A 71,201-nucleotide genomic window follows, 5' to 3' on the forward strand; every position below is an offset into this window, starting at 1 on the left:
TACTGCCACACCAGTCATATTATGGTGCTGTACTGCACTGGTGACAGCATGTAAAAACTAGAAAAGGAAGGAGTGAGAGAAGAAAGGAAGAAGAGAAGGAAAAAAGGAGAGAAAGAAAAAGGGAAAGAAAGAGGGAAGGAGAGAATAACAACAGGAGGGTAAAAAGAAAAAAGGGAAAGAAAGAAAGTTGTGAAAGGAAGGAGGGAAAAAGGATGGAGGAGAAATAAGACAGAAAAAAGGATGAAAAGGAAGAGTGAAGGAAGGGAAAAGGGAGAGGAAAAAAAGAGGGAAAGAAGGAAGGGGGAATGAAGGAAAAAAGGAAGGAGGGATAAAAGGAAAGAGTGAAAGAAAGTAGGATGGAAAGAAAGAAAGAGGGAAGGACAAAAAGGAGGGAAAGAAGGCGAAAGAAAGAAAGAGGGAAAGAAGGCAAGAGGGAAAGAAAGATCAAAGGAAAGAAAAAGTAGGGAAAGAAAAAGGAAAAGATGGAAAGAAGGGAGGTAGGGAAAGAAGGAAGGAAGGAAAGAGGGAAAAAATACAGAAAGGAGGAACAAAGGGGGAAAAAAGGAAGGAGTGAACAAAGGAAAGAGGGAAAGAAGGAAAGACGGAAGGAGGGAAAGAAAGAAGGAAAGAGGTAGAAGGAGGGAGAGAAGGTAAGAGGGAGAGAAGACAGAAGGAAAGAAAGGAAATGGGAAAGAAGGAAGGAAGCAAAAAAGGAAAAGGAAAATGAAGGAATGAGGGAAAGAAGGAAGAAAAGACATAGGGAAAGAAAGAAGGAAATAGGGAAAGAAGAAAAAAAAAAGGGAAAGTAGGAAGGAAGAAAAGATGGAGAGAGGGAAAGAAGGATGGAAAGATAGAAGGTGGGAAAGAAAGAATTATGGAAAAAAGAAAGGAGGAAGGAGGGAAAGGAGGAAGGAGGGAAAGATGGAAAAAGGGAAAGAAGAAAAGAGGGGAAAAAATGAGGGAAAGTTGGAAAGAAGGAGAAATAAAGAAAGAGGGAAATTAGGAAAAAGATAAGGAGAGAAAGAAGGAAGGAGGACAAAAAGGAAAGAGGATGGAGGGAAAGAAAGAGCGAAAGAAGGAAGGAGGGAAAGAAGGATGGAGGAAAAGAAAGAAAGGAAGGGAGGTAGGAGGGAAAGAAAGAAAGAGGAAAAGAATGTAATAGGGAAAGAAGGAAGTAGGGAAAGTAAAAGGGAAAGATGGAAGGAAAGAAAGAAGGAAATAGTGACAGAAGGAAGAAGGGTGAGGAAGAAATAGGGAAAGAAGGTGGGAAAGAAAGAATTAGGGAAAGAAGAAAGGAGGAATGAGGAAAATAAGAAAGAAGGGAAAGAAGAAAAGATGGAAAAAAGGAGGGAAAGAAGGAGAAATAAAAAAAAGAGGGAAATTAGAAAAAAGGGAAGGAGAGAAAGATGGAAAGAAGGAATGAGGGAAAGAAGGAGGGGGGGGAATGAAGGAAGGAGTAAAATAAGGATATAGAGAAAGAAGGAAGGAGGAAAAAAAAGAAAAGAGGGAAAGAAAGGCGGAAAGAAGGTGGAAAAGAAAGAGGGAAAGAAGGAAGGGGGGAAAGAATGAAGGAAGGAGGGAAATAAAGAGGGAAAGAAAGAAAAGATGGAGAAAGGGAAAGAAGGATGGAAAGATAGAAGGTGGGAAAGAAAGAATTAGGGAAAGAAGAAAGGAGGAATGAGGGAAAGAAGAAAAGAGGGAAAAAAGGAGGGAAAGAGGGAAATTAGAAAAAAAGAGAAGGGGAGAAAGAAGGAAGGAGGGAAAGAGAAAGAAAGAAAGATGGAGGGAAAGAAGGAAGGAAAGAAGGATGTAGGAAAAGAAAAAGGGGAAGAAAGAGGGAGGGAGAATGAAAGAGAGAATGAAGGATATAGGGAAAGAAGGAAAGAGGTGAAAGAAGGAAGGAGAAAAAGAAGGAATGGGTATAAGAATTAGGGAGAGAAAGAGGGAAGAAAAAGAGGGAAAGGAAGAGGGAGGGAAAAAAGGATGGAGGGAAAAAGGAAGGAGGGCAAGAAATAAGGAGGGAAATACTGAATGTGGGAAAGAAGGATGGATGGATAGAAGGAAAAAGAGAAAGAAGGAAGGAGAGAAAGAAAGAATGAGCAAATGAATGAAAGAAGATGGAGGGAATGAAGGAAAAAGAAAGAAGGAAAGAAAAAAGAAAGAAAGAAGGTGGAAGGAAGGATGAAAAGATGGAGAGAGGGTAGGAGGGAAAGAAGAATGGAAAGATAGAAAGAGGTACAGAAAGAAGAAAGGAGGAATGAGGGAAAGAAGGAGGGGATAAAGGAAGAAGGAAAAAAGAAAAGAGGAAGAAAAGTAGGGAAATAAGGAGAAATAGGGAAAAAGGGAAGGAAAGAAAGAAGGAACTATAGAAAAAAGGAAGTAGGGGAAAAAAAGAAGGAAGGAGGGAATGAAGGAAGGAGGAAAATAAGGATATAGAAAAAGAAGGAAGGAGGAAAAAAAGAAAAGAGGGAAAGAAAGGCGGAAAGAAGGAAGGAGGGAAAGAAGGAAAAGAAAGAAGGAGGGAAAAAAAGGAGTGAAGGAAGGGAGATAAGGAATGACGAAGAGAAGGGAGGAGGAAGAGAAAGAAAAAAGAGCAAAAAAGGAAAGAGCGAAAGAAGATAGAGGGAAAGAAGGAAAAAGGGAAAGAGGGAAAGAAAAAAGTTAGTAAAGGAGGAAAGAGGGAAAGATGGAATTAGGGAAAAGAGATGGAGGTAAAATAAGACAGAAAGAAGGAGAAAAAGAAAGAGGGAAAGGAGGAAGGGGGAAAGAAGGAAGGAGGGAACAAAGGAAAGCGCGAAAGAAAGGAGGGAAAGAGGGAAAGACGGAAGAAGGGAAAGAAAGAAGGCAGGAGAGATAGAAGGAGGGAGAGAAGGTAAGAAGGAGAGAAGGCAGGAGGGAACAAAGGAGGAAGAAAAGAAAGAGAGAAGAAAGGAAGGAGAGAAGGAAGAATGGAGAGAAAGAAGGAGGGAATGACAAAAAGAGGGAAAGAAAAAAGGAGGAAAAGAGTGAAGGAGGCAAAAAAAGGGAGAAAGGAAAAAAAGGAGAAAGGAAAAAAAGGTAGGAGGGAAAATAAAAGAAGGTAGAAAAGGAAAGTGGTAGAAAAGAAAGGAAGGAGAGAAGGAATGATGGAGAGAAATAAGAAGGGAAAGAAGGAAGGAGGGAAAGAATTAAAGAGGGAAGGAGGGAAAGACAAAAAGAGGGAAAGACGAAAGGAGTGAAAGGAGAAAAGAAAGAAAGAGAGAAAAAAGAAAAAAGGAGGAAAGATGGAATTAGGGAAAAAAGGATGGAGGTAATATGAGACAGAAAGCAGGAGAAAAAGAAAGAGGGAAAGAAGGAAGGAGGGAACAAAGGAAAGAGCGAAAGAAAGGAGGGAAAGACGGAAGAAGGGAAAGAAAGAAGGCAGGAGAGATAGAAAGAGGGAGAGAAGGTAAAAAGGAAGGAGGGAACAAAGGACGAAGAAAAGGAAAGAGAGAGAGAAGAAAGGAAGGAGAAAAGGAAGAATGGAGAGAAAGAAGGAGGGAATGACAAAAAGAGGGAAAGAAGAAGGACTGAAAGAAGATAGGAGGGGAAAAAAAAAGAAGAAAGAAAGAGGGAAGTAGGAAAAGAAAAATGGAAATAAGGAAGGAGGGAAAGAGGAAAGGAGGAAAAGGATAGAAAGAAGGAAGGTGGATGGAAGGAAAGGAGGGAGAGAAGGAAAGAGGGAGAGAAAGATAGATGAAAATGAACGAAGCAAGGAGAGAAAGATGGAAGGTAAGACAGAAAGAAGGAAGGAGGAAAACATGGAAAGAAGGATGAAGGGAAAGAAAGAAGGAAGTAGGGAAAGAAGGAAGGAGGGAAATTAGGAAGCAGGGAAAGATTGAAAGAAGATTGAAAGAAGGAAGGAAGAAAACGAAGAATGGAAAAGAGAAAGAAGGAAGGAGGGTGTGACGGGAGCGACTTTTGGGGGTGGGGGGACCCCTGTATCATCTCCCCAAATCATTATGTTTAACCCACCCTGTGCCTTTTTAAGGGTACAGGGTGTACATGTGAATGTCCCAGTATTGTGCATTTGTGTGTTGTCCTTTATCTAGCCACATGGCTGTCCATTGTCTGTTTGCCATGTGCTACCCCCCATTGTGCTGTGTCTTCCTGTCCAGCCAACTATTATGGGATGTACTGTTTGTGTATTGGTGTGGGGGTTGGTCAATGTCATTTGCCATGTGTTTCATCCCATTGTTCTGTGTCTAGGGTTGTGGTTCCCTGTAGCCCTTCCCACTGATAGGGTGGGCTGATGATGTATTTCCTGTTCCTGGTTGTGTTTCCCCGCCCTCTGTATACTGTGTTTTGTGTTAAAATAAAGAGTTGGCTTTCTGTTTTAAGAGCTGGGTGCTGTCTTTTTCCTGAGGGATTTCAAGGGCGTGGTCCGTGGATGGTGTTCGGACAGGGGAAGTTGTGCTATAACGGAAAAACTCAGTGCGGTCTGGGTTCCGGTTCCGTTACAGAGGGAAAGAAGGAAGGTGGGAAAAAAGAGGGAAAGAAGGAAGGATAGAAAGAGGGAAAGAAGGAAGGATAGAAAGAGGGAAAGAAGGAAAGAGAGAAAGAAAGAAAGAAAGGGGAAGAAGGGAGGTAGAGAAAAAAGGAAGGAGGGAAAGAAGGACAGAGGGAAAAAAGGAAAGAGGGAAAGAAGGAAGGAGGAAAAGAAAGAAAGGAAAGAAGGTAAGAGGGAAAGAAGGAAAAAGAAAGAAAAAGGGAAAGATGGAAGGAGGGAAAGAAAGAAAGAAAGAGGGAGAGAATGAAATAGGGAAAGAAGGTGGGAAAGGAAGAATTAGGGAAAGAAGAAAGGAGGAATGCGGGAAAGAGGGAAAAAAGGAAGAAGGGAAAGAATAAAAGTGAAGGAGGGGAAGGAGAAATAAAAGAAAGAGGGAAATTAGGAAAAAGGGAAGGAGAGAAAGAAGGAAAGGTGCAAAGAAGAAAGTAGGGAAAAAAGGAAAGAGGGAAAGAAGGATGGAGGGAAATAAGGACGGAGGGAAAAAAGAAAGAGGGAAAAAAAGAAAAAGGAGTCAGGAAAAGAATTAAAGATTGAAAGAAGGAAGGAAGAAAACGAAGAATGGAAAAGAGAAAGAAGGAAGGTGGGAAAAAAGAGGGAAAGAAGAAAGGAGAGAAAGAAAGAGGGAAAGAAGGAAGGAAGGATGTAGAGGAAGAAAAAGGGAAAGAAGAAAAGAGGGAGGGAGGGAACGAAAGAAAGAGAAAATGAAGGAAATAGGGAAAGAAGGAAGGAGAGAAAGAAGAAAAGAGAAAAAGAAGGAAGGACGGAAAGAAGGAAGGGGAAAAAGAATGAGGGAGAAAAGGACGGAGGGAGGGAAGGAAGGATGGAGGGAAAGAAGGAAAGGAGGGCATGAAATAGTGAGGGAAATACGGAATGTGGGAAAGAAGGAAAGAGGGAAAGAAGTAAAATGGGAAAGAAGGAAGGAGAGAAAGAAGGAAAGAAGAGAATGAGGTTCTAAAAAGTACTGTGACATAGCTGGACTATACACTACATGGATATCGCACAATTCAAAAATAAATAAAATATTATCACAGAGGATTAAGGGGAAGGAAGGAGAAAAAAAGAAAAAGGAAAAAAGGAGAGGAAGGAAAATTGGAAAAAAAATGCCTTTTTGACCTGGGTGTGGCAAAGACGAAGAGGACCAGACACGTAATTTAAAACACAGAGAAAAAGTGGGGAAGGAGAGAGAAGAAAAGAGGGAAGGATTAACAAAAAATGAGGAGCAGAGCAACCAAAGGAGGGGGTGCAAAAAGCCCCCAAGCAATAGCGAGTTCCTCAAATATAAAAAAAATTTGCCTACCCAAGAGAAAAAAAGCCCTGAACCTCAAAATGAAGAAAATGATCGAGTAAGGCACACTAATTTAGAAAGAGATCAACATAGACTGTCTTATGGGATGATGGAGGAGAATCAGGATAGAGAACCCTCTTATTTAGAAAATACATCAGAACAAAGCAGAGTAGATCAAGAATGGGCCACGGTTCATCCAATTTCAAAATTAGATCTGTCTGAAATGTTTGCAAAAATGGAGACTGTTTTGAAAAAAGAGATCGGGAACTTACGTGTTGATTTGAGTCACTTGTTTGGATGAATGGAAGAAATCGAGAGAAAATCATAGGGACAGGAAAAAAAATTAAGTATCTAGAGATGCAAGTAGAAGAGAGGCAGAGAGAACAGAGAGAATTACTTCTCAAAACGGAAGAACAAGAGAATTGTATCAGAAGGAATAATTTAAGGATTAGAGGGTTGTCAGAAGAAACGGGGCAAGATGAGGATCTTCCAGAGAAAATAAAAAAAGTCTGCAACCCATTAATGGGCAGAGACAGAGTATATAGGACTAGATGCCCAAAGAGAATTCCTGTAGAAAGTCCTAGAGACGTGACTGTAAGGTTTCAGAATCTAGGAGATAGAGAAGGGATCTGGAAAGGGATACAGGACTTTTCCGAGATAAAATATGAAGAAACAGTCTTACACATTTTTGCAGATATGGCCCCAGAGACACTGGCAAGGAGGAGATCTTTAAAGCCATTATTAACTCATATGAGAGAGACAAAAGTCAGATATAACTGGGGGTCGCCTGCTTCATTGATTGGCTGGAAAGATGGAAGATCGGCAAGGCTGAGATACCCTGAAGACTATAATGACTTTTGTGATAAATTAGAATTGCAGAGAGTATTGGTCCTGGGATGGTCAGAGGGAGACAGGGAGAAAGAAGTTCAGAGGTCATGATGGTGGCAACAGGTTCCAAGGAGGAGGAATTAGGAAGAAGAGATGTATGACAGAGGGGGGTGGAATCCTTAGATTGGGGGAGGGGGTAAGGGATTGGAAGATTGAGGAGGGAAGGGTGGGGCTTGCTCCTCATCCTCTTTTCTGGGGGGGTTGGGTTTTTTTTTTTTTCCTCTTTCTCTGTCTTCCTCCTTTGCCAACGTCCTCTCCTCTCCCTATGGGTCCGAGTAAGGAAGTGTCAAAATAATATACCCCCCACTGGTTCGTACTGCCAAGTGGACAGTTGCATACAAGGGGGTGGGTTCAAGCCTTTGGGTCAGGTCGGCATTCCGAGAGGAATGGCACAAGGCTGTCCACTAGGGCCTGGAATGACATCTGACCAGGTGATGGATGGGTGGCCATGTTCCGAGTTTTAGCCTAAAGTAGGAATCGCTAGAAATGTTCTTTTTAGACAGATTCCATGGCTAATAGTAGGCCTGGGGGATGGGAGGGATGGGTAAGAGGGGAGGGGCGGTGAATGGGAGGGGGGGGAAAGGGATTAAGAGAAACTATATGTATTTATGTAAGTATGAAGGGAAGGTGTTAAGCCAAAACAGCAAAGGTTAATAGGCTGGTAGGTTAATTGGCTCCTGTCTAAATTGGCCCTAGTATGTGTATGTATGAATGTGAGTTAGGGACCTTAGATTGTATGCCCCTTGAGGGTTAGGGACTGATGTGAATGTACAATATATACTGTATGTAAAGCGCTGCGTAAATTGACGGTGCTATATAAGTACCTGAAATAAAAAAAAGAGAGCAATGAATGAGATTGAGTTTTTGACTTATAATGTGAAAGGGTTAAATTCCCCCTCCAAAAAACATAAGATACTCAGGGAGATACAGCAATATTTGATAGACATAATATTTCTCCAAGAAACTCATTTAACTAGAGATACTAATGTGAAACTATATTCAAAGCAATACCAACTTTGGTTATATGCCGACTCACCTGTAAGGGGAGCAAAAGGAGTGGCAAATGGGATCTCAACAAAAGTTAATTTTGCTCTGGAGGACAGAATGGAAGACCCAGAGGGTCTGTATTTGTTTATTAGGGGAAAATTGGAAGGAAAGGAATATACATTTGCCAATATATATTGCCCGAATAAGAATCAAGTGGGATTCTTAGAGGGGACTATAAGAAAACTTGTAGAATTTAAAACAGGATACCTGGTCGTGGCAGGGGATTTCAACCTATGTATGGAAATTCTGAAGGACCCTCTGCACACTGGTATATACCCTTTCAAGCAAACTATGCAACAAATAGGGATATTTGGTTCACACATATTGCAATACATGTTTAAGCTGGCCAACTGCGTCAAAGTAATCCCTCTATGGCCAGTCCTACTCTGCCCTGCCTACGCAAGTGCTACTGTGGACACAATGCTAGCATAGGGGAAAAGACACAATGGGGAGAGCTACAAGGTTCAGGTCTGGCTACTGACCCAACAATACAACAAACAAGAGATCCCTGTGCTCAAATCCATACAGCTAGTGCATGCATTTATCCATCAGGTGCTAAAGGGGTGTAACCACATTAACTCTAGAAATTCTGAAGGACCCTCTGCACACTGGTATATACCCTTTCAAGCAAACTATGCAACAAATAGGGATATTTGGTTCACACATATTGCAATACATGTTTAAGCTGGCCAACTGCGTCAAAGTAATCCCTCTATGGCCAGTCCTACTCTGCCCTGCCTACGCAAGTGCTACTGTGGACACAATGCTAGCATAGGGGAAAAGACACAATGGGGAGAGCTACAAGGTTCAGGTCTGGCTACTGACCCAACAATACAACAAACAAGAGATCCCTGTGCTCAAATCCATACAGCTAGTGCATGCATTTATCCATCAGGTGCTAAAGGGGTGTAACCACATTAACTCTAGAAATTCTGAAGGACCCTCTGCACACTGGTATATACCCTTTCAAGCAAACTATGCAACAAATAGGGATATTTGGTTCACACATATTGCAATACATGTTTAAGCTGGCCAACTGCGTCAAAGTAATCCCTCTATACCAGGGTATATACCAGTGTGCAGAGGGTCCTTCAGAATTTCTAGAGTTAATGTGGTTACACCCCTTTAGCACCTGATGGATAAATGCATGCACTAGCTGTATGGATTTGAGCACAGGGATCTCTTGTTTGTTGTATTGTTGGGTCAGTAGCCAGACCTGAACCTTGTAGCTCTCCCCATTGTGTCTTTTCCCCTATGCTAGCATTGTGTCCACAGTAGCACTTGCGTAGGCAGGGCAGAGTAGGACTGGCCATAGAGGGATTACTTTGACGCAGTTGGCCAGCTTAAACATGTATTGCAATATGTGTGAACCAAATATCCCTATTTGTTGCATAGTTTGCTTGAAAGGGTATATACCAGTGTGCAGAGGGTCCTTCAGAATTTCTAGAGTTAATGTGGTTACACCCCTTTAGCACCTGATGGATAAATGCATGCACTAGCTGTATGGATTTGAGCACAGGGATCTCTTGTTTGTTGTATTGTTGGGTCAGTAGCCAGACCTGAACCTTGTAGCTCTCCCCATTGTGTCTTTTCCCCTATGCTAGCATTGTGTCCACAGTAGCACTTGCGTAGGCAGGGCAGAGTAGGACTGGCCATAGAGGGATTACTTTGACGCAGTTGGCCAGCTTAAACATGTATTGCAATATGTGTGAACCAAATATCCCTATTTGTTGCATAGTTTGCTTGAAAGGGTATATACCAGTGTGCAGAGGGTCCTTCAGAATTTCTAGAGTTAATGTGGTTACACCCCTTTAGCACCTGATGGATAAATGCATGCACTAGCTGTATGGATTTGAGCACAGGGATCTCTTGTTTGTTGTATTGTTGGGTCAGTAGCCAGACCTGAACCTTGTAGCTCTCCCCATTGTGTCTTTTCCCCTATGCTAGCATTGTGTCCACAGTAGCACTTGCGTAGGCAGGGCAGAGTAGGACTGGCCATAGAGGGATTACTTTGACGCAGTTGGCCAGCTTAAACATGTATTGCAATATGTGTGAACCAAATATCCCTATTTGTTGCATAGTTTGCTTGAAAGGGTATATACCAGTGTGCAGAGGGTCCTTCAGAATTTCTAGAGTTAATGTGGTTACACCCCTTTAGCACCTGATGGATAAATGCATGCACTAGCTGTATGGATTTGAGCACAGGGATCTCTTGTTTGTTGTATTGTTGGGTCAGTAGCCAGACCTGAACCTTGTAGCTCTCCCCATTGTGTCTTTTCCCCTATGCTAGCATTGTGTCCACAGTAGCACTTGCGTAGGCAGGGCAGAGTAGGACTGGCCATAGAGGGATTACTTTGACGCAGTTGGCCAGCTTAAACATGTATTGCAATATGTGTGAACCAAATATCCCTATTTGTTGCATAGTTTGCTTGAAAGGGTATATACCAGTGTGCAGAGGGTCCTTCAGAATTTCTAGAGTTAATGTGGTTACACCCCTTTAGCACCTGATGGATAAATGCATGCACTAGCTGTATGGATTTGAGCACAGGGATCTCTTGTTTGTTGTATTGTTGGGTCAGTAGCCAGACCTGAACCTTGTAGCTCTCCCCATTGTGTCTTTTCCCCTATGCTAGCATTGTGTCCACAGTAGCACTTGCGTAGGCAGGGCAGAGTAGGACTGGCCATAGAGGGATTACTTTGACGCAGTTGGCCAGCTTAAACATGTATTGCAATATGTGTGAACCAAATATCCCTATTTGTTGCATAGTTTGCTTGAAAGGGTATATACCAGTGTGCAGAGGGTCCTTCAGAATTTCTAGAGTTAATGTGGTTACACCCCTTTAGCACCTGATGGATAAATGCATGCACTAGCTGTATGGATTTGAGCACAGGGATCTCTTGTTTGTTGTATTGTTGGGTCAGTAGCCAGACCTGAACCTTGTAGCTCTCCCCATTGTGTCTTTTCCCCTATGCTAGCATTGTGTCCACAGTAGCACTTGCGTAGGCAGGGCAGAGTAGGACTGGCCATAGAGGGATTACTTTGACGCAGTTGGCCAGCTTAAACATGTATTGCAATATGTGTGAACCAAATATCCCTATTTGTTGCATAGTTTGCTTGAAAGGGTATATACCAGTGTGCAGAGGGTCCTTCAGAATTTCTAGAGTTAATGTGGTTACACCCCTTTAGCACCTGATGGATAAATGCATGCACTAGCTGTATGGATTTGAGCACAGGGATCTCTTGTTTGTTGTATTGTTGGGTCAGTAGCCAGACCTGAACCTTGTAGCTCTCCCCATTGTGTCTTTTCCCCTATGCTAGCATTGTGTCCACAGTAGCACTTGCGTAGGCAGGGCAGAGTAGGACTGGCCATAGAGGGATTACTTTGACGCAGTTGGCCAGCTTAAACATGTATTGCAATATGTGTGAACCAAATATCCCTATTTGTTGCATAGTTTGCTTGAAAGGGTATATACCAGTGTGCAGAGGGTCCTTCAGAATTTCTAGAGTTAATGTGGTTACACCCCTTTAGCACCTGATGGATAAATGCATGCACTAGCTGTATGGATTTGAGCACAGGGATCTCTTGTTTGTTCAACCTATGTATGGACCCAAGGTGGGATGTGTCATCGGGGGTGAGGAGAGAGGGAGATAGGAGACTTAAAACACTGAAGAAGTTAATGTTTAAACATCAGTTGGTGGTTGTGTGCAGGATAAATCATCCTAGGGAAAGAGACTATACCTTCTACTCTCATGTACACAGTTCATATTCAAGATTGGACTATATAATGATTGAGCATAGACAGTTGGAGATATTGAAAGGATCCAATACAGAGGTTATGTCATTATCTGACCACTCCCCTGTCACGATCAGGTTACAAATAGAGGTTACCCGTCTTAACCTCTTCTCTACTTCGGGGTCCTGCAAGAGCAATTCATTCATTTTCCAAGAAATCATTTTATCTTCACCCCTCCCTATTTGTAACCTCATCGTGACAGAGGTACACTGATCTCCAAAGGAATAGAAAAGAAGGAAAGAAGGGGAAAAATAAAACAGGTTATAGAAGAACTATACAAATTGGAACAAACGCATAAAACAAAGAGGGGTAAATACCAGGAGAAGATAATAAAAAGAGATGAGTTGAAAGAACTGATGAAACTGGATTCTACGAGGATATATGATAAAGTCGCCAAAGAAAGATATCAATGGGGGAATAGACCAGGAAAATATCTAAGGAGAAGACTTAGGAACAAGAAATCCAGGAACTTCATAGAAAAAATCAGGGGTGGGAAGGGAGATATTATGTATAAAACATCAGATATCGCCAGGAGTTTTCATAGTGAATTGTACGATGTGATGGGGAGGAATCATGGGGAAAATGAGGAGGAGAAGAAAGAAAGAAGACAGAATTATCTTAGAGGAGTAGAGCTGCCTCAACTAGCACAGAAAAAATTGGAGACTCTTGAAAGCCCTATTACCCCGGAAGAGAATAATTTAGCCTTAAAAAAATCGGCACTAGGTAAAAGTCCAGCACCAGAATACAATAAGATATTTGAAAAAATTTAAAGACCTTCTCGTACCTAAAATATGTTGCTATATTAATGCGATAGGAGAAGGACTGGAAATGAGGGAAGAGTCTTTGCAAGCTTATATCGTGCTTATCTTGAAGGAAGGGAAAGACAGCTTGCAGTGTGCAAGTTATATGCCGATATCGTTGCTGAATGCCGGCACCAAACTATACACAAAGGTCTTGGCAACAAGGTTGAGGGACCTGATGCCAGAATGGGTACATATTGATCAGGTGGGTTTTGTTCCGGGGAGAGAGGGCAGGGACAATGGATTGAGATCTCTAATATTGGTTCAAAAAGCTAAAAAGGAAAAAACCCCGGTAATATTATTGTCGATTGACGCAGAAAAAGCTTTTGACAGGGTCAATTGGGATTTTATATTTGATACGCTGGAAAAGATGGGATTGGGAATTAAGATGTTAAATTGGATTAAGGGTTTATACAAGGGCCCATCAGCGTCAGTAAAGGTAAACAGATCTTTTTCACAATTCTTCAAAATGTATAATGGAACCAGGCAGGGATGTCCCCTTTCCCCCCTACTGTTTGTGCTGTCATTAGAGCCACTCCTGGAGAGGATTAGGAAATGTGATGATATAAGAGGGATAAAAGTAGGAGATATAGAACATAAAGTTGCTGCATATGCAGACGATATGCTGTTCTATGTTGCTAATCCTATAATAACACTACCTAACCTATTGAAAGAATTAAAACAATATGGGGCGACATCAAATCTGAAGATAAATCCTGTGAAATCAGAAATCTTAAATATTATTCTTGCAGTTAGAGAAAATAAAAACTTACAAAAAGCGTTCTCATTCTCCTGGAGGGAAAACAAAATAGATTATCTTGGAGTAAAATTAACCACCTCAGTAAAAAAAGTATATCAAGCGAATTATATTCCCCTGATAAAGAGGAGTTAAAAAGGTTAGCAAAAGGTGGGGCCTCATGGATCGGACGAATAAACTTATTCAAGATGGTGATACTCCCAAAAATGTTGTATAAATTTTAAATGCTCCCGATTGCCCTCCCAGAATTATTACCATAATTAGAAAGATGATTACCAAATTCAAATCCAAATTCATATGGGCAAATAAGAGACCTAGAATAAATTATGAGGTGTTATGTAGAGCAAAGGTGAATGGAGGACTGGGATTACCTAAAGTGAAGAATAATAATTCTTCACTTTAGGTAATCCCAGTCCTCCATTCCCCTTTGCTCTACATAACACCTCATAACTTATTCTAGGTCTCTTATTTGCCTGTTGGGTAAAAATATAAGAGGAATTAAGTAAATCACATTTAGAGAAGATGATATGGATACCTCATAGGTTCCGAACATTAGATGTAGACACGAGTAAGTTGACAAGGATAGTACTGGACACGTGATATAGAATACACAGTAAGAAAAAATGGAAATATAATTCACTGTTGATTCCATTAGAGGGTACAGAATTTTTTGCATCGGGAAATGTTAAAATAGGGGGAAAACTATTAAACTATAAAACTATTTAAACTATTAAACTATTAACTATCAAACTATTTTTGATACTTGTCAGATGGGTACAATAATGCTGACTGATACTATCTTTTTTTTCCATGGTTATCCATTGTATCTTGCACAATGTCCAGGGTTTCAACTCTCCAAATAAGCGTAAAACTGCCTTCCTCCAGTATAAACGCCTAGGGGCAAAAAATGTTTTATTACAGGAAACTCATTTTGCAGCTGCCAAACACCTACATATTTTTACAAATCTTACAAACGGGTTTTACACTCTACATTCTACTAAAAGCAGAGGAGTGGTGATTTTTCTACACAATTCATTCCCCTTTGATATTCAACATGTCCATCGTGATCCCGATAGCAGATTTATCATTCTTAAAGGCACCCTCTCGGGTCGTGAACTCACGATCGCTAATGTTTATGCACCAAATTCGGCGCAAGCATCCTTCTTTTCCCATTTTTTCAAAGTTCTTCATGGGTTTCTGTCCCCTCATTTATTGGTGGGAGGTGATTTTAATTTGGTAGCTAACCCCCTTCTAGACAGAAGCTCATCCTCACCATCCTCCCAGGCCTTCCCAAAATCTCTTACCAAAAAATTAGAAACACTTCAACTGGTAGACTCTTGGATGGCACACAATGTAGGAGCTAGGGATTATTCATTCTACTCCTACCCACATGACTCCTATGCTAGGCTGGATTATATCTATTGCTCCCCCATTCTGTTAGCTAACCCTAAGAAGGCATGCATTCATTTAAGTCTCTGGTCTCTGGCACTTCCATAGGTCTAGCACCCACTCCCTACTCCTGGCGACTTAAGGACTCCATGCTTATGGATATTAATTCCTGCCAAGAAGTAGTTACTTCCCTCCAGGACTACTTTCAGCTGAACACAACCCCTGTCATTTCTCCGGCTACTTTGTGGGTAGCCCACATGGCGGTTCTACGAGGCCGCCTTATTTCTGTGGAAATATCTAGGAATAGGGAGCGGTGGTAACAAATTCAGAAACTTACCCAAGAATTAGAAACACATTATAGAGTTCATGTTGGCAATCCATCTCTCCTGAACAAAACAATCATATCGTAAAAGTGTCTAGAATTGAATGCTTTTCTTTCCCAGAGAACTGAAAAAGCTCTACGTTGGTTGAAGGCCTCGTTTTTATTACATAGCAACTCTGCGTCTACTATGTTCCTACAGAAATGAAACCACTCTATACGGCCCCCACATAAATTACGAACTAAAAATGACAACATCTCTCTACCTCATGAAATATTTTTGAAAAATTTTATTCCACCCTATTAGCTCCCCCACAATCATCTTCCACTCCCCCAAATGGCTCATGGCTTGACTCTATACCCCTCCCTTCTCTCACACCCTCTCAGATATCCGCCGTCACCGCCCCATGTACCTTGGAGGAAATAACCCGTGCGATTAGCACACTAAGAATTTCCACAGCACCGGGCCCTGATGGTTTCAGGGCTAGTTATTATAAACATTTTGCTCCTACATTGGATCCCTTTTTGATGTCGTTATTCAAAGATGTTTTGCAGGGCGGCAGGTTTCCTGAGGAGATGCTGTTGGCTAATATGTCTCTATTACCTAAACCCCTAAAAGATCATCTTCTACCTCAAAACTATAGACCAATCTCAGTAATGAACAATGATCTGAAAATATTCAACCGCATCCTGGCAGATAGATCGACCCTTATTATCTCCTCCTCAGTCTCACCAGACCAATCAGGATTTATCCTGGACAGACTTATCACGGACAACATTCGTCTCACACTAAATGTTATTCAGGATGCCAATTTACATTGTAAAGAAGTTTTATTACTAAGCCTAGACATTAACAAAGCCTTTGATAGTGTCCTCTGGCCCTATTTATTTTCACTACTGCAGAAGATGGGCTTCAGTGACTAACTTCTGTCCAGTGTATATGCTTTGTATGCCTCTCCCCAAGTGAGAATTAAGCTCCCAGGATGCAATTCCGATTTTTTTTACACTGGGCAGGGGTACCCATCAGGGCTGTCCTCTTTCGCCCTTACTATTTGCGCTTGTTTTGGAACCCTTGGCAATTGCAATACGATCACACCCAGACATCTCTGGATATCCATTATTGGTCTCACAATTTAAATTATGTATGTATGCAGATGATGTTATGCTTTTCCTTACTAACCCATTAGTATCATTGCCTAATTTATGCACATTATTGAATGACTTTGCAACCGTATTGGGTCTTACTGTAAATTTTACTAAATCAGTAGTTATGCCTGAGCAGACTCTTTTCCATTTCGTTGGGCCACAGACCTAGGTATCTACCTCACTCCCAACTACTCAAAACTATTTGCTGTTAATTACCCACCATGTGTGTCACGCCTCTCTACTCTGTTGAAGATCTGGCATGGATACCCTATCTCATTTTTGGGCAGGGTCACGGCAGTTAAAATTAATGTCTTGCCTAAATTACTTTACTTAATTCAAGCACTCCCAATCCCTGTTTCGAATACATTCCTAGACCGCTTTCAACGGATGATTAACAAATTTATTTGGCGTAACAGATGCCCTCGTTTTGCTTAATCAGTATTATACCAGTCGCAATGGGTTGGAGGCCTCGGACTTCCCAGTTTTTGGCTTTACTACCTGTTGGCCCATTTCGCACAGCTATCACAATGAGCGACTATTAATTCCCAGGTCCCTTGGATCAGATTTTAATCTTAGTCTATATGTCCATTCTATCTACCAGGCATATTATGGACAAAAACTTCCCCCTGATCATTATTGGCCTATAATTCCATTGTTGCCCAATCATTGATACTTTGGTCTCGATATAAACTTAAATTAAATCTTGTCTCTTCTATCTCGCCAGGTTCATCATTTTTTCGCGACCCAAGTTTTATCACAGCATTCTCATGTCCACAGGCATTTCATTGGTGGTATGATAGATCCTTTATCAGGTTATCTGACTTTCAAAGAGGAGGATCGTATATCACTATTGAGATGCTACGTATACTTTTCGATATCCCGCTTCGAGAATATTATCATTACTGACAGATTAGACATTTTTTCAACTCACATTGTGGTCTGACACCTTCATCTCCGATCTAATTTTTCGAACCTAATAGCCGTGACTCTCCTAGGGGCAGGATTTGTATCGCCGCTTTTCGGTTACTACCTTTCCCGCACCCCCTCTTTATGTACAAAAATTGGAGGTGGATAGTGGTGTCATTTTTTCAGATGAGGATTGGGATCCCATGGTGGATAATATACGTAAGAGCTCTCGATCTCTTTCTGTTCGTGAGACGACCCTCAAGGTATTGACCTGATGGTATTATACCCCATCTAGACTACATGTCACTTGTTTCTGGGGCTGTGGCCTTGCTGGTACCCTAGTGCATATATTTTGGGCCTGCCCAAGCCTCTCATAGGTGTGGCACAAGATCTCTGAAATGGCCTCTGCTGTGGCAGGTGGGAAAGAAGGAAAGAGGGAAAGAAGTAAAAAGGGAAAGAAGTAAAGAAGATAGGAAGCAAAAAAGGAAAATGAGAATGCAGTAAGGAATGAGGGAAAGAAGGAAAGAAGATGGAGGGAAAGAAGGAAAAAGAGAAAGAAAGAAGGAAGGAGGGAAAGAAGAAAGGTGGCAGGAAGGAAAGCAGGAAGGAGGGAGAGGAAGAAAGAGAAAGAAGGAAGGAGAGAAAGAAGGATGGAAAGCAGGAAGGAAGAAAAGATTGAGAGAGGGAAAGAAAGATGGAAAGAAAGGTGGATAAGAAAGAATTAGGGAAAAAAGAAAGGAGGAATGAGGGAAGGAAGGATGGAGGGAAAGAAGAAGGGAAAGACGAAAGGAGGGAAAGACGAAAGGAGGTAAAGACGAAAGAAGGGAAAGGAAAGAAAGAAAGAAACAAAGAAAGAAAGAGAGAAAAAGAAAGAAAGAAAGGAAAAAAGAAAGAAAAGGTAAAGGAGGAAAGAAGGAAAGAGGGAAAAAAGGATGGAGGTAAAATAAGACAGAAAGCAGGAGAAAAAGAAATACTGGAAAAGAAAGAGTGAAGGAAGGGAAAAGGGAAAGAAAAAAAAGAGGGAAAGAAGGAAGGGGGAATGAAGGAAAAAAGGAAAGAGGGATAAAAGGAAAGAGTGAAAGAAAGTAGGATGGAAAGAAGGAAAGAGGGTAGGACGAAAGGAGGGAAAGATGGAAGGAGGGAAAGAAGGCAATAGCGAAAGAAAAGAGGAAGGAAGAAAAGAAAGAAGAAAGCATGGAAATAAAGAGGGAAAGAAGGAAAAAGGGAAGGAGGAAAAGAAAGAGCGAGGGAAAAAAAAGAAAGTGTGATGGAGGAAGGAGGGAGAAAAAGAAGGACAAATAGACGAGAAGAGGAGGAGAAAGAAAGAGGGAAAAAAAAAGAGGGAAGGAAAGAGAGAAAGAAAGATGGAAGTAGGAAGGAAGGAGGGAAAGAAATGGAAAGAAGAAAGGAGGGGAAGAAGGAAAGTGGGAAGGAGGGAAAGAAAGAAGGAAGGAGAAAGGAAAATAAAAGGAAGGAGGGAAAATAAAAAAGGAGGTAGAAAATGAAGGCGGTAGAAAACGAAAGAGGTAGAGAAGACAGGAAGGAGATAAGGGAGGATGGAAAGAAAGAAGAAGGGAAAGAATGAAAAAGAAAGAAAGAGAAAGAAAGAAAGGAGAGAGAGAAAGAAAGGAGAGAAAAAGAAAGAAAGCAAGAAAGAAAGAAAGGAGAGAAAAAGAGAAAGAAAGAAAGGAGAGAGAGAGAAAGAAAGAAAGAAAAAGAAAGAGAGAAAGAGAAAAAGAAAGAAAGATGGAGAGAAAGAAAGAGAAAGGAAGAAAGAGAGAAAGAAAGAACATAAGAAAGAGAGAATGAAAGAGAGAAAGAAGGAGAGAAGGAAGGAGGGAGAGAAGGAAATAGCGAAAGAAAGAGGGAAATAAGGAACTAGGGAAAGAAAGAGAAGGAGGGATAGAACGAAATAGGGAAAGAAAGAAAGACGGAAAGAAGGCAAAGGGGAAAGAAAGAAAGAGGGAAATAAGGAAGGAAGGAAAGAGGGAAGGAGGAAAAGCAGAATAGAAAGAAAGGAGGATGGAAGGAGAGAAGGAAGGAGGGAGAGAAGGAAAGAGGGAAAGAAAGAAATAGGAAAGAGAAAGAAGGAAGGAGGGAAAGATGAAAGGAAAGAAAGAAAGACAGAAAGAAAAAATGGAAAGAGGGAAGGAGGGAAAGAAGTAAGGAGGCATGAGGGAACAAAGGAAGGAGGGAAATTAGGAAGGAGGAAAGATTGAAATAAGGAAGTAGGTAAAGAATGAAAAAGGGAAAGAAGGATGGAGGGAAAAAAAAGATGGAAAGAAGGAAGGAGAGTAAGAATGAGGGAAAGAAGGAAGGAAGGAGGGAAAGAAATGGAAAGAAGAAAGGAGGGGAAGAAGGAGGGAGAGAAGGAAGGAGAAAGGAAAATAAAAAGGAAGGAGGGAAGATAAAAAAGGAGGTAGAAAACGAAAGAGGTAGAGAAGAAAGGAAGGAGATAAGGAAGGATGGAGAGAAAGAAGGGAAAGAAGGAAGGAGGGAAGGAAGTAAAGGCAAAAGGAGGGAAATATGAAGGAAGGGAAAGAAGAAAGGAGACAAAGAAAGGAAAAAATAAAGAAAGAAGGTTGGTAAAGGAGGAAAGTGGGAAAGAGGGAAAAAAGGATGGAGGTAAAATAAGACAGAAAGAAGGAGAAAAAGATATACTGGAAAAGAAAGAGTGAAGGAAGGGAAAAGGGAAAGGAAAAAAAGAGGGAAAGAAGGAAGGGGGAATGAAGGAAAAAAGGAAAGGGGGATAAAAGAAAGAGTGAAAGAAAGTAGGTTGGAAAGAAGGAAAGAGGGCAGGACAAAAGGAGGGAAAGATGGAAGGAGGGAAAGAAGGCAATAGCGAAAGAAAAGAGGAAGGAAGAAAATAAAGAAGAAAGCATGGAAATAAAGAGGGAAAGAAGGAAAAAGGGAAGGAGGAAAAGAAAGAGCAAGGGAAAAAAAAGGAAGTGTGATGGAGGAAGGAGGGAGAAAAAGAAGGACAAAGAGACGGGAAGAATAAGAGAAAGAAAGAGGGAAAAAAGTAAGAGGGAAGGAAAGAGAGAAAGAAAGATGGAAGTAGGAAGGAAGGAGGGAAAGAAATGGAAAGAAGGAGAAAGGAAAATAAAAGGAAGGAGGGAAAATAAAAAAGGAGGTAGAAAACGAAAGAGGTAGAGAAGACAGGAAGGAGATAAGGGAGGATGGAAAGAAAGAAGAAGGGAAAGAAGGAAGGAAAGAAAGAAAGAAAGGAGAGAAAGAAAGGAAAGAAAGGAGAGAAAAAGAAAGAAAGAAAGAAAAAGAGAAAGAAAGAAGGAAAGAAAGAAGGAGAGAAAGAAAGAAAGAGAAAAAGAATAAAGAGAAAAAGAGATAGAAAGAAAGAGAAAAAGAAAGAAAGAAAGGAGAGAATGGAGAGAAAGAAAAGAAGAGAGAGAGAGAGAAAGAAAGAAAGAGAAAAAGAAAGAAAAGAAAAAGAGAAAGAAAAAGAGAGAAAGAAAGGAGAGAAAGAAAGAAAGGAGAGAGTGGAAAGAGAGAAAAAGAAAGAAAGAAAGGAGAGAAAGAAGAAAGGAGAGAAAGAAGAAAGAAAGAAAGAAAGAGAACATAAGAAAGAGAGAATGAAAGAGAGAAAGAAAGAAAATAAGAAAGAAGAAGGAGAGAAGGAAGGAGGGAGAGAAGGAAATAGCGAAAGAAAGAAAGACGGAAATAAGGAACTAGGGAAAGAAAAAGGAGGGATAGAACGAAATAGGGAAAGAAAGAAAGACGGTAAGAAGGCAAGGGGGAAAGAGGGAAAGAGGGAAGGAGGAAAAGCAGAATAGAAAGAAAGAAGGAGGATGGAAGGAGAGAAGGAAGGAGGGAGAGAAGGAAATAGGAAAGAGAAATAAGGAAGGAGGGAAAGAAAGAAAGACAGAAAGAAAAAATGGAAAGAGGGAAGGAGGGAAAGAAGTAAGGAGGCATGAGGGAACAAAGGAAGGAGGGAAATTAGGAAGGAGGAAAGATTGAAATAAGGAAGTAGGTAAAGAATGAAAAAGGGAAAGAAGGATGGAGGGAAAAAAAAGATGGAAAGGAAGGAGAGTAAGAACGAGGGAAAGAAAGAAGGAAGGAGGGAAAGAAATGGAAAGAAGAAAGGAGGGGAAGAAGGAAAGTGGGAAGGAGGGAGAGAAGGAAGAAGAAGGGAAAATAAAAAAGGAGGTAGAAAACGAAAGAGGTAGAGAAGAAAGGAAGGAGATAAGGAAGGATGGAGAGAAAGAAGAAGGGAAAGAAGGAAGGAGGGAAGGAAGTAAAGACAAAAGGAGGGAAATATGAAGGAAGGGAAAGAAGAAAGGAGACAAACAAAGAAAGAAAGGAAAAAAGAAAGAAAGAAGTTTGGTAAAGGACGAAAGTGGGAAAGAAGGAAAGAGGGAAAAAAGGATGGAGGTAAAATAAGACAGAAAGAAGGAGAAAAAGAAATACTGGAAAAGAAAGAGTGAAGGAAGGGAAAAGGGAGAGGAAAAAATAAGGGAAAGAAGGAAGGGGAAATGAAGGAAAAAGGGAAGGAGGGATAAAAGGAATGAGTGAAAGAAAGTAGGATGGAAAGAAGGAAAGAGGGAAGGACGAAAGGAGGGAAGGATGGAAGGAGGGAAAGAAGGCAATAGCGAAAGAAAGAAAGAGGGAAAGAAGGCAAGAGGCAAAGAAGGCAAAAGGCAAAGAAGGCAAGAGGGAAAGAAGGCAAGAGGGAAAGAAGGCAAGAGGGAAAGAAGGCAAGAGGGAAAGAAGGCAAGAGGGAAAGAAGGCAAGAGGGAAAGAAAGAAGTAGGGAAAGAAAAAGGGAAAGAATGAAGGGGGAAAGAAGGAAATAGGGGAAAAAGGAAAGAGGATAAGAAAGGAGGGAAAGAAAGGAGGAAAAGATGGAAGGAGGGAAAGAAAGAGGGAAAAAATGGAGGTAGAAAAGGAAAGAGGGAGAGAGGGAAGAATGGAGAAATAAAGAAAGAAAGAAAGGAGGAAAAGAGGAGAAAAAGAAAGGAAAGAGGGAAAAAAGGAGGAAAAGAAAGAGGGAAAGAAAGTAGGAGGGAAAGATGGAAGAAGGAAGGAAGGAGAGAAGGAAGGAGGGAGAGAAGGAAATAGCGAAAGAAAGAAAGAGGGAAATAAGGAACTAGGGAAAGAAAAAGAGGGAGGGATAGAACGAAATAGGGAAAGAAAGAAAGAGGGAAATAAGGAAGGAGGGAAAGAGGGAAGGAGGAAAAGCAGAAAAGAAAGAAAGGAGGACAGAAAGAAGGAAGGAGGATGGAAGGAGGGAGAGAAGGAAAGAGAGAGAGAAAGAAATAGGAAAGAGAAAGAAGGAAAGATGGAAGGAAAGAAAGTAGGACGGAAAGAAGGAAGAAAGAAAAAATGGAAAGAGGGAAGGAGGGAAAGAAGTAAGGAGGAATGAGGGAACAAAGGAAGGAGGGAAAGAAGGAAAGATTGAAAAAAGGAAGTAGGTAAAGAATGAAAAAGGGAAAGAAGGATGGAGGGAAAAAAAAGATGGAAAGAAGGAAGGAGAGTAAGAACGAGGGAAAGAAGGAAGGAAGGAGGGAAAGAAATGGAAAGAAGAAAGGAGGGGAAGAAGGAAAGTGGGAAGGAGGGAAAGAAGGAAGGAGAAAGGAATATAAAAGGAAGGAGGGAAAATAAAAAAGGAGGTAGAAAATGAAAGAGGTAGAGAAGAAAGGAAGGAGATAAGGAAGGATGGAGGGAAGGAAGGAAGGAAGGAGGGAAATATGAAAGAAGGGAAAGAAGAAAGGAGACAAAGAAAGAAAGGAAAAAAGAAAGAAAAAAGGTTGGTAAAGGAGGAAAGTGGGAAAGAAGGAAAGAGGGAAAAAAGGAGAAAAAGAAAGAGTGAAGGAAGGGAAAAGGGAGAGGAAAAAAAGAGGGAAAGAAGGAAGGGGGAATGAAGGAAAAAAGGAAGGAGGGATAAAAGGAAAGAGTGAAAGAAAGTAGGATGGAAAGAAGGAAAGAGGGAAGGACGAAAGGAGGGAAAGATGGAAGGAGGGAAAAAAGGCAAGAGAGAAAGAAGGCAAGAGGGAAAGAAGGCAAGAGGGAAAGAAGGCAAGAGGGAAAGAAGGAAGTAGGGAAAGAAGGAAGGAGGGAAAGAGGATAAGAAAGGAGGGAAAGAAAGGAGGGAAAGATGGAAGGAGGGAAAGAAAGAAGGAAGGAGAGATAGAAGGAGGTAGAGAAGGAAGAATGGAGAAAAAGGAGGGAAAGAAAGAAAGAAAGAAAGAAAGAGAAAAAGAAAGGAGGAAAAGAAAGGAAATAGGGAAAAAGGAAAGAGGGAAAGATGGAAGGAGGGAAAGAAAGATGGAAGATAGAAAGAAGGAAGGAGAGATGGGAGGGAAAAAATAGAGGTAGAAAAGGAAAGAGGGAGAGAACAAAAGGTAGGAGAGAGGGAAGAATGAAGAAAGAGAGAAAGAAAGAGAAAGGAGGAAAGAGGGGAAAAAGGATGGAGAATAAATATGACAGAAAAAAGGAGGAAAAGAAAGAGGGAAAGAAAGTAGGAGAGAAACATGGAAGGAGGAAAGAAGGAAGGAGGGAGAGAGAGAAGGAAAGAGGGAAAGAAGGAGAGAAGGAAGGAGAGAGAGAGAAGGAATTAGGGAAAGAAAGAGGGAAATAAGGAACTAGGGAAAGAAAAAGAAGGAGGGATAGAACGAAATAGGGAAAGAAAGTAAGACGGAAAGAAGGCAAGGGGGAAAGAAAGAAAGAAAGAGGGAAATAAGGAAGGAGGGAAAGAAGGAAAGAGGGAAGGAGGAAAAGCAGAATAGAAAGAAAGAAGAAGGATGCAAAGAAGGAAGGAGGATGGAAGGAAAGAAGGAAGGAGGGAGAGAAGGAAAGAAATAAAGATGGAAAGAAAGAAGAAAAAAAAATGGAAAGAGGGAAAGAAGTAAGGAGGAATGAGGGAACGAAGGAAGGAGGGAAATCAGGAAGGAGGGAGAGAAGGAAAGATTGAAATAAGGAAGTAGGTAAAGAATGAAAAAGGGAAAGAAGGATGGAGGGAAAAAAAGACGGAAAGAAGGAAGGAGAGAGAACGAATGAGGGAAAGAAGGTAGGAGCCAAAGAAATAAAGAGGGAAAGGAGGAAGGAAGGAAAGAAGGAAGGAGGGAGAGAAGGAATGAGAGAAAGAAGGGAGCAGGGAGAGAAACAGGGAAAGAAGGGAGGAGGGGAAAAAGGAATGATTCAAAGATAGATGGAGGAAAAAAAGAAAAGAGGGAAGGAAGAAAAAAAAGAAGGAAGGAAAGAAAAATGGGAGAAAGGAGGGAGATAATAAAGGAGGGAAAGAGAGAAAAAGAAAGAAAGAGAAAGAAAGAGAAGGAAAGAGGGGAAAAAGGAAAGAGGGAAAAAAGGATGGAGAATAAATAAGACAGAAAAAAGGAGGAAAAGAAAGATGGAAAGAAAGTAGGAGGGAAACATGGAAGGAGGAAAGAAGGAACACTTTAAAAAATAACTCAAGCAACCTGTTACCACCACTTAATTAAATGTGTATTTCCAAGATACAAATCCTAATTTATTGGTTTAAATAAACTTTTTCATTTTAAAACCTACTTTCATGAGTTGTGTTGAAATGATAATATTGGAAATTACAGCAACTTAATATTGTGTGTCATGTACAGTTACATTTCTGCATTCATTGTTGTACAATGAAATTTAAGTTAAGGTACCTTAATAAATTTGACTTGGTAACTTAATTTTGCTCTACATTGCGAGCTGCAATGCAAGTCTCCACCCCCATTCACTTAACACAAAACAAGTCTAGGCCTGTTAGGAACTGCTGCACAGAGACATTTTAAAGGTGAGAATAATTTGCTTTAAAAAGAAAGTCTACTATATGGAATTACTTATAGCTAGTGGACTAACAGTTAAAAGGCCACATTGGCTAACATTCCCCCCTGGGGGCCCCAATCTCTTGCTTGTTTATCCAGTGTTGCTTTTGCTGCAGGAGATGGCATGAATATAGTAGTGGCATTTAGGATTTGTTCTTGAATTACTGTTATGTTGTGATACAACATAACAACTTTGTATTTCTCCTGGTCTTCAAAGCTGCATGCCAAATGTGTAATGAGTGTGATTTTGTTTGATAATGTGTGTGATTTTGTACTTCCCTATGTGTGTCTACACTTACAAGATATTTCTGATTAAGGTTTGCATCTGTCCTGTTATTCAGAAACATGGGCTGGGGCTGCAAAATATGTAAATTTGCAACCTCTACAAAAACAGAGCTGTTAAAACATTACAGGCTGCGCCATGGTCACAGTGGGCAACCTTTGCCATGCTTTTACCAAGACTGCTTTTCTTCCTTCAAAACATGGGGTAGTCTTAGATCACATCTATCCAGGAATCACTCCCAGGAAATTAAGGCTAGAGTCCAAGCTGTATAAAATCTCTCTTTTACTTGCAAATGTTGTAGTGCAAGCACAATAGCCACAGAAATAGATCTTTAAACACCTTGGTAAACATTTGAAAAAAAATTAGATTGTCATCTCTGTTTTTAAGAACTGCAATTTCAGCACTAACATTTATGGAACATTTGCTTCCCGCAGAAGTCGAAAGCATACCCCTAACTCACTGCAAGACTTTAAAGAAGACCTACTAAAAAGGTATGCAAGTTCTTCAAATATATATGATTGCAGTGATATGGATGTTTATGATGATGAACCATCTGTTGATGATGGTCAAAATGATAATGAGGTAAGAGATCTACCAAATCTCATTGAACAAAATTTGCTTTGTTGTTTCTAAAACTGGAGAGCATTTATAATGTAACAAACAGGTGCATTGATGAAGTTGTTGAAGAGTTGAATTTTATCTCTCATTCAGCATCAGGTTCCATCAGTAAAGGTATTCTGCAGTCATGTTTGAAAAGGCACAATTGTGAGATTGATAAGTCTATTGTGTCAGCCACAGTGACAGAGCATTGTGATGGCAACCCATTTACCTCTGCTTTGAGTAGTGGAGGGCCACTTTCCTCTGCCTACAAAAGAAGGGTTTACTTTAAGGAACAGTTTGCTGTGGTGGAACCAGTAGAGTATGTGTAACAAACTAGCTCATCCGAGCTGGAAGCGGAGTTCTTCTTTTTCTTGTTCCTTCTGTTATTTGAGGTATTCCTGGGTCTGTAACGGACTGCCTGACAGCACCTCTATCAGTCCCCCGGTAGAGCCTCCCCAGAGTGCGGAGTCTAAGCACCGGAGCACTTGTTCACCAGGGCCCCTGATGGTGGGGATGGACTTGGAGCCCTCCGGTACCAGGTCGCAACTACCAGTTATCTCCAACAGGGGTAGAGGAGTCTGACAGGAGCTCCAGAGAGCTAGGAGTCTGATGTAAGGGAGCCTAGTGATCCCTGTGGGGTGGGTGGATGGATGAGCTAAATCAGAGTCATGCAGGCCGGGTCGGTAACTAGCGGATCGGTAAGGTACAAAACGGTAGGCAAAGGATAGTCGGGTAACACGCAGGGTCAATACCAGGAGGTCAGATCTAAACGGGAACATCCAGGAGCAGACTTAGGCAAGCCAAGGGGTCAGGAAGGGAGAAGGCAACAAGGTCAAAACAATCCAGATCAGAAGTACTCACACACAGGTAACAGGATACAAAGACCATTCGGCAACAAGTGTCTGTGCAGGGCTAGTTTAAATAGCCCGCCCTGCACCTGACAGGCGTAGTCTGGGTCCCAGTGCCTGCCTAGTATTGTCCAGACGACGGGTGCGCCTGGGTCCTAGTGCCCTGCCACCTATACGTCTCGGCAGACACCTACGCATGTGTAGACCCATGCGTCGCGATGGTTCCTGACAGGATCATTCCTCACATCCCCCCTTTCCAGTCCTGAGAGACCAACGTTATCTCCTGACAGATGGTGGGGGTCAGCCCAGGAGAAACATTCCTGGTGGGGCCAGCAGTCTGGGAAGCATTGACCCAAAACGGCGTAAGCCCACACATTATCAAACTGACCAGAGTTATTGCACATTCCTCAGGTCAACCGTATGTTTCATGTCATGTATTATGAAGCTGTAGTTTAATTCAGTTTCCCACTGCCCACTCCCAAAACGTGTAGTAAGAGCCCCCCTCCCCTTTGAGAGGGACTTTTAAGAAGAGACAAGTGAGTTAGAGCTTGTCACACACAGAGATCTCCCAGCAACATTGTAACAAAAGGAGATCAAGAACTCACCCTGCTCTACAACTTGGATCTGCAAACCCAGGCATATGGGCAAGTAACTTAACCCTGTAATCTTCTTCCTAATTATCTCCTTGCTGTGTCTTTATATACATATATATATATTTTTGTGACATCTCTTTGTAAATATTTTATCGCACCTGTTTTGACCCTTTTAGTAATAAATCTTTCTTTCTGAAAGTGTTAAACTGTTTCTAAGCGCTTACTTGCAAATCCCTGCCTTTGAAGAGACGCTACTGTTTGTTATATCTCTGTATAACAGGTCCGCGGGCCGTGCTATATAGATCAATATTTCAATCATTATAGTGAATATTTGATAACGGGAGTTTCCCAGTCTCCGACAAAAGTGGTGGTGGCAGTAGAGGGTTAGTTGCATAATTAACCTGACCCAGTAACAAGCGCATTTAGGCTGCAGGCACCGATTGTAGTCCATTAGCTGGACAATCGCTGTGCAGGGTGCAGCTGGGTGGGGCCTTGTTACGCGCGTCACATCGCGGTTTTAGATCGGCCGGTCCTTCGGTCACGAGTTTTGTTGAGAAGGTCTGGGGTCTGACGCCGTGGGCGTGACGTATTACTGTTAGTCGCGGTCGTGCAATTGTCGCCTGTTGGTGGCAGCGACCGTGGATCCGTGACATATTGTTGGCAGCGTACGTGGCATGATTGCAGTAAGAGCTTCAGTGCAGTGTTAAAAGTTGGCTCTGCACTGAAGGATTGTAACCTTTATGGAAACAGTCCTTAGAAACAAGTGGTGCATATTTTATTTTATATATATGTGTGTATAGAGAGACACATAGCAACAGCTATTTTCTTTTCCTACTTTTCTCTTCTATCTTTACTTGCAATTATGCCTGGTGAAGCAGATTACGAGAAAATGAGCAAAGGTGATTTGAAAGTTGAATGTGCCTCACGAGGATTGGACGTCGGTCGCAAAACTCGTGAAGATTTGATTAGTGATCTAGTGGAATATGATATCCGAGCAAATCAGAACTCGGGGGAACTTGAACATGGAGGGGTTCATGCCAGTGGCTCAGAGACGGCCTCACAGGATGGGCATACAGAGACTGACACTTGCCAAAGGTTAACATCACACCACCACCTGAGTGCGCTAGCACTGTGGTGCCGGGAACCAGCAGAGACTCTTCTCAGATGCAGGAGGCCCTGAAACGCCTCATGGAGACAGATCTGGAGGCATATCTGCGGTACCTTGAACGCCAGGCTGACAGAGAAACTGCGGAACGCCAATCAGCGGCTAACAGAGAAACTGCAGAGCGCCAAGCTGAGCGAGAGGAACGCCAAACAGCATCTGACAGAGAAGCTGCGGAACGCCAAGCTGAGAGAGAGGCGGTGCGGAGGGAAGCTGATCGTCGGCACGAGATGGAGATGGCAAGGCTCCAGCAGCGAGCGGGTCAGAACCTCGGGTCCCTAGATCACAGGGACGCCACTCTTTCTGTGGGCGCAGCCAAGTTTCCAGTAATGGAAAAGGACAGTGACATTGACACGTACTTACTGTCCTTTGAAAAAACGTGCCGTCAGTACCATGTGCCCCAAGCTCAATGGGTTCGGTACCTGACACCAGGGCTACGAGGAAAGGCCCTGGACACGTTTGTTGAATTGCCAGAGGGGCAAGATGATGATTATGAACTTTTAAAAGATGCCATTATCCGGAAGTACCAGATGACCCCGGAAGTGTACCGCAAGCGGTTCAGGTCCATGCAGAAGGAACCTGGGGACTCTTACACGGATGTGGCAAGTCGCTTACGCACCACATTCCGACAGTAGACTAAGGGACTGAAAGCTAATTCCTATGAAGCTTTGGAGGATCTCATGATCCGAGATCAACTCCTGCACATTTGTCCAGCAGACATCAGACAGTTCGTCTTGGAGAGGGAGCCAGCATCTACTACAGCTGCAGCAGACCTGGCAGATACCTTCGTCCGCACGCGAGTGCCTGAACCTCGCAAGGCTCCTCCAAATAGCTAGAAAGGGGGGAAATCATCCCTAGCAACCTCTCCTACTTCGGTGAGTCAAGCTTCACCTCCGCCCAACCCTGCAGCTCTTGGAGCTAAGCCATTCCTGCCTGACACCCGCAGATGTTTCGCCTGTGGGAAAGCCGAACATCTCAGGACCCAGTGTCCTGAGCAGAAGCAGATGACATCATCTGGCCAGCCGGCCAGCAACTCTTCTTCTGTGCTGTTCGTTCGCAGGAAGATGCGGGTAACCCCCGCCAACTTGCAACCCGTTACCGTGGGCAACCGGTCTGCAACTGGTTTCCGGGACACCGGGGCAGAAGTCACCTTGATCCGGCCAGAGCTGATTGAGCCACAGAACCTCATCCCAGGAAAGTTCCTGACCCTCACAGGAGTTGGGGGGACCCGTTCACGCATACCCTGTGCAAAGGTATTCCTAGATTGGGGTGCGGGGAGGGGGATGAGAGAAGTGGGGGTCTCAGCTGAACTGCCCACACCTGTTTTGTTGGGTGCTGACCTAGGCACTCTAGTTTCGTATTATGCTCCTGCCGAGAAGACCCGGAAGGGCCCTTTGGAACTCTCTGGACCAGCCAAGGTACTGTGGACAGATATTGGGGTAATGTCTGGGCCACCGGTGGATGGACAGAGGGAGGGGGCTGGGAATGGTGTCGGGCTACAGGATTCTCCATTAGCTGGAGAACAAGAAGAAATCCCCTTGCCTGGGGAGGTATTGAACTCATGTGTCATTGATATTATGAACGTGACTGTTGAGGATCGTTGTGTTCCATGCCTCAGGCAGCACTGAAAAGTGATTCCCAAAGGAGCTTCAGAGGCCCGCTAGCTGTGAGTTGCCACGCTAAGGAAGGCACACCACAGCTGACTGGGACTTGTAGTTCCCCACTTCAGGCAGCCCTGAAAAGTGAGTCCCAAAGGACCTTCAGAGGTAAGCTGGCTGGGACTTGCAACTGTGGGAAAGCCGGACATCTCAGGACCCAGTGTCCTGAGCAGAAGCAGAAAAGTGAGTCTCAAAGGACCTTCAGAGGTAAGCTAACTGAGATTTGTAGTCCCACAGGGAAGAAGGCTCTGGAAAGCCATTCAAATGGAAATTTTAGTCCAGGGCTAGGTGTGGACCCCCCTGCTGGGGAGAATAAACAAAAGACTGGCCTAGTCACTGGGGGTTGGGAGCCTGAAAGCCTGACAGTTAATCTCTCTTGTCAAGGTGTGTTCACAGGCAGACAGACAGAGGTCAGAGGCAGCAGGCCTTGATTACGAGTGGAAGGAAGGTTGATGCTTGGGTTACAGAAAAAGGGCCGCCGGGCCCAGACCCAATCACCCTTCCCTGGCACCCGGGTTCCGGAGCTGCTGCCCAGGGCTTTGATAGATGGTGTCTGGATTCAGAAGGTGCCGGTTGACTGGGCCACAGAGGCAAAGGGAATGGCACAGTCAGGAATCCAGGGGTCAGCTAGAGTCTGGGCGACACTGAATGCCAGCCCTGTGTTTGTGGCCTACCCCATGCCCAGGAGCCATGAGGTAATGGAGCATCTGGAAGGTGCCTACTGTTTTGCCATCATGGACCTGAGCAAGGAGTATGGGCCACCTTCTCTAACCCAGCAAGCTCAAGACGAGGCAGCCTTCACTACCCCATGTGGCTTGCCTGAGTCCACGGGAAAGCTAGTTGGGGTTGAGAATGCACCGACCGCCACTCCAGCGGTCAGGAATGGCCCACAATGCGCAGTGGACCTGGGTGCAGTTGTCCACTTGATCTGGGAAGAGCCACTTGGGCCCCTGTCACTAGTCTGGAACCAACCGCCCGTGCCCAGTCTGACAGTCAAGAAGGGTAACTGTCAGAGGGGCATGTCAGTGGTTCAGTTTAGGAACCCGTCAGTAAGAAGAGACCCCCAGAGGTCTGGGCGTGGGGAGACTGAGGCAGTTGAGGCCTGGTCTGCTCCCCAGGCCAAAAAGCAGGTTACGTCAGTCACGGGTACAGCTGGCTACGGTAAGACGCCTGGATGCGATGATCATGGCTCAGCTGGACCTGTGACTGACCTAGCAGACAGGAAACTGGAGGAACTGGTGTCCTGGATGCTAGCAGGTAGCGAGGACTGTCCATCTTGGATGAAGGTACCTGTGGACACCACTGGGAGGCGAGGTCCAGAATTCGCTTATCCGGTTCCGGTGCCCACAGGCGCTACTACCTTCACCCGTGACCACTCACTTGGTCGGCCCAGCAGTGCTGCCGGAGAGAATGGCTTCCTGTTTAGACGGAATTCGGTTCTCCTGCAGTACAGCGGTACCAGGATGTCCCAAGAGGAACCTCTGGGCAGAGGTTGGTGGCGTCAGGAGGGAACGTGTAGCTCCCTCCCTGGCCACCACTTAAGGGGGAGGTGTAACAAACTAGCTCATCCGAGCTGGAAGCGGAGTTCTTCTTTTTCTTGTTCCTTCTGTTGTTTGAGGTATTCCTGGATCATTCCTCACATCCCCCCTTTCCAGTCCTGAGAGACCAACGCCTGGGTCCTAGTGCCCTGCCACCTATACGTCTCGGCAGACACCTACGCATGTGTAGACCCCATGCGTCGCGATGGTTCCTGACAGGATCATTCCTCACATCCCCCCTTTCCAGTCCTGAGAGACCAACGTTATCTCCTGACAGATGGTGGGGGTCAGCCCAGGAGAAACATTCCTGGTGGGGCCAGCAGTCTGGGAAGCATTGACCCAAAACGGCGTAAGCCCACACATTATCAAACTGACCAGAGTTATTGCACATTCCTCAGGTCAACCGTATGTTTCATGTCATGTATTATGAAGCTGTAGTTTAATTCAGTTTCCCACTGCCCACTCCCAAAACGTGTAGTAAGAGCCCCCCTCCCCTTTGAGAGGGACTTTTAAGAAGAGACAAGTGAGTTAGAGCTTGTCACACACAGAGATCTCCCAGCAACATCGTAACAAAAGGAGATCAAGAACTTACCCTGCTCTACAACTTGGATCTGCAAACCCAGGCATATGGGCAAGTAACTTAACCCTGTAATCTTCTTCCTAATTATCTCCTTGCTGTGTATTTATATACATATATATATATTTTTGTGACATCTCTTTATAAATATTTTATCGCACCTGTTTTGACCCTTTTAGTAATAAATCTTTCTTTCTGAAAGTGTTAAACTGTTTCTAAGCGCTTACTTGCAATTCACGAATCCCTGCCTTTGAAGAGACGCTACTGTTTGTTATATCTCTGTATAACAGGTCCGCAGGCTGTGCTATATAGATCAATATTTCAATCATTATAGTGTATATTTGATAACGGGAGTTTCCCAGTCTCCGACGGTGGTGGCAGTAGAGGGTTAGTTGCGTAACTAACCCAACCCAGTAACAAGCGCATTTAGGCTGCAGGCACCGATTGTAGTCCATTAGCTGGACAATCGCTGTGCAGGGTGCAGCTGGGTGGGGCCTTGTTACGCGCGTCACATCGCGGTTTTAGATCGGCCGGTCCTTCAGTCATGAGTTTGTTGAGAAGGTCTGGGGTCTGACGCCGTGGGCGTGACGTATTACTGTTAGTCGCGGTCGTGCAATTGTCGCCTGTTGGTGGCGGCGACCGTGGATCCGTGACAGTATGTACTCAGTAAAGAAGAAAACAAAAGCTTCCAGTATGTCTCTATTATGAAATCACTGCTTTAGATTTTGAACCATCAAGAGATCCTTGATTTCATCTTGCATGAGGGAGAAGCTCAAAATAATGGTGAAACTCAGTAAAGGGCATTTTCTGACGGCATATACTATAAAACAAATACATTGTTTTCTGGCAGTAATCCTACTATTGCTCTTTTTCTCTATATTGATGACTTTGAGATATGCAATCCTCTGGGCACATCCAGGAAAAAGCACAAAATCACAGCTGTGTACTGGGTATTGGCTAATGTCCCTGCACTGCTCAGATCTTCACTTACATCCATCTTCTTTGCAGTGTTCTGCAGGGCAGAGGATGTGAAAAGATTTGGATACAGTACTGTACTGGAGCCACTACTTAAAGATCTTCTTATTTTGGAGGAGGAGGGCCTCTATGTCTCCTCTTTAGGCAAAAGAGTCAAAGGAACAGTTTTTAGTGTTGTTGCAGATAATCTTGGGGCCCATTCTCTTGGTGGGTTGGTTGAAAGCTTCTCCAGTTCTTATGTTTGTAGATTTTGTCAGTGTGAGCAGTCAGAGTTTCAGGTGAAAGAAGTTAGAACAGGAACATTCCAATCTAGAACCAAAGAACAGCATGAAATGCATGTCCAAACTGTGCAGAAAAATTATGCTTTTACTCATGTCTATGGAGTCAAAAAGCAGTGTGCACTTACAGAAAATCTGAAATATTTCACTGTTTTGTCAGGTTATCCACCTGATGTGCTGCATGATCTGTTTGAGGGTATAGTGCCCCTTCAATTATCCCTGTGTCTTCAAGTGTTTATCAAGAGTTCTTGATGAACTCAAACACATCAAAACATTTCCCTTCAAATGGTCTGACAAGACAGATGCTCCACAGCAACTCCCTCTGAAATATTCAACACGGAAAAGTATTGGAGGGAACGCTCATGAAAACTGGTCACTGCTGCAATTCTTGCCCCTCTTAATTGGAACAAAAATCCCAGAGGGTGTTCATGGGAACTCCTTTTAGTGCTTAAAGATATAGTTGAGCTTGTTGTAAGTCATGTTCACACAGAGGAGACTATTTGTTACTTAGACAGTAAAATCTCTGAACACAAACATAGGTTTCTCCAGGTTTTCCCTCAGGAAAAACTAATCCCCAAACATCATTATCTGGAACATTATCCACAACTCATCAGAGCTTTTGGTCCACTGGTGTTACTGTGGACTATGCGGTTTGAAGCCAAACACAGTTTTTTAAGCGTATTGTTAGGCATACTCACAGTTTTCGAAATATTTTGCTGTCACTTTCCATAAAGCATCAGCTGATGGTTGCATATCACCAGCATGGTCCCAGTGTTGTGAAACCTGCCCTGCAGTCCTCAAAACTGTCTACTGTTGATGTTACTCTGCTAGTAGAAGACATCCAGGAAGGTCTGAAAGCTAAATTTCCTGGACATAAAAGTATTCAAATAGCCAACAATGTGTGTTACTGTGGCACAAAGTATGCAGTTGGAATGATTTTGGCTCAAGAGGTGGTCTGACAGAGTTTGGAGAGTTGATCCAAATTGCTGTTGTGAAAGGTACTATTGCATTCATTGTGAAATGCTTAAGTGCTTGGTCAGTTGAGCATCTCAGGAGTATTATCCTTGAGAAAGTGCACACTGTGAAAGTTCTAGCTCACACAGAGCTTTCAGATATATTACCTTTAACACCGTACACTATTAGTGGAAAAAGCATTGTAACCCTAAAACGCTTCATTTATGTTCCATAGATTGTGAAAATATTCTTGATTTGTCAAATCAATTTAAAAGAATAAGTTAATAGGGTGCCAACATGGTTTACCATCATTTGAAATTATGGCACTGACAAGTATTTTGAACATTGTGTTCATTACAGCTTGATCAATGTCACAACCAGTCCATCTACGAGTGATACTTTCAGACCATGATGTCCAGAAACTGACATTACCATCTGGAATTCCTGAGACGGTTGGAGAACTTCAATCAGTTGTTCGTACCACATTTGGGCTTACTGCAGATTTCTGTTTGCCTTTTAAGGATGCTGATTTCGGTAATGAATTTTTCTCCTTGCTCTCAACAACTGACGTTAATGATAAGGACACTATCAAGGTTGTGTATATCCAGCTACCCCCTACAGTAACATTGACCTTGTTAGATGACTCCATCTCAAGCATCATTGAAGGTTCTCTTCAGGCTTCTGATGATGCCTGTTCATCGGTATCCTCCCATGACACTTTGTCTGTTTCTCCAGAATCAATGAAAGAAAGTCCATCCCAGCGATTAAAGGGTTGGCCTTCAGAATTTGCAATTCCCCATTTCTCTAACAGTACAGAGATTCTACTTCAGTCTGGCAACGAAAACTTCAGTAAGTCTGGGATTCTCTTTAGCACCAAAGATCTCATCTCACTACTCCCAGACATTCTTGGAAGATTAGCGGAGGTCATTTATGAGTACACTGCCTATCCATCAAGTGCTCAGCTAAGCCAAGTAGCAGAAGCCCTGGTCAAAACACATCCCTGCCTCAAAGAACCAGGATCTTTCAATGAATGTTATGGATGGATACAGAGCCTCAAATACAAAATGAACAACTTCAGGTCCAAACTTTGAGGTCTTGGATGCCCAGAAATTGAGGTGAACTTACTCAAGATAAAACCAGCACATGACCGATCACCTGCCAAAAATGTTAAAAAACCTAAAAAGGCTGAAGTGAACTACCTACCTCATCATCCACAAGGAGAAACCAATGATAGTTTGGAAAAAGAGAGAATGGACCTCCTACACGAAGTGACAAAAAGAGATAATTGCCAGGTGGTTGCTGAGAAGATGGCCAAGACATTCTCTCTTCGCAGACAAGAAGTCATTTGTGAGGCCCCTGCCATCAAGGATTTCATTGAGCGCTGGCCTGCATTATTTGATGCTACCCAGGTAAAAGAAAGTTCTGCTATCTTTAAATTAATTTGATATTGATTTCCCCATCTGCAGGCAGTCACTGTTTACACACTCAGACCTTTATTAAAATTCAAGGAGAAGTACAGCCAAAGCTCTTTTGGCTGTACTTCTCCTGTGGATCACAGAAGTGCAGTTCTTTCTGCACTCCTGTGACCAGTTATTAGCTGATAGTGGGCTGAACTCTGCTGTTGGCTTTCGTTACACTGGTCCAGGCTGGGGAAAGATCCTGACTTTAAAGTTGGGATCCACCCCAGAGTCTGGAGTGGCACCTGGCTCAGCCACTCATCGAAGCGCTGAGAGCCTGACCCAGCTGTTCCCTCACAGCCCGTGAACACTGGGGGGCAGAGCAGACAGCAGCGACTGAGAGTCATCTCTCTTTGCTCAGAGCAGCTGTGAGAACTTAGCGATCGGCAGTCATGTGATCACTGAGTTCTCACCCTTAGAACCTACAGGGAACAGATGCAGCATCGGACTGATGCTGCATCCACCTAGGTATATTGAGGAAACAAAGCCCTACTTTTAACTTTGAATCACTGTGATGCAGATAAGTAAACAAAACTTTTTGTGCATGGGATACCCATGTGCATGGGATACCCCCCCCCAATACTTATCTCAGCCCAAATTCTATTCTATCCAGTGCTGAGCCCAAGAGCAGCATTGCTGCTCTCTATTTCTCTCCTCACTGGCTCAGAGGCAGTCAGAGCCATTGACTGTTGCAGTCAGTCACAGCCACTGAGGAGAGAGTGGGGGTGGGGCTGAGCCATGCTCTATGTGTCTCCAAGTTCCTCTCTGATGCCCGCCTCACCACCTGCCCCCTCGACCCTATCCCCTCACAATTCCTACGACCTCCCTCCCTCCCTCCCCCTCCATCCTTCGCTCCTTCACCCACATCTTTAATCTATCCCTCTCCTCCGGCACTTTCCCCTCCCCACTGAAGCATGCACACATCACCCCCATACTTAAAAAGCCCTCAATGAGACCTCAAAAAGACCCCAATGACCCGAACAACCTCAGACCCATCTCCCTGCTCCCACTTACATCTAAACTCCTCGAGCGCCTCGTCTACACCCGCCTATGCTCTCACCTCAACGACAACAACCTCCTCGATCCCCTACAGTCTGGCTTCCGCCCCCTACACTCCACCGAAACCGCCTTACTCAAACTCTCCAACGATCTTCTAACCGCCAAAGCTAATGGCCACTATTCAGTGCTCCTACTCCTTGACCTCTCTGCGGCCTTCGACACAGTTGACCACCCCCTCCTCCTCAAAATACTACACTCCCTCGGCCTCAGAGATTCTGCTCTCTCCTGGCTCTCATCCTACCTGTCACAACGCTCTTTCAGCGTTACCTATAATGCTACCACCTCCCCCTCACTCCCCCTCTCTGTTGGGGTCCCTCAAGGCTCTGTCCTTGGGCCCCTTCTCTTCTCCATCTACACCTCCTCCTTTGGCCAACTCATACACTCTCACGGCTTCAACTACCACCTCTATGCCGACGACACACAAATCTATCTCTCAACCCCCCACCTCACCCCCTCGGTCTCTGCCCAAATCACACACCTACTGAGCGACATATCAGATTGGATGTCGCTCCACTTCCTTAAACTGAATCTCTCCAAAACCGAGCTCCTTGTCTTCCCCCCAGCCCGAACCCCACCCCCCATTGACTTCTACATCACATCCAACAACGCCAATATCAAACCCGCTCTGCAGGCCAGAGTACTTGGTGTCATTCTGGACTCCAACCTATCCTTCCAGCCCCAAGTCCAATCTTTAACAAACTCGTGCAGACTCCACCTCCGCAACATCGCCAAAATCCGCACGTTCCTAACCCCAGAAACCACTAAACAGCTCATCCACTCCCTCATCATATCATGACTCGACTACTGCAACTCCCTCCTCACTGGCCTACCTCGCCGCTGGCTATCCCCGCTTCAGTCGATCCTGAATACGGCTGCCAGACTCATTCACCTTTCCAACCGCTCCATTTCCGCCACCCCCCTCTGCCAATCCCTCCACTGGCTTCCGATTGCGCAACGGATCAAATTTAAAATCCTAACACTGACGTACAAAGCTGTCCACCATACTGCCCCGAACTACATCACTGACCTAATATCCAAGTACCGCCCAGCACGCATACTCCGCTCCTCACAAGACCTCCTTCTCTCTAGTTCCCTTGTCTCCTCCTCCCATGCCCGCCTCCAGGACTTCTCCAGGGTGTCACCCATCCTCTGGAACTCCCTTCCCCAAACCCATCAGATTATCACCTACTCTCCTCTCCTTTAGGCGCACCCTGAAAACCCATCTCTTCAGGGAAGCCTACCTCACCCCCTGCTAACTTGCTGACCTCCTCCACTCTTCCTACCACTCCATCCCCCACAGCTATCTCCTCCTGTACCACTATCCCATCCCTTCTAGATTGTAAGCTCGAAAGAGCAGGGCCCTCGATCCCCTCATGTTTTGCATTGTATTGGTATTGTTCTGTCACATGTTCTGTCCCCCTTTGTAATGTACAGCGCTGAGTGAACTATTGGCGCTTTATAAATACTGTATAATAATAATAATAATAATAATGTGTCAATGGATGCACAGAGCTTGACTCATGAGCCAGCTGGTATGAGTGTACCCATAGCAAGCAGCTTTACATAAGGGCATTTAGCAAGAAGGAGAAACCAGAAGTGACAGCAGAGGACCCCAGAAGAGGAGGATCAAGGCTGTTCTGTGCAAAATCATTGCACAGTAGGTAAGTATAACATGTATGTTATTTAAAAAAAATAGCTTTACAATCACTTTAAAGGACTTTCTCCTAATCCTTTTTACATTTGTTTCCTCATTAGCACAATACAATTGAAATACGCAGAGAAGTAGCCATCCGCTGCCTTATCGTGTACCTTGGAGAGAGGGAGGAAGACTTTTTCAAGGAGTTTGGCGTAAGTAAATATCTTGCAAAAATTAAATCCACATTGCAACACACAGTGTCTATATTTTTTGTATTTATTCAAATAGTAAAATATTTAATTATTAAACTTAGGCTGATATTAATTATTAATGACTTTAAATTAAAGTGGAAACTTCAGCAAAACCTTGGTTAAACCTACTTACAATCCTCCTTCTAAGGCTAATCTATCTAACCCTCTAAAGAAAAGATCTGTATACTTACCTATTCTGAAGCCAGTCTGGCCTGTAAGCCTACAGGTGATATCTAGGCATTTCCAGCTGTTGGCAATCTCTTCTGTACACAGAAGCCACCACTGGAGAGACCATGTGACCGGATCATAGCAGCTTCAGAATAGCTAAATATACAGATCTTTTCTTTAAAGGGTAGACAGAATAGCCTTGGAACGGGGGTGGGAGTAGGTTAGTAAGGTTTTGCCTAAACTTGTTTTCTAGTCCTTTACCCACAGGATGAATTACTGTATATTGCTAGCTTTTACTTTAATTTTACTTTTGGTTACCTGAGTTCTTGTTGATAACCAATGGTAATTATGGACAAAACTTCAAAACTAAGACAGAGTTTGAGAGAAAACATAACTTCCATTTAATGCAAATGAGGATGTGTTTTAGGCATGAACTCGTCAGCAGAATAAATTACAGGCATTAACCCTCAAAACACAATATATACAGTCTCAAGTAAATGTAAAAACCATTTGGAATTACATGTTTTTCTACAAAAAATTGGTCATAAACGGAATACGGTCTTCATCGAAGTCTCAAGTATAGACAAAAAAAACAAATACTGATCACTTCCCCAAAGTAGTACAATGTTACTATGGTAACATTGTACTACTTTGGTCATAGTGAAATATGAAAATAAAATCTTAAAAAAAAGAAAAAATTTAATAAAAAATTAAAAATAATAAAAAAATGTTTAAAAATTAAAAAAAAAATTATAATTTTTTTTCATACTGTCACCAGTCAATGTCCCTGATCACACCATGCCAGTTATATTATGATGCTGTACTGTACTGATGACAGTATGTAAAAAAAATAGTGAAAATAATTTTTTTAATTTTCCAAAAAATTATGACAAAAAAAATACAACTTCAAAAAACTCGCCATGCCTCTTATGAAGTACGTTGGACTGTCTAAAAAAGGGGTAATTTGGGGGATATCTGTACTGTTCTGACATTCTTGGACCTCAAGAAATTAGATTGGCCGTCAGTACTTCAGGATTGATCAATATTCAGATATATCCCATAGTTTGTGAACTCTATAAGTTTCCTACAAACTAAAAAATACATACTAATTTGGGTTATTTTCACCAAAGACATGTAGCAGAATACATCTTGGCCTAAATTTGTGAAGAACAATTATTTATTTGCAAACTTTTATAACAGAAAAACTTGGGGGTTTTTTTCTAAATTTTTGGTCTTTTTTTGTTAATTTAGCAAAAAATAAAAACCTCAGTGGTGATTAAATACCACCAAAAGAAAGCTCTAGTTGTGTGAAGAAAGTGATAAAATTTTAGTGTGGGTACAATGTTGTATGACCGTGCAATTGTCATTCAAAGTATGAGAGCGCTGAAACCTGAAAATTGGCCTGGGCAGGAAGGGGGTAAAAGTGCCCTGTATGGAAGAGATTAGGGATTGGCACCTTTGGGGAGCGGGGGGGAATGGGTACCCAAATTTGACATGTACCTGCTCCCACTTCCGCTGCGATTGCCTAGGCGATCGGAAACGGAAGTTTTCCTCCCACCCTCCTTGTGGGACACATGACAGGTCCCAGAAGATGACGGGACCATTCAGGAAGTGCAGCGCTACTCGCACACTAAAGATGCCGGCGCCAGTAATACAAGGCTGCGGCGGGGGCAATGCGGGATCGTGGGACAGGTAAGTAGCTGTTTTTTAAAAGTCAACAGCTACAGTTTTGCAGCTGCTGACTTTTATTTTTTTACAGAGTGAGTGGAACTCCGCTTTAAGTACATTATGTTTGTCTATCTTTGTGACTAAGATGAAGATCATATCACATTTTATGACCAATTTATGTACAAAACCAGGTAGTTTCAAATGGTTCATTTACTTTTCCTGTGACTGTACATAGGTTAGAAACACATTTTGCTTTGCCATTGCTAGATATAATTAAAGCACCTAAGTCAGCAATTAGATTAGCCTTGATTAGCTTGATGTTGAGCCATTAACATTTATATAAACATATCAGTCTATAATACTATAAACTATGCTATTTTACTTGTGTGATAAACAAAAACATGCTTGTGCTTTTGCTTTTTGTTTTTTGTAAAAGTGTAAATAATTTCATAGTTTTTCCCCCTTTGTAGTTATTGATGCATCCTGTTAATTTAGCTAGTTTGAATAACTGTGTGTGTTTTTGTGTGTGCTGGTCTAAAGCTGGCCCTACATTAATCGAAATTTGGCTGAAGTTTTCCCAAATGATTAGTGCCGCCAGCTATAGCCTGCAACACTAATCTTTGTGTTGTGACGGTGAGGAAGGCTCCTCACTGGTAGTACACAACAGTGCTTCGGGAGGGATTTCCCCATGAACTCCAAATGGGTTGAGGGGGGAAACAAACAATTTTCTACCTGTGGTAAAAGGAAAGAAAATTGCATAATCTATGGCCTGCTTAAGACTTAATGAAGCAGTATGGCCAAAGCTCTTTTTGCTGTACTTCTTCTATGGATCAGAGGAGTACAGTTCATTCTGCACTCCTGTGACCTGTTTTCAGCTGACAGTGGCCTAAAGCCTGCTGTTGGCTGACATCAAATAGCCAGTCCAGGCTCCCAAAAGAACCCAACGATATGGTCGGGATCCACCCAGATGCCTGACCAGCATCTGACTCAACCTCTCAGCATGCTCCGGAGAGTCTGCACCCTCTACAGCCCAGCGCTCCAGTGAGTGCTGGAGGGGTAAAGTAGAACGTGATGGACGGTCACCACTCTCTGCTCACAGAAGACTGAGAACTGAAAGATCAGCGGTCTTTGATCAGACAGTTCTCAGTCTTAGAAGTGGCAGGAGATAGATCCAGCATCAGACCAATGATTCATCCACCTTGATGGTTATATATTATACAATCTTATTGTTCAATTTTTCTTTAGATTCACCAAAAACAATATATGAGGTGAAACCTAAACAAAACTTTCAATTTCTATCCAGTCAGGCAGGCCCTTAAACTACATAGTTGGAGGTAAATCTAGACGAGATTGTTCAGAAATTGTACAAAAAAACTCTACAATGTATGGCCAGCTTTACAATAGAATAAAAAAAAGAATAGTACAAAAAAGTCAGTGGTAATTATCCAATTCATTACCTTCAACAAGCTAACATTTCGTTTAATTTCTTTTACAAGAATTTGGAAGAGTTTGAAGTAAACCTTGACGTGCAAGTGATGAAAATTGCTATTATCGGTAACCAGCCCACCTCAGGATATGACCACAAGACAGCAACCATTCTGGTTGAGGGAATCAAAATCCTGGAGGGATTTAATATTCCAAGGTGCTGTGCTTTGCTGATGGGTTTGTACCCATGCTCTGAATCTGTGCTATCCAAAAGAATTTAAATACACTTTTGAAGTGTCTCAGAAACTGTTCCTTGAACTTGATGGACTGAAAGCCAGTGCTAAAGTAATGGGTCTCAAATACAGTATTTTCTGAAGAATGTATGTGTTCCATAGCACAGTCATACTGTTCTCAAATTAAATTTTTCACTTTTATTTCAGTTCACAAAATGGTTGTCACAGGGTAATGCGGAAAGAATATAGCAAGTTGTAAGAAAGCTCACAAAATATCAGCTTTAAATATCCTCCAATAGATTCACTATATTGCCACAATTTGTTGCACAATATAGTAAAGGTCTTGTAGAGAAACAGTTTCTGCACCAGACAGACAATATTAAAAAAATCTTAATGCAAAGTGCTTACTCATTCATCAGTACAACTTTAAGGATTTGATTTTGTTGTGAAAAAAATTAGTTTGAGTAATTTTACAAATGTTGGCACACACCTAATTAAATTGATATAACAGCTTTATAGAATGTTTGGTTATATACTTCTAAGGCTTCAAGGATTCCTTGAAGGTCTCTCTGGTGGGTTTTTTTTGTTCTTTTTTATGTAATGTCGCAACTGTGAGGTTGGTGGATAACAGAGTGGCTCCAAGATGTTAACACTTTTCTATGTTTTTTGGGGTTTTGTTTACATTTGTTCATTTTGTCCTTTTGCTTCTTTGACCCCATTTGGGTCAAAAAGAATTTCTAACAACATAACTTGTAATTGATACCTCAGGTCCAACATGACCTTCTAATATGGCTGCTTTTGTTGGATTACTTACTAGTGATATTTCCCTTTTTTTCTTTTAAAGGATAAGATTGCCCTTTGTGTTTCTTTCTGGCAATTGCCCATTCAGATATGCACATTATAGGTATGTTACTGAGGCTTGCCATTATATACTCAGGATAATGTTTTGGTATATAAAAATCTTTGTTCTTACTGAGTTCAATCGTGTACAATATATTTTGTTTCCCTCTATGTCAAAATTGACATCACACATAGGTATATATTTTTATTTGTAAGAGATGGTATGTAATTTTGTATTTATGGTTGATGATGGACGCATGTATACATACTATGCCATCTGTTGTACTTTACTTTTCTGTAAACTTAATAAAAACATTGAAACATAAAGTGCTAGTTCATTTATATTTGTTTAATACTTATGTTGGAATACACAACTATTGTGTGCAAAAAATGTTAATTGTTTAACAATTGTATTGTTGAGCCTTGGTTCACACAATGAAGTGCATGTGAATCACAAAGGAACTGCAACACATTCCTGTGCAATTCACATGTGGTTCAGTGTAATGCAATTTGAGCCTATTCATTTTGAATGATTTCAAATCACACCACTTCACACCAAAGACACGCATGCACCAATTTTGAAACCAAAGTGCCACCGGATTGTATGTTTTGTTTTGTACCATGCAATCTGGTGCCAGCAAATGCACTGTGTTTGCAACCTGTGTTTTGAGGGTGCACTGACATCCACTGCAGATTGCAAGGGCAGTGCGATTTGAATGTGGTGCGTGAAACGCACATGGATTGCGGGGTTTCTGCAACACATTCTAGTGTAAACCTAAACTGATTAATTCATTTAAACCAATACAGAAAAGCAATTTGGATCAACTTGATTTTTAACTGCTTTTTGACTTTAAAAAACTTGCTCATAATTGTAGCAATTAAGTACATGTGACTTGAAGGTTTCTTATAAAAACTGGAAAAACTATTTGAAGTAACTTAATATGTTTAAGTACTCAACTTAAAAACATGTGTTTATAATGCCAGTAATTAAGTTGGCGGTAAATAAAAATGCATTCATTTCTATCAGAAAAGCTAATTACCTCAATGCAATGTAGTTTGTTGCTTCAACTTAATTTCACCAGACATTGTCATAACTTAAAAAACTTGATGCAAACTGTTGCATTAATTTTTTTTGTTAAGCCAAAACATTATATTTTAGAGTGAAGGAGGAAGAGAGAGAAGGAAAGAGGGAGAGAAGGAAGAAGGGAAAGAAAGAAGGAAGGAAGGAGAGAAGGAAAGAGAGAAGGAAAGAAAAAGAAAGAAAGAAAGAAAGGGAATTAAGGAACTAGGGAAAGAAAAAGAGGGAGGGATAGAACGAAATAGGGAAAGAAAGAAAGACGGAAAGAAGGCGGGGGGGGAGAAAGAAAGAGGGAAGGAGAAAAAGCAGAATAGAAAGAAAGAAGGAGGACGGAAAGAAGGTAGGAGGATGGAAGGAGAGAAGGAAAGAGGGAGAGAAAGAAATAGGAAAGAGAAAGCAGGAAGGAGGGAAAGATGGAAGGAAGGAGGGAAAGATGGAAGGAAAGAAAGAAAGACGGAAAGAAGGAAGAAAGAAAAAATGGAAAGAAGTAAGGAGGAATGAGGGAACAAAGGAAGGAGGGAAATCGGGAAGGAGGGAAAGAAGGAAAGATTGAAATAAGGAAGTAGGTAAAGAATGAAAAAGGGAGAGAAGGATGGAGGGAAAAAAAGATGGAAAGAAGGAAGGAGAGAAAGAACGAGGGACAGAAGTTAAGAGCCAAAGAAATAAAGAGGGAAAGAAGTAAGGAGGGAAATAAGGAAAGAAAGAGGGAAAGAAAGAAAGAAGGAGGAAAGGAGGAAGGAAGGAAGGAGGGAGAGAATGAAGAAGGGAGAGAAAGAGAGAGAGAAGGAAGGAGAGAAGGAATGAGAGAAAGAAGGAAGCAGGGAGAGAAACAGGGAAAGAAGGGAGGAGGGGAAAAAGGAATGAGTCAAAGATAGAAGGAGGGAAAAAAGAAAAGAAGGAAGGAGGAAAAAAAAATAAGGAAGGAAAGAAAAATGGGAGAAAGGAGGGAGATAATAAAGGAGGGAGAATCCCTCCTTCTTTTTTCTATCCCAGAAAGAAAGAGGGAAATTGGGAAGGAAAAAAGTAGGAAGGAGGGAAAAAAGGAAGGAGGGACAAAAAGAGGGAAAGAAGAAAGGAGGGAAAAAAATGTGAGAGGGAAAGAAAGAAAAGAGGGAAAGAAGCATGGAGGAAAAGAAAAAGGGAAAGAAGAAAGGTAGGAAAGAAGGTAGAAGGGAAAGAAAGAATGAGGAAGGAAGGAAGGAAGGAAAGAAGGAAGGAGGGAAAGAAGGAAGGAGGGAGAAAAGGAAAGAGGGAGAGAAGGAAAGAGGGAGAGAAGAAAAGACGGAGAGAAGAAAAGAGGGAGAGAAGGAAAGAGGGAGAGAAGGAAAGAGGGAGAGAAACGAGAAAGAAAGAAAGAAAGAAAGAGGGAAAAAAGGAAAAAAGGAAGGAGAGAAAGATAGAAGAAAGGAAAAAGGGAAAAAAAGACTGAAAGAAGGAAGGAGTGAAAGACAGAATGAAAGAAGGAAGGAGGGAAAGAGTGAAGGAGGAAAAGAAGGAAGGGGGAAAGAGTGAAGGAGGAAAAGAAGGAAGGAGGGAAAGAAGAAAGAAGGTAAAGAAATAGGGGTTGAAGGGAGGAGAGAAAGAAGGAAGAAGAGAAAGGAAAGAGGAAAGGAGGGAAAGAAAAAGTAGGGAGAAAAGGAGGGAAGGAAAAAAGGAAGGAAGGAAGGATAGAAGAAAAGAATGAAGGAGGGAAAGAAGTAAGGAGGAAAAGAAGATGGAAAGAAATAGAAAGAGTGGACGAAGGAAGGAGGGAAAGAAGGAAAGAGGGAAGGAAGGAAGGTGTGAAAGAAGGAAAGAGTGAAAGAAAGAAGGGGGTAAAGAGGGAAAGAAGGAAAGAGAGAAGAAAGAAATAAAGTAAATAAGAGAAAAAAAGTGAGAGAAATAAAGAAGGAGGGAATGAAATAAGGAGGAAGGAAAGAAAGAAGAGAAGGAAGGAGGGAAAGAAAAAAGGAGGAAGAGAAAGAAGGAAGGAGGGAAAGAAAAAAGGAGAAAAAGAAGGAAGGAGAGAAAGAGGGAAGTAAGAAAAGATGCAAAGAGGGAAAGAAAGAATGAAACAAGGAAGGAGACAAAGGTAGAAAGAGGGAAAGAAGGGAGGAAAGGGGAAATAAGAAAAGAAAGAAAGAAAAAGTAGGAAGAAGGTAAAGAATGAAAAAGGGAAAAAAGGAAGGAGAGAAAGATGGAAAGAGGAAAAGAAAGAAACAAGGGAGAGAAAGATGGAAAGAGGAAAAGAAAGAAAGAAGGGAGGGAAAGATGAAAGGGAGAAAGAAGGAGGTAGAAAAGGAAGGAGGGAGAGAAAGAAAGAGGAAAAGAAGGAAGGAGGGAAAGAAGTAGAGAGGAAAATAAAGATGTAAGGAAAGAATGAAAGAGGGCAAGAAATTAGGAGGGAAATACGGAATGTGGGAAAGAAGGAAAGAGGGAAAGAAGGAAAGAGGGAGAGAAGGAAAGAAAAAAGAAAGAATGAAAGAGAAAGAAAGGAGGGAAGGAAGGAGGGAAAGAAGGTAGAAGTTCCCTAAGAATAGAGGAAAAGATAGAAGGAGGGAAAAAACGAAAGAAGGAACGAGGGAAAGAAAGGTGGAAAGAAAAGAAAAGAGGGAAGGAAGGAGGGAAAGAGGGAAAGAAGGAAGGAGGGAGGCAAATGAAGAGAGAAAGAAAGAAGGAAGGAAAGAGGGAAGGAGGGAACGAAGGAGGGAGAGATGTAAAAAGGAGAGAAGGAAGGAAGAAAAGAAGGAAGGAGAGAAAGAAGAAAGAAGGGAATTAAAGAGAGAAAGAAGGAAGGAGAGAAAGAAGGAAAAAGGGAAGGAGGAAAAGAAAGAAGGAGGGAAAGGAAGAAGGAGTGAAGGAGGAAGGAGGGAAAGAAGGATTGATGAAGAGATGGGAGGAGGAAGAGAAAGAAAGAGGGCAAAAAGAAATAGGGAAAGAAGATAGAGTGAAAGAAGGCAAGAGAGAAAGAAGAAAAAAGAGAAAAAGGAAAGAGAAAGAGAGAAAGAAAGAGAAAGAAAGAGGGAAAGAAGTAAGGAGAGAAAGAAAGAGGAAAAGAAGGAAGGGGAAAAGAAAGAAGGGAGAGAAGGTAGGAGAGAAAGATAGAAAGAAAGAGGGAAAAAAGGCAAGAGGAAAGAAAGGAAGGATAGAAGGAGGGAGAGAAGGAAAGAGGGAGAGAAAGAATGAGGGAGATAAGGAAGGAGGGAAAGAATAAAGAAGGGAAAGAAGTAAGGAGAGAAAGAAAGAGGGAAAGAAGTAAGGAGAGAAAGAAAGAGGGAAAGAAGTAAAGAGAGAAAGAAAGACAGGATGAAGGAAGAAGGGAAAGAATGAAAGAGGGAAAGAATGAAGGGTAAAGAATGAAGGAGGGAGTGAAATAAAGAGGCAAACAGGGAAAGAAGGAATGAAGGAAGCAGTGAAAGAAGGAAAGAGGAAATGAGGGAAAGAAAAAATTAGATAAATAAAGGAGGGAAAGAAAGAAGGAGGTAGAAAGGAAAGAAGGAAGGAGGGAACGAAAGAAGGAAAAAAGAAGGAAGGAGAGAAGAAAAGATGCAAAGAGGGAAGGAGGGAAAGAAAGAAGGAGGGATAGAAGGAAGGAGGAATGAGTGAAAGAAAGAAGGAGTTGGGCAGCACAGTGGCTAAATGGTTAGCACTTCTGCCTGGCAGCACCAGAGTCATTGGTTCAAATCCCAGCCACGGCACCTCCTGCCTGGAGTTTGTATGTTCTCCCTGTGCCTGCGTGGGTTTCCTCTGTCTACTCCGGTTTCCTCCCACGCTCCAAAGACATACTGGTAGGTTCATTGGCTCCTGTCTAAATTGGCCCTAGTATGAATATGAGTTAGGGACACCCCTTGAGGGTTAGGGACTGATGTGAATGTACAATATATATGTAAAGTGCTGCGTAAATTGACAGCGCTATACAAGTACCTGAAATAAATAAATAAGTAAGGAGGGGAAGAAAGAAGGAGGAAGGGAAAGAAGGAAGGAGGGAAAGAAGTAGAAAAAAGGAAAGAGGGAAATTAGGACAGATGGAATGAAGGAAAGACAGAAAGAAGGAACAAGGTAAAGAATGGAAAAGGGAAAGAAGCAAGGAGAGAAAGGAAGGAGGGAAAGAAAAAGAGAAAGAAGGAAGGAGGAAGGAAGGAAAGATTGAAAGAGAGAAAAAAGGAGAGAGAGAAGGAAGGAGGGAGAGATAGAAGCAGGGAGAGAAAGAAGGAAGGATGAAGGAAGGAAAAAAGGATGGAGAAATAGAAGGAAGGAGGAAAAAAGGGGGGAGGGAGGGAAAGAAGGAGGGAGAGAAGGAAGGAGGGAAAGAAGATTGGAGGGAAGGGAGGGAAAGAATGAAGGAGAGAAAGAAGGAAAGAGGGTAAGAAAGAAAAATGGAAAGAAGGAAGAACAGAAAGAAGGAAGAAGGGTACGAAGGAAGGATGAAGGAAGGAAAGAAGAAAGGAAAAAAAGGGGGAGAGAACGATGAAGGGAAAGAAGGAAGGAGGAAAAGAATGAAGGAAAGAAAGAGAACGAAAAAGGGATAAAAAACATAGGGAAAGAAGGAAAAAGGATAGAAGAAAGAAGGGAAGAGGGAATGATGGGAAAGAAAGGAGAGAAATAATGAAGGAGAGAAAGAAGGAAAGTGGGAAAGATGGTATGAGCAAAGGAAAGATGGATGGAAAGAAGGAGGGAAAGAACAAAGGATGTAAAGAAAAAAGGAGGGAAAGAACGAAGGAGAGAAAGAAGAAAAGAGAGAAAAAAGTAAGGAGGAAGGAAGGAAAGAGGGAGGGAGAAAAGGAGGGAAAGAAAGAAAACAAAATGGAAGGAAAGATGGAAGGAGGGAAAGAAGGAAGGAGATAGAGATAGAGAAAGAGTTAGGAGAAAGAAAGAGGGAAAGAATGAAGGAGAGAAAGAAGGAAAAAGTGCGAGAAAGGAGGGAAAGAAGGAAGGAGGGAAAGAAGGAAAAAAAAAGAAAAGGAGGGTTAGAAGGAAAGATTGAAAGAAGGAAAGAGGGAATTAAAAAAAAAAGAGGGAACGAAGTAAGGAGGGAAACAGGGAAAGAGTGAAGTAGGGAATGAAAGAATGAGGGAAAGAGGAAAGGAGGGAGAGGAGGAAGAGAAGAAAGGAAAATGGAAGGGAAAGAAGAAAGGAGGGGAAAAAAGGAAAGAGAAAAGGAGGGAAAGAACAAAAAGGGATAGAAGGAAAAAGGGAAAGAAGGAAGAAAGAAAGGAGGGGAGAAAAGGAGGGAAAGAAAAAGAAAGAAGGGAGGGAAAGAGGGTAAAAAAGAAAGAGGTAAAGAAAGACAGAAAAAGGGATGAAGAGAAAGAGGGAAAGAAAGAAAGAAAAAACGAAAGAAGAGAAGGAAGGAGAGAAGGAAATAAAGAAAAAGGGAAAGAAGGAAGAAAAGAAAGATGGAAAGAAGGAGGGAGAGAATGATGGAGGGAAAGAAAGAAGGAGGGAAACAAGGAAGGAGGGAAAGGAGGAAAGAGGGAAAGAAAGAAAAGGGGAAAGAGGAAAGGAGGGAGAGAAGGAAAGAGGAAGAGAAGAAAGGAAAATGGAGGGAGAGAAGAAAGAGGGAGAGAAAGAAAGAGAGATAGAAGGATAGAGGGAAAGAAGGAAAAAGGGAAAGAAGGAAAGGAGAGAACAAATGAAGGAGGGAAGGAGGGAAAGAAGGAGAAAAAAGAGAGGGAAATTAGGAAGGAGGGAAAGAAGGAAAGACAGATAGAAGGAATTAGGTAAAGAATGGAAAAGGGAAAGAAGGCAGGAGGGAAAGGGAAAGAGGGAGGGAGGGAAAGAAAGAGACGGAGGAAAAGATGGAAGGAGGGAGGGAAAGAGAGAAAAAGAAAGGAGGGAAAGAAGGAAGGAGGAAGGAAGAAAAGAGGAGGGAAAAAGAAAATGAAAAGAACAAAAAAGGGAAAGAGGGAAAGAAAGAAGGGGAGAAAGAAGGAAAGGGGGAAAGAAAGAGGTGAAAAAGAAGAAAAATAGGAAGGAAATAAGGGAGGAAGAAAGAAAGGGGGGAAAGAATTAAAGAGGGAAAGATAGATAGATAGATAGATAGATAGATAGATAGATAGATAGATAGATGGAGGAAAACAAAGAGGGAAGGAAATAAAGAAAGAAGGAAAAAGAAAAAAGAAAGAAGGGAGGGAAAGAATGAAGGAGAGAAAAAAGAAAAGAGGGAAAGGAAGAAAAAGGGAAAGAAGGAAGGAGGGAGAGAAAGAAGGATAGAGGGAAAGAAGGAAGGAGGGAAAGAAGGAAAAAGGGAAGGAAAGAGGGAAAGAAAGAAGTAGAGAAATAAAAAAGGAAGGAAAGCAGGAGGGAGAAAGAGAAAAAAAAAAGAAAGAAGGGAGGGAAAGAATGAAGGAGAGAAAGAAGGAAAGAGGGTAAGAAAGAAAAAGGGAAAGAAAGGAAAGGGAAAGAAGTACAGAAAGAAAGAAAAAAGAAAGGAGAGAAAGAAGAAAAGAATGTAAAAAAGAAAAAGGGAAGGAAGGAAAGAGGGAAAGACGTAAGATTGGAAAGAAAGGAGGAAAAAAAGGGGAAAGAAGGAAGAAAGGAGAGAAGAAAGGAGGGAGAGAAAGAAAGAGGGAAAGATGAAAGGAGAGAAAGAGGGAATGAAAGAAAGAGGGGAAAAAAGAAAAAGGGAAATACCGAAAAAGGGAAAGAAGGAAAGAGGGAAAGAAAGGAGAGAAAGAAAAAAAGGAAGGAGAAAAGGAGGGAAACATAGAAAAAAGAAAGAAGGGAGGGAAATAAAGGAGGGGAAAAAAAAAAGAAAAAGATTAAAAAAGGAAGGAAAGAAGAAAAGAAAGAAGGAAGGAGGGAAACTAGGAAGAAGGTAGGAAGGAAAGAAGGAGGGAGAGAAGAAAGAAAGAAAGAAAGAAAGAGAGAAATAACGAAAAAGGGAAAAAAGAGGAAGTGAAAGATGGAAAAATGGAAAGAAGGAAGAAGGGAAAGAAGGAAAGAGGGAAAGAAAAAAGAAAGAAAGGAGATAAATAATGAAGGAAAGAAAGAAGGAAAGTGGGAAAGAAGGTGGGAGAAAAATAAGGATGGATGGAAAGAAAGAAGGAGAGAAAGAAGGAATTGAGGAATTAACCAGACAGTGGAAACGCCACGGCCCGCAGCAATTACAGATATCTCCTGGAGAACCCTGCAGTAAGCATTCCATACCATGATGATATGCTGTACTGCAGATACAGCATTGTCCACGCCAGGGCCAAGGGCCCAGAAAGGTCATGGAAAGGAGGATGGGAGGAGGAGGAGGAGGAATGGGAGGGAAAAGGAAGGGTAAGGGAGAGGAAAGGAGGAAACAGAGAGGAAGGACAGGCAGGAAAGGGAGGGCCCAAACCAGTGGCGTATCTGCCATGAGGCAAACAAGTCCCCATGCCTTTGGTGGCATTTTTCAGGGGGGTGGCATCACCACCAGGCAGACGGGACCAGTGCCACCTACAAAGGACCGTACTCAGGCAGGCTTGTGTGTGCTTGGGCAGGGGGGCAGGCTCGGCTCTGTTTGAAAGGGGGGCTCATGTGTGCTCAGGCAGGGGGGCGGGCTTGGCTTTGTTCAAGGGGGTGGGCTCGTGTGTGCTCGGGCGGGGGGCAACTTGGCTGTGTTTGGGTAGGGGGGCGGGTTTGTGTGTGCCCGGGCGGGGGTGGCTTGGCTGTGTTTGGGCAGGGGGGCGGGCTTGTGTGTGCTCAGACGGGGGGTGGTTCAGCTCTGTTTGGGCAGGGGGGCAGCCCACCACACCGCTGCCTTGTGTTCTCACCGTCAGTGCTAGTGGGGGGTGGGAAAAGTACATGATTGGTTGCTAGGACATCTGTGGTCCTAACAACCAATCAGGTGCTTGCCCCACTGCCAGGCCATGACATTCAGAGGAGGAGGAAGGGCAGCAAGGAAAGGACTTCTTTCAGCTCATGTAGCTGCCTAGAGGAATGAATGGAACCTGAAGTAAGGGGGGTTGGGGGGATCCTGATGTAAGGCAGGAGAAACTTTAATAACCAAATTAAAGAAAATGGGCTCTAGGGACTCTGATGTAAGGTGGGGGACTCTGAAGACCATGATGTATAGGGGGACCTTGATGTATTGGGGGGGCTCTTGGGATGCTGATGTAAGTGGTAGGGACTATATGGACCCATATTTAAGGAGGGGGGCTCTGGGGAACCATGATGTTAAGGGAGGGCCTATGGGGACCCTGACCCTGACGTAAGGAAGAGGTGGAGCCTAAAGTGGAAGGAGCAGAGTTTACAGATGAAGAAGTGGATCCTAAACAGGAAGGGGTGGGACACATTTAGATGGGGGGTACAATTTTATTCTTGCCTAGGGCAGCACAAAACCATAAAACACCACTGGCCCAAGCCCAGATGTGGAGACTGCGGACACCTCAGGGTCGCCCCAGTCACAAGATAAGAATACATAGTAACAGAAAACCATGTATCTATGACAAATATATAAAAAGAACGGTTATGAGAAAAACACAGGGTTGGCAGGTCCTCCCCCATATATAAAGGGCTCATGATGATATTGGCCCATAAATCAGTGTGCAGGAGGGGAGGGCCTGGTCAGGCAGTCAGCAGAAAATGCTAACAGTGGCATAAGTCCAAAAGGACTTAGTGTGGGGACCCAGGTGCTTAAACAAAAGACAAAAAAAAATCCAACTCGAACGTCCAGAGCTGTGCAAATGTCAGAGGTAAACTTTAGTTAGCTTCAAGTTGCCCAAATTTGTATCATGCTCAGAATGCACAGAGAAATGGAGTCCCACAGATCTGGAGACCAGGTAGTGGCATCTCAACAGGTGTAAGGCCGATTCAGTCGGGTGAGCCAGGAGGGAAAAAGGTAAGTAACCAAGCTAACTCAGTCAAACTAAGTCAGCAGCAAACGGATCAATAGTGCAGTAATGTCAATACACCAACATAACAGCTGTCTAGCTGAAACTCATGGTCCCTGTGGTAAACACCAGGTAGGATGGAGTCCAGTGCATGGTTGTACCAATAATGATGTGACCACATTATCAACCCGGGGGGGGGCTGTGTAGGGCTTGAACATGGAGGGGTCTTAGGGAGAGGCAGCCAAGTTGACTTGAGGCCTGCTGAGATCCGGAGGGGCACGCCGGGCCTTGGGTCAGCCCCCCTGAGACAAGAGATGGAGGGATTCCAGGGATGCTTCAAACTTTTTGGTCTTTTTTTGTTTATAGCGTGAAAAATAAAAAGCGCACAGGTGATCAAATACCACCAAAAGAAAGCTCTATTTGTGTGAAAAAAAGGACGTAAATTTCGTTTGGGTGCAGCATTGCATGACCGCGCAATTATCAGTTGAATCAGTGCAGCGCTGAGTAGCAAAAAGAGGCCTGGTCAGGAAGGGGGGTAAATCCTCAGGAGGGCAAGCGGTTAACAAGGAATATACTTAATCTTTTTCTAATACGTTTATGGATATAATTATTGTTCTACACAGGGAATATCAATGGAATATGGTGGTTATACTAAACACAGAAAATGTTTAACCTATTTCTGATAAGCATACAAATATAATTATTTTTCTGCATGGGGATTATTGGTGGAATACCATGCTTACACATTCCAAGGAACATATTTAAACTGTTTCTGATAGTGGATTATGGGGAGAATATCATGATTACACATACAAAGAAACACATTTGACCTGTTTCTGATAAGAATATGGGTAAAAATACTCCATTATGGGTTATGGCTGAAATCTCATGCTTACGCTTAACAAGAAAGATATTTAAGCTGTTTCTAAAAAAAAATATGGCTATAATTATTGTTCTATATGGCGATTATGGATGAAATATCGAGATTACACTTAACAAGGAACGTATTTACCCTAATTCTGATAAAAAATATACATATATATACTTTTTTACATATAGATTATGAGGGGAACATCTTGGTTACACATTCCATGTAATACATTTTATTTATTTAAAAAAGAATATGGGTAAAATTATTGGGGATTATTGGGGGGTAATATCATGGTTACAAAAGTAGTAGTAGTAGTACAAACATATAGTCTGTCTCTGAAAAGATTATGGGTATAATTTGTTTTCTACATGGGGATTTTGGGTGGAATATCATGGTTGAGTATGCCTAGGAACACATTTGACCTTTTTTCTGGTACCAAAAGATTTTATTGAATATGGTAAAGAGGCATACAAAAATAAAGTAAGAGTAGCACAAGCAAATAGAGGGCAAGGAAATATCATACACAGATACATAGATACACAGATATGACCCACTCAGGGGCCTTAATGATGCACAACAAAGCAGAAGCTGTGAAGCCTTCAATCATGCTAATGGAAACATGGAAAAACACTCAACATAAACATCAGAAGCATAAGGAACCTTGCTAGTCTGAAAAAGCATTCTCCATAAAATCATAAGACTATCAGGTATCTATTGTACAACGAGTGATGACCACTAGGTCCTAACTAAGTAAACCATGTAGAAATAAAGGTTTGAAAGAAGTAATGTGAAGTCCAGAGAGATCAGAGAGGTCAGGAAAGGAAGGCCCGCCCAACTCCAGAGGAGACCGAAAAAAAGAGTAAAGTACAGGAAAAGAGCAAAAATGCCAGAAGAGGACAGCAAGTAGACCAGGAGAAGAAAAGAAGAAAAGAAGTTTGCCTATGAGGAGTGCAAGAAGATGCGACCCCCAGAAAATTCCAATATACTAGAGATTGGTGAGTTTTTTGGTGAAGTGTGAGATTGGATGATAGTGCACCCAGAGTTGCCAGAGTGAAAGGAACCTATCATGGTTGTCTTGCAGCACCACTGTCAGTTTTTCGTTGATAAAGAAGCCTTGGATCCTAGACCTGACTTCCTCAAATTGTAGCGTAGGGGACTTCCAAGAGCTGGCTATAGTTTGGTGGCTAAAAAAAAACCTTACAAGCACACGAAGTTTACGAGGTAGGTCGCAGAGATGTCTAAAAAGTAATGCCTCAATGGGATCTATTTTAAGGTTAACATGCGTAACTGAATGTGTAAGGTTATAAACCCTGGTCCATAAACGATGAGCCACTGGACAGGTCAACCATATATTGAGCATTGTGCCATCTAGAGAACATCCTCGAAAACATCTAGCGTTTAGCTAGTCAAACTGGTGTGAAATACCATCTCAAAATCACCTTATATGAGTTCTCCAGTGTCGATATGTTGCGAGAGCCATAGAGGCACCCAATCCACAGTAGAAAACTCCTCCCGAAGCTCCTCACCCCACTGTAAACAATAGGTAGGTAAAGGTTCTGCTATATGATTCTGGATCGATAAATAGATGTGAGAGAGGGTGCCTTTGGTGGAAGCCGACGCTTTATAAAGTGATTCGAAACTTGTTAAGGTTCTGGGGGAACCTTGTTTACAAATAAAATCAAATCAGAAGTGGTGTTGTGCGCCACTAGCATATGCAAAAATGTGAATAAATAAATATTAAATAAATAACAGTCCAGCTTTGAAAGAGTACATAACGATAGCTCTGCAATTATATTACTACTGCAAACGTCCTTATTAAATCAGTGACCTTGACACTTCTTCCAGTGCTGTGATACAAAATAATAACTGTGCAGTTCACCAATCATAAAAAATGTACACCTTGACCGGTTGTGCTCTCACATGGTGTATATGACCAGACTGTTAAGTGAGGTCATAAAAAGCTTGTGTCCCTTTAATAGGGCTAAGTGGTGAATGGATGGGCTAATCCCTCTTTCCCTGGGATGGATGGAGTGTTCCCTCTTTCCAGTAGGGGGTCTCCTCGTTTCCTTACGGATTTTCCTGGAGCCAGATAGATGGACGGGAATATCCCTCTTCCCACTTGGGGGCTCCTTGCTTTCTTAGGGATTTTTCTCCATAGGTGTAATGGCCATGGAATGTAATAAAAAATATAGTGCCTTATTGTCAGGAATGGACTCAGCACTGGTGGTGGGACTCACCTGCTGTGTGGGCTGCAGTACCAGGGCTGACCAGCGGGTGCTCTCAGCAGCCAGAAGCTCACTCCTGCAGTCAGCCAACACCTGGGGCTGATTGCAGGAGGTGTATTTAAGGAATGGGCAGACCTGCAGTCAGGGCCTTGGTGTTGTTTCCCATGAGCCCCTGTACCTTGTATCTTGTGTTCCTGTTCCTCTGCCTATCTGATTTGTTGCCGACTCTGCATTGTTCCTGACCCTGCTGAGCGTCTCCTGTTTAACCTCTGGCTTGCCTGACCCATCCTTCTGCCTGATCCTCTGTACCGTGCTGCCCGTGAGTTACTGAACCCGGCTTGTGACCCTGACTATTCTCTGCCTGCTCCTTCTGTACCTCGCTGCCCGCACGTTGCTGACCTGGCCTGCCTGACTATGCCTTACACTACCCAGACGATCCATCCATCCTGCACGGATCCAGCCATCCCTGCTCACACCTTCTGCCTCTTCACATCAGGCTTCCTACCTGCATATACCTCTGGCGGATCCCTCTACCACGAGCAGGTGTACTCAGGGGCCGCGACCTGGTTCCTGTCTGCTCCAAGTCCATCCCCACCATCAGGGGCCCTGGTGAATAAGCGCCCTGGGGAATCCTGTCCTGAGGACTGCTAGGGGTACCACCAGATGGTCGTTAACAGAACCATATGGCCGGCCTGAACCTTCCACCTCTCCAGCCCTGACTGCACCTGTGTTCTTGCACATACTAAGATTAGTGGAAGGTTGGTTTATTTACTGTGCGTTGTATATTTGGGTTGCTAATAATAAATTATATTATTATATCATTTCTGAAGCCTGTTACTTCCCTGTGTCAGTCCACACATTTCTGGTTATACCGGATCCCTGACACTTATCCTCTTTAAAACATAATTTATTAAATATAGTAGTGCACTCACATTTATTACAAGTTAAAACCACATTTAAATGTTGAGATTTTAATCCACAGTAAAGTTTTCCAGTGTTGTTAAATACTTGCTGTATGTTGCTTTAAGCATCGTGACATCAGAGCCCCTCCCCTACGTGTTACTTCACCGGGTCACGTGGCTTCATCAGGGGCAATTGATTGGGTTAGTTCTCAGACATTTTCTAGTTTTCAAAGTATAATGATGCTGTTTGGGAACGAACGAGCGTAATTTATTAGCTAGCATAATCCCTATTTTATTCCCATTTGCATAGAATTTCTGTCACGACCAACGCAGCTGATGCTCAGCCTCGTCAGTCAAGCATAGGTTTGAAGGCGTTCTACATGAGTATTATGGATTGAAAATCATGGTTACACTTCAAAAGGAACATATTTAACCTATTTAAAATAAAAATATAAACAAAATAATTTTACTACAAAGGTGTCAAGGATCCTGTCGCCGTGCAGCTGTGCATCGGCGACGGATCCCCTCAGGCTGTGGCAATGCGAGTGCACATGCGCAGAAGCGCGGAGGTGCGCTCATGTGCAGTAGCGTACATGTCACCGCTAGGTGGGCTATTTAAACCTGCAGAACAGTAAAATCAATGCCTTCTGGTCTACAATGTCCCTACACTTTCACCTGATTCTGTTGCCTTTATCCTGATCTGACCTGACTAAGAAAGAACTCCGCCTGCACCAACCTCGGCTATCCCTGACCATCCGCTTGCCTGCTCCCTTGTACTTGATCTGCTCGCTTAATACTGACCCGGCTTGTCTGACTCTGCTACACCTACTTACCTGTACCTGCCTTGCATCCTGACAGTAGCCATACTTACCTGCGGCTGCACCCACGGTCCTGCACCTGGCCTGCATCCTGGTCACAGCCATACTTACCTGCTGCTGCACCCACAGTCCTGCACCCGGCCTGAATCCTGGTCACCGCCCTACCTGCCTGCTGCCATATCCATGCTCCGGTGTCCAGTCCAGTCTGCATCCTGATTGCTGCCATACCTGCCTGCTGCTGCACCTACGTTCCTGCATCCGCACCTGGCCTGCATCCAATCTCCTGGGTCCCCAGCTACCTGCCGCCAGCTCCAGATCTACCCAACACTCGTGCCACTCCTGGCTCTGCGCCCTCTGTTCCCACTATCACTAAGCGGGAGTCATAAGAGGACGCGTTCTCTCCACGTTTTTTTTTTTTTTTTTTTTTTCTACATACGTTTTTTGTGGTTTTTTTTTTTTTTTTTTTCCCCTGATTGTCTCCCCCCCCCCTTCATATTCCACCTTCTTACCTGCCCATCTTACCCTTTACAATCCACATCATAGTAATAACGTTTATAACTAAATATTTCCTGTGTAATCTTTTATCTTCCACATGCGTTTTTTTTTTTTTTCCCCCATTTCTTTCCTTTCCTTCTATTCTTCCTATCTTTCACATGTTCTACAGAAAGCAGCTGCTCACCGTTTATTTCTTATGTTTTCCACCACTGCTTGTTAAGCCTGTATGCATTATACATTTTTTTTAATTTCACTACCCCGCCCTCAGTTGCCCCACCCCTTCCTCCTCTCCTTATTTATTGGCTCATTCCACTAGCCAATCAGGTCTGATGAAAAGGCAGGTTGCCTAGAAATGCGTCACCGCCCCCTTGGAGGATTCCCAGCAACGTTCTGATGTCATTTCCTGCCCGGTGGCCATCTTGGATGTGCCTCAAGCTGGCTACTGTACCCACGCTGATGTGAGAGATCAGCAGTGCCTGCCCTGGATCCCGGTTCTTATCTGCGCCGCGACTCCCGGTTACTGCGCCTGCCATCCTCGCTTCCTCCTGTGGGACCCGCCTAGAGAGCCAGCCACGCAACGCCTTGACATTACAGCCATCCATTTGTGAGGTGCAGCACAGATGACATCCTCCTCCTTATATATTGATGCCTGATATCTACCCACGTCTTGTGAGTTTTTATAATCTTGTGTGCAATAAACTTTTATATTCATATTGCACTTAGTCTGGCGCACTTCTCTTTCTTCTCCATGTCAGAGCCTGAGAGAGGGGCCTCTCCTCTGGAAGAAATCTGCCAGCATATTGCGGCATTGACACAAGCCATCAAGGGCCTGCAAGAGGGGTACAACCATCTGGAGGACCGTTTCCAGGCCCCACACCCTCTGCACCCACACCCTCTGCTAGCACTGCAGCGACATCCACTCCAACTGTCTCTCCAGGAGCCATGGCAAGCCCTACTGTGATGATGTTGCCCCCTGAGCCTAGAGTACCTACACCCAAAAGTTTTTCTGGCGACCCCCACAAATTCAGGGCCTTCCGCAATGCATGTGAACTCTATTTTGCGTTGCAACACCGCACCTTTTTCTTAGAGGCAACCAGGGTGGGATTTGTGATCTCACTTCTCCAGGGCGAACCGCAAGCATGGGCCCACCATTTGCTGGAGAAGGAAGATTCCAAACTGTCTTCCTTAAATATGTTTCTTTGAGGCTATGGCACAGCTCTGTGATGTTTCCCAGTGATCTGAATCTGCAGAAGCCACACTACACTCTCTTCAGCAGGGTCGCAGGGCAGCTGAGGACCATGTAACAGAGTCGTTTGAGAGCCGATACCTATTGGAACAACGCTGCCCTACGATATCAGTTCCACTTAGGTCTTGCCGAACCCCTGAAAGATGAGTTAGCCTGAGTCACTCTGTCTCTACCCAACACATTGGAAGAGCTTATTAATCTGGCTATCCAAATCGACCGCCGACTTAGGGAACAAAGATTGGAAAGATCCGCAGGCCAAGTTCGCGAGCATGGCACCAACCAGTCCTGCTACACCCAACTCTGATGGATCTGAGCCCATGCAAATCAGGTTGCTACGAACCTCACTCACCACGGAGGAATGGCAACACCGCCAACAGGGCAACCTATGCCTCTACTGTGGAGAACCAGGCCACTATGTACGGAACTGCCCTGAAAAATCGCATAAGTCTCTGACCACCCTGCCTGCTAAAATACCAACTGTCAACCCTGCTCATCTCACCATTTCCGTCTCATTCCAGCTTTCGAAAAGAACCTTGCCAGTACCCGCTATCATTGTTTCTGGGGCCTGCAGTTGCTTTATCGATGCAGCCTTCGCTCAGCAACACCAGATACCTTTAAAAGCCAAAACTCAGAGACTGACAGTATATCTGGCCGACGGATCTAACATTAAATCTGGGGCAGTCACACAGGAAACGATCCCACTCCCTGTGATAATATCTCCATCTGGTCACAAGGAACTATTATGCCTGGATGTTATTGCATCACCACTGTTTCCAGTCATCTTGGGGATCCCATGGTTATGGGCCCACAATCCCAGTGTAAATTGGGTATATGGTGAAGTAGACTTTCAACTGGCCTACTGCCATGAGCACTGCTTTCCCCAAGGTACCATCCGGGCCTCTGTTGTGCATGGAAAATGATACTGAAGTAGGCCAAATGGTTCCGGCAGCATACCATGACTTTCTAGACGTCTTCAGTAAATGTGGTACAGACAGCCTTCCACCTCACAGGCCCTACGACTGCTACCTGGAGCTGAGATTCCCTTTGGTCGGATCTTTCCGCTATCAGAGCATGAGTTGGAGGCATTAAAGGACTAAATTGAAGATAATCTCAAAAAGGGGTTCATCCGCCCCTCCACCTCACCAGCAAGGGCAGGAATCTTCTTTGTAGAAAAAAAGGATCACTCCCTCCGTCCATGTGTGGACTACCGGGAATTAAATAATATCACGGTGAAAAATAGATATCCTCTGCCACTAGTCCCAGAACTCTTCCAGAGGCTCAGATCCATGACCGTATTCACTAAACTAGACTTAAGAGAGGCCTACAATCTCGTAAGGATCAGAGAAGGGGATGAGTGGAAAACAGCCTTCCATACCAGGTTTGGGCACTATGAATATTTAGTTATGCCCTTCGGACTGTGCAATGCTCCTGCAACCTTCCAGCATCTAGTGAATGACATCTTCAGGGATTTCTTAGATGTATTCGTGATTGTGTATCTCGATGACATTCTGATCTTTTCTGCATCCATCGAGCTTCACCAGGGTTATGTGCAGAAGGTCCTTGGTCACCTCCGATTACATGGACTTTACGCTAAACCGGAGAAATGTGAATTTGAACGTCAGTTGCTGGGACAAATTATATCCACTGAAGGCTTCAAAATGGACCCCCAGATAGTTTCTGCCATTCTGGAATGGCCTGCACCATCTGATAAAAAGGGAGTACAGTGCTTCATAGGCTTCGCCAATTTTTACAGGAGGTTCATCAAGGGATTCTCAGCCATCATCACTCCTATCACTCAATTAACTAAACAGGGAGCCCAATTCCGTTGGACACCGGAAGCCCAAAATGCTTTCGATTCATTAAAGGGACATTTTACATTAGCGCCCATATTAAGCCATCCGGATCCAGTAAACGCTCTAGAAGTAGATGCCTCGGAGAGTGCTGTTGGGGCCGTTCTATGGCAGCGACAAGGTCTGAAACTCCTGCTTCATCCTGTTGCTTTCTTTTCCAGGAAATTATACCCGGCAGAGAGAAACTACAATGTAGAAGACCGAGAATTACTGGCCATCAATTTGGCCTTGGAGGAATGGAGGTACCTTTTAGAGGGAGCAGCACATCCCATTCTGATCTACACCGATCACAAGAATCTGGAGTACCTGAAGACTGCAAAACGTCTGAAACCCCGACAAGCCAGGTGGGCACTCTTCTTTTCCAGATTCAGCTTCCACATCACCTATAGACCAGGCTCCAAGAATATCAAACCTGATGCCCTGTCTAGGATGTTTGATGACCCGAAGGATCCTGCTACCCCTGATACAGTGCTCTCAACAGGTAACTTCTGTCTCTTACAACCAGGCCTTTTTTCGCAGATCCAACAGGCATCTTTTGGGGCTCCATCCCCTCCAGGAATAACTCTGTCCTCTAGAGAAGGGCTACTATGGTCAGGGAACAGAATCTTTGCACCAGAAAGTACCCAACTGGCAATTTTAGGGTTGTGTCATGACCATCCGCTGGCAGGACATTTCGGGGTCCACAAGACCTTAAACCTAGCACAGCACCTGTTCTGGTGGCCTGAGTGGGAGAGTAGGATTGCAAGGCTTACGTAAATTGCTGTTCCACATGTATACGGAACAAGGGTAATAGTAGCAAGATTATTAAAGCCTCTACTAGTTCCTGATCGTCCTTGGAGGATGATATAGATGGATTTCATTGTAGAACTGCCACCATCAGAAGGATGTTCCACTATCTTTGTTATAGTGGATCGGTTTTCCAAGATGGCCCACTTTATTGCCATGAAAGGAGTACCATCTGCAGCAGAAACAGCCCAAAGCTTTATAAGAGAGGTGGTGAGGCTCCATGGGGTTCCAGGGAACATTGTCTCAGATCGAGGGGTGCAATTCACCTTGAAATTTTGGAAAGCTCTTTGTGAGAAGTTGAAAGTGGGACTCTCACTATCTTCCGCCTATCATCCTCAGACTAACAGCCAAACAAAAAGGACCAACCAGACCTTGGAGCAGTACATTCGTTGTTTTTTCACATCCTTTTCTCAAAATGACTGGGTATCTCCTGGATCCCCAGCTACCTGCCACCAGCTCCAGATCTACTCGTGCCACTCCTGGCTCTGCGCCCTCTGTTCCCACTATCAGGGGCTCCGAGCGGGAGTTGTAAGAGGACATCTTCTCTCCACGTCAGGCTCCCCAACCAGGTACGTGACAATAGGAATTATTATTATTATTATACAGTATTTATATAGCGCCAAAGGGTTTGCTCAGCGCTGTACAATAGCATGGGGGACAGAACATGAGACAAGACAGAAACAATACAATACACGAGGGGTTCGAGGGCCCTGCTCTTTCGAGCTTACAATCTAGGAGGGAGGGGAAAGTGGTACAGGAGGAAATGGCTGTGGGAGATGGATTGGTGGGAGGAGTGGAGGAGGTCAGTTGTTAGGTGAGGGTGGGGTAGGCTTCCCTGAAGAGGTGGGTTTTCAGGGTGCGCCTGAAGGTGAGGAGGGTAGGTGACAGTCTGATAGATTGGGGTAGGGAGTTCCAGAGGATAGGGGAAGTCCTGGAGAAATCCTGCAGTCGGGCGTGGGAGGAGGAGACCAGGGAGTTAGAGAGTAGGAGGTCCTGTGAGGAGTGAAGGGCACGGGTAGGGTGGTATTTGGGTATCAGGTCGGTTAGGTAGTTTGGGGCGGCGTTGTGAATGGCTTTGTAGGTCAGAGTTAGCAGTTTTAATTTGATGCACTGGGCAATCGGGAGCCAGTGTAGGGATTGGCAGAGGGGGGTGGCGGATGTGGAGCAGTTGGTGAGGTGGATGAGTCTCGCCGCTGAATTCAGGATCGACTGGAGTGGGGATAGCGTTTGTTTTGGTAGGCCAGTGAGAAGGGAGTTGCAGTAGTCCAGGCGTGAGATGATGAGGGAGTGTACGAGTTGTTTAGTAGTGTCTGGGGTCAGGAATGTACGTATCTATCTTGGAGATGTTGCGGAGGTGGAGCCTGCATGATGTAGATAGTAATTGGACGTGAGGTAGGAAGGAAAGGTTTGAGTCCAGGGTGACACCCAGGACTTTGGCATGTGGGGTGGGAGTGATGGTGAAGTTGTTAGTAGTGATGGAGAGGATGGGGGGGTGGGCACGGGGTGGGGGGAAGACCAGGAGCTCGGTTTTGGACAGGTTTAATTTGAGGAAATGGAGCGACATCCAGTCTGATATGTCGTTCAGGAGGTGGGCGATGCGGGCGGAGAGTGAGGGGGTGAGGTGGGGGGTGGAGAGGTAAATTTGTGTGTCATCGGCATAGAGGTGGTAATTGAAGCCGTGGGAGTGTATTACTTTGCCAAGGGAGGAGGTGTAGATGGAGAAGAGGAGGGGTCTGAGGTCTGGCCTTGGGGAACTCCGACAGAGAGGGGGAGAGAGGGGGAGGTGGCAGTGTTATAGGTGATGCTGAAGGAGCGTTGGGATAGGTAGGAGGAGAACCAGGAGAGAGCAGCGTCCCTGATGCCAAAGGAGTGCAGTTTAGTAAGGAGGAGAGGGTGGTCGACTGTGTCGAAGGCCGCGGAGAGGTCAAGGAGCAGGAGGACAGAGTAATGGCCATTAGCTTTGGCGGTTAGCAGGTCGTTGGTGATTTTAAGTAGGGCGGTTTCGGTGGAGTGTAGGGGACGGAAGCCAGATTGTAGAGGATTAAGGAGGTTGTTATCAGTGAGGTGGGCGCTTAGGCGATTGTAGGCCAGGCGCTCAAGGAGCTTGGAAGTGAATGGTAGCAGGGTAATGTTCAGTTCAGTGGGGTCAAGGGAGGGTTTTTTGAGTTTGGGGGTGATGTGCATATGCTTTAGAGGGGAGGGGAAAGTGCCAGTGGAGAGGGAGAGATTGAAGATGTGGGTGAGGTTGCGAATGATGGAGGGGGGGGGGTGACTGTGAGGGTATAGGGTCCAGGGGGCAGGTGGTGAGGTGGGCTTCAGTGAAGACCTTAGAGACCTGCTCAGGGGTAGCTGGGCTGAAGAAGCGGAGCGTTGGGGAGGTGACAGTGTGTAGGGCGTTAGGCATAGTGGGGGGGTAGTGCGGCTATGAGGTCGGAGGAGGGGAGGGTTGAGGGGTTGATGGAGGGCGGGGGGCTGGGTGGAGAGGTAGATTGTGAGTTGACAATGTCTTTACGGATTGCGTCAATCTTGTTTTGGAAATGATTGGCAATCTCGTGGGCGGTGAGTGAGGTGCTGAGTGGAGGTGGGGGGGGAGAGAGAGCAGGGATTTGAAAGTGGAGAAGAGCCGGCGAGGACAGGTGGAGAGGGAGTTGATAAGGGTTACGAAATAGGCTTGTTTGGCGGTGTGGAGGGAGATGGTGTAGGTGAGGAAGGCGGCTTTGTAGAGGGAGAATCTGGTTTTGCGCCATAAGTGCTCCAGCACCTGACTGCGTCGTTTGAGACATTTCGTGTGGTCGTTTTGCCAGGGTTGAAGCGGTCGGGGTCTGGTGTTATGCGTGGTTAGGGGTGCCAGGGAGTCGAAGGCAGCTGACAGTGAGTCGTTGTACACAGTAATGGCCAGGTCAGGGCATGACAGAGGGAGGATACTGTCATACAGACGGTCAGCTGCCGAGTGGAGATGGGTCGGGTTCAGGTTGCGAAGGTTACGGGTGATGGTTAGATGCTTTGGGGGGGGGGAGTTAAGGGAGGGGGAGATGGAGAATGTGAGGAGGTGGTGGTCAGGGGGAAGGGGGTGTTAGTGAAGTCGTGGGGGGTGCAGAGGTGGGAGAAAACGAGGTCCAGGGTGTTTCCATTGGTGTGGGTGGAGGACTGTGTGTGCTGTGTGAGCACGAAGAAGGAGGTTAGGAGGAGGAGTTGGGAAGTAGCCTGGCTGTTGGCGTTGATGAGGATGTTGAAGTCCCTTAGGATGATGGTTGGTAGCTCGGAGGAGAGGAAGAAGGGAAACCAGGCGGCAAAGTCGTCTAGGAAGAGGGATGCAGAACCAGGAGGCCGATAGATTACCGCAGTCCTCGGGGGTGGGAGAGAAGAGCCGGATGCAGTGGGCCTCGAAGGAGGAGAAGGATAGGGAGGGGGCTTAGGGAGGACCTGGAAGGTGCTCAGCGGTGGCAGGAGCATACCGACCCCACCGCCTCTGCGGCTGCTCGGTCTGGGTGAGTGGGTCCAGATGAGGCCTCCATAGGAGAGTGCTGCAGGGGAGGTGGAGTCAGTGGCTTGGATCCAGGTTTCAGTGACCGCTAGGAGGTTGAGGGAGTGGGAGACAAAGAGGTCGTGGATGGCGGTGAGCTTGTTGCAAACTGAGTGTACATTCAGGAGTGCAACCGAGAGAGGAGGGGTGGATGCGGGGAGGAGGGGGACAGATATGAGGTTGAGGGGGTTGCGGCGGCTGGCGGGAGCAGGGGGGTGCTAAGAGGGGGAGTGGGGAGGTGGGGGGACTGGGTTCGGGGAGATGTCTCCGGCGGTTAGGAGAAGGGGAAGGGTGAGGAAGGTGGCATGGGAACGGGATGTGCAGGCGCGTGTGGGTCTGTTGGTGGTAGCGTGTGGGTCGGCAGGAGAGTGGAGTATCAGGAGGAGGTGTTGAGAGCCGTAGAGGGGAGAAGGAAGAAGTGAGGGTGGAACAAGGAGCTGTTTTGGGGGAGTAGGAGGCAAGTTTGGGAATGGAGGAGAGGAGGACGAGGAGGAGGAGTGCAGGTAGCATGCTAGGGTGAGCAGAGTGCTGGTCGGGTCGGGGAGGAGGGAGGTTTCAGTCAGGACGTGAGGATGGGGAGAGTCCGTTATGCCATGCCGGAGTTCATCAGTGTCCAATTGTAGGAGGGGAGTGAGAGTGCTGGTTCCGCAGCTGGAAGGTTGCAGTCTGTGGGTGCTGTAGGCTGGCGTCCGTGGGTGTTGTGGCGCGGCGTCGGTGGGTACAGTGGTTCGGCGACTGGACGAGCCGTGGGGTGCAGTGTTGTAGCCCCGGCATCAGGGGGTGCTGGAGGTCTGGCGTCGGGAGGCGTTGAGGGCCCAACGTCGGGAGGAGCTGAGGGCCCGGTGTCGGGAGGAGCTGAGGGCCCGGTGTCGGGAGGAGCTGAGGGCCCGGTGTCGGGAGGAGCTGAGGGGCCCGGCGGTCGGGAGGTGCTAGGGGCCCGGCGTCGGGAGGTGCTGGGGGCCTGGCGTCAGGAGGTGCTGGGGGCCCGGCGTCAGGGGATGCTGAAGGCCCGGTGTCAGGGGTGCTAGAGGCCTGGCGTCAGGAGGTGCTAGAGGCCTGGCGTCAGGAGGTGCTAGAGGCCCGGCGGCAGGAGGTGGTGTAGGCCGACGTCTGGAGGTGGTGTGGGCCGATGTCCAGAGGTGGAGTGGGCTAGGCGTTGGTAGGCGCCTCCGCCGGATGGAGTGGGGCTCAGGGCTGTGCGGTGGCAGGGGCACGACTGAGTGGAGCACGGTGGGGATCAGATGTGGCGGCGGTGGCTTACCCACTCAGGGCCGATGGCAGCTTACCCTCTCTGTGCCAGTGGGGGTGGTTGCTGCTTCCTTCTATCTGCGGAGCCCGGAGCGGGGCGTCTCGGTGACGATCCTCGGTCCTCCGTGGTTCGCGGTCCTCCGGGGGGTCGTGGTAGGCCATGAGTCACCGGATCTCCGCCAGAGGGACAGCGCGCCGGAGGGCGGGGTGGTGGGCTTACGGTCCCTGGCGGGGTGGTGGGCTAGCGATCCCAAGTGGGGTGGTGGGTTAGCGATCCCTGGTGGGATGGTGAGCTTGCGATCCCTGGTGGGATAGTAGGCTAAGGTCCCTGGTGGTTTGCAGTCCCTGGTGGGTAGTGGGTGCCCCCGTTTGTGTCCCTGGTGGCTAGCGGTGTGATGGCGACTGGGCTCCCTGGTGGGTAGTGGGTGCCACTGATTGTGTACCTGGTGTCCCAGTACGTCACGGTGTGTCAGGATGGCAGCGGACCCCTCCTGGGTGTCAGTAGGACTGGTAGGGATGATGGCAGCTTCCCCTGAGGAGCAGAGATGTCCCACCGAGGCCGCGATCCTCACCGCGATTCCGGCCACGGCCGGCAGGAAACACCGCGGCTTCGGGTGCCGTGGTAGGCTTCAACCCGCCGGAGCTCCGCCGGAGGGATGGAGTGTCCAGGGCCCCTTCAGTGTGTTGGTGGGGACCTCGGCGGCAGCTCAGGGGCCCGGGTGGTGGCGGATGGCTACGGATGGGGTGCGAGGGCGCCGGAGCTGGCGGTCATGCGGCTGCTCCGGGCGCACTCAATATAAAAAAAATATCATTCTTACACCTTGCAAGGAACATATTTAACCTGTTTCTTATAAGAATTAAAGTAATGATAAGGGATTATGAGGGAATATACCGTATTTTTCGCTCTATAAGACGCACCTGACCACCTAGGTTTTAGAGGAGGAAAACAAGAAAAAAAATTCCAATGGACTGCTGACATAGTACAGGAAATGACCAGAGACTGTGAATGTATTATAGGAGATGACCAGAGACTGCAGACATAGTACAGGAGATGACCAGAGACTGCAGACACAGTACAGAAGATGACCAAAGACTGCAGACATAGTACAGGAAATGACCAGAGACTGTGGATGTACTACAGGAGATGACCAGAGACTGCAGACATAGTACAGGAGATGATCAGAGACTGCAGACCTTTGGGGAGCAGGTGCTTGAATTTGACAGGTACCAGCTCCCACTTCCACTGCAATCACCTAGTTGATAGGAAGCAGAAGTTGTCCTCTCTCCCTCCCTTAGTCTTTTGGGACAAGTGACAGGTGCCAGAGTGGTCCTCCCTCCCGTAGTCTTCTGGGACAAATCACAGGTCCCAGAAGACTACGGGGCCATTCACAAAGTGCAGCGCTCTTCACGCATGCGCAGTGGGCACCCGGCTGTCACAACCTGGTGTCCACACTAAAGATGCCAGCACCAGGGAGAGAAGATGGCTAGTGACACCAGAGGTGGTGAGGACACCGCTGGACCTAGGAACAGGTAAGTGGCTATATTTTAAAAGTCAGCAGCTACAGTTTTTGTAGCTGCTGACTTTTTTTTTTCAGCTGGAACTCCACTTTAAGGGCCAACTGCTTTGGACCCTGCCTGGTGCTGCCACAGAAGAGTTTAGCAGCCGGCCCGGTATTCTAACACGGAGGAGGCGAAGGGGGGAATACCGGGTTGGCAGCTCCATATTTGCTCCATAAGACTCACAGACATTTCCCCCTATTTTTTGGGAGGAAAAAAAGTTTGTCTTCTGGAGCGACAAATACGGTAATTACCCAAACAAAGGAACACTTTATTTCACGCATGTAAGTATGTAATCTTTATTTCAAGAACATTTTTTCCATACAAAAAGAAAATGAAAATAAAATACATTAAATACAATAATAGTAGCAAACACAGCTTTGCAGTCTTCAGCATCAGCAACAAGCCAACACCTTTCACCATGCGAGGGCTCAATACAATAAAGGCATCACAAAAGAACAGCAATTGTAGAAATAAGCTAGGACACTAAAAGGTGCAACCACATGTGCTTAACCATAATACCCCCTTTCTGTCCAGGCCAATTTTCAGCTTTCAGAACTCTTGCACTTTGAATGACAATTGTGCGATCATGCAACGCTGTACCCAAACTAGCTTTTTTATCATTTTCTTTTCAATATTTTTATTAAAGAGATTTTTGAAACTATAACAGGCTCATGATATGCCCACGCAGGGGCAGAGCGAATCAAACATACAAAAACAGATACAAATCAGCAGGGAACCAGGCAATGGAATGGCCACCGACATCATGGGGGAATGGCAGAAAATAGAACCAAGCAATATCACCAGCGTTCTGCCGTCTTACCCCCCCCAAAAAAAAGGGAGGTTAAACCAATCAGAGACATAAACGAATGAGAAGAAAGTGTCAAGGTCCTACCTTTCCTCAATGCTTGTGCATCCCATGTGCTGGTGTCCATCTTGGGTTTCTGCAAAGCATGGTGGGAACCTTTATGCCTTCAGGCTTCTGCGGCTCCTCCTCAGAAGGGTGTGGTTCATCACATTTAAGCCTGCTGCCTGCAAGTGCTCTCTGCATTCGTGTCTTGTGTGTTAGTGTTGCTATAGCTCTGTTTATACTCTCGTGGCTCTCCTGGAAACTGACTCGGCTTTTGACTAGACCATTGTCTGCGGTTTCCATTGATCTGACCTCCCATTGCTGAACCCATGGGATGCACAAGATCTGAGGAAAGGTAGGACCTTGACAGTACCAGCCACCAGAGCCTCATTGTTCCAGCCCACCTCTGCCGCCAGCGTACGAAACTCTATGGCGTACTCAGCAACGGTCCATGAACCCTGATGCATGGACATGAGCAGTTTGGCAGCCGAGGCAGAGCGAGCCGGCACGGCGAATACCCTACGGAAGGCGTCGACAAAACCGGAAAACTCGTGAATCACCGGGTCATTCCTCTCTCATAAGGGATTTGCCCAGGCCAAGGCCTTGTCTGAGAGCAGTGAGATGAAGAAACCCACCTTTGACCTCTCAGTCGGAAAAGCATGGGGTATTAACTCAAAATAAATGCCCACCTGGTTGAGGAATCCACGACACTGACTTGGCTCACCCCCAAAGTGCTGTGGAAGAGGGGCTGAACCAGTCATACCTCTGGGCACCGCGGGTACCGCAGCAGCCGCGGTGGAGGGTGCAATCACCAGAGTGGCAACCGGCCTAATAGCACCAGGAGTAAGGTGCGCAGTGCGTGCAAGCAGAGTTTGCAACGCCTGAGCGAACTGAGCCAACAGGAGATCCTGTTGATCAAGTCTGGCGACTAACATGGGAAGCGAAGGCATACCTGCACCGTCAGGATTCATGGCATTCGTGTAATTTCAGGGCAGGAGCTGTGGTACGGACAGGCAGGCCTAGTGGCAGGGTCACGCACCGACTGACGACAACCACCACCCACAGACCGGAGTCCCTCAGGGCGCTGAGTCTAAGTCCCAGGCTGTCCTTCACCAGGGCCCCTGATGGTGGGGATGGACTTGACGCAGCCAGGAACCAGGTCGTCCCCGAGACACCCCAGCCGCCGCCAATGGTGTGTAGCTGGTAGGAACCAGATCAGACAAAGCGTAGTCGGGCAGGCCGGGTCGATAACAACGGGACAAACAGTACAGAACGGTAGACAAGAATAACAGGTCACAGGCCGGGTTTAGCAACGGGAGGTCAGATCAATGGAAACAGCAGACAATTGTCTAGTCAAAAGCTGAGTCAGTTTCCAGGAGAGCCACGAGAGTATAAACAGAGCTATAGCAACACTAACACACAAGACACGAATGCAGAGAGCACTTGCAGACAGCAGGCTTAAATGTGATGAACCACACCCTTCTGAGGAGGAGCTGCAGAAGCCTGAAGGCATAAAGGTTCCCCCCATGCTTTGCAGAAACCCAAGATGGATGCCAGCACATGGGATGCACAAGCTCTGAGGAAAGGTAGGACCTTGACAGAAAGAGAGTTATAAGAAAATAGAAAGGAATAAGGAAGGGAGAAAAAAAAATCAGAAAGAAAGAAAGAAAGTAGGCAACGACTACAGGAGGCCAGAATCAGTGGGAGGCAAGGACGGAAAGGAATAATTTATCCAAGGTTCCCAAACCTTAAGGAATCTCTGATGAGAATCCTGGAGAATACTAGACATCTGTTAATTAATCATCATAGCATTCAGCCGGGACTTCACACCCTGGAAGGCAACCGAAGGGGCTCTCCAGGCTTGAGCTATAGCACGTTTGTACGAAATGAATAGGTAGGATGGCAGTTTCTTCTGAGACATGGAAAGACCCAAAATAGGACAATGCAGGATGGCCACTCTTGCATCCTTATGGACCGTAAAATGAAATAGCAAATGCAGCAAACCAAAAACCCTAGACCAGAAGCCTGTCAATTGTGGGCACGACTACCAGATATGCAGGACATCCCCATGTTGGCCACAGTTCCCGAAGCACCTACCAGCACCGCTCGGA

The 71,201-nt window shown here is 44.5% G+C and overlaps 1 protein-coding gene across 1 annotated transcript; it reads left to right on the forward strand.

Moving 5' to 3' along the window:
* Positions 1-14,062: 14,062 nt before the first annotated feature.
* Positions 14,063-43,176, forward strand: LOC149442003 (uncharacterized). Its single transcript, XM_089656646.1, is given in 9 exon segments — positions 14,063-17,848; positions 18,452-18,643; positions 19,636-19,993; positions 20,035-20,360; positions 20,572-20,826; positions 21,640-21,792; positions 23,259-25,432; positions 38,396-38,488; positions 41,860-43,176. Coding segments are annotated over 7 exon segments (1,782 nt in total). The 5' UTR covers positions 14,063-17,554; the 3' UTR covers positions 23,463-25,432; positions 38,396-38,488; positions 41,860-43,176.
* The last annotated feature ends 28,025 nt before the right edge of the window (positions 43,177-71,201 follow it).

The sequence above is a fragment of the Staurois parvus genome, unplaced genomic scaffold (assembly GCF_062004578.1).
Source record: "Staurois parvus isolate SC_StPar_1 unplaced genomic scaffold, SC_StPar_1.0 ptg000925l, whole genome shotgun sequence".
NCBI lineage: Eukaryota > Metazoa > Chordata > Amphibia > Anura > Ranidae > Staurois > Staurois parvus.